Source organism: Schistocerca gregaria, chromosome 5 (assembly GCF_023897955.1).
Source record: "Schistocerca gregaria isolate iqSchGreg1 chromosome 5, iqSchGreg1.2, whole genome shotgun sequence".
NCBI classification, from domain to species: Eukaryota; Metazoa; Arthropoda; class Insecta; order Orthoptera; family Acrididae; genus Schistocerca; species Schistocerca gregaria.
The window spans coordinates 378,888,497-378,949,444 of record NC_064924.1 but is presented as its reverse complement, the minus strand read 5'-3'; the positions used below and the strand labels follow the sequence as shown (position 1 = coordinate 378,949,444).

The following is a 60,948-nucleotide window of genomic DNA, read 5'->3' as shown; positions in this document are numbered from 1 at the left end:
AAAACCTGAAAGAAAAATATGTCTCACTGCTGTGCTCTATCATTTGAAAGTCATATCACAGTCGTTGAGTGCACCCACATTCCTCATGGGAGGTAATTTGATTTAGTATTTGTTTAGAAAGCCAGTAACTTATATAAACAGAAAGTTTTATGGATTCCTTTATGTGGGTACTGTATTAACTTGCTGAAAATCTAGGGCAGAATACATTGTAGACACAACACACATTTTCAAATACAATAGAAAAAATAACTATACATCATTTTCATTAACACACTAAATAACAACACATTCATTATCTCTTCTATGTCATTTCCACAGCCCAGTTTCAAATTTTGATATAAGCCATGGTGAACTGGAAGTGCACACTTCAATGCTGACAATATATCACACAGTTTAGCATCTTCTATTGGCCTACCACTATGATACTCACGTTCCAGAACAGTGTCATTTATTTTCTGTGCCTTATATTTACCCTTTTGCACATTTATGGTAATATAGTGGCCTAAATCACTGTACATGAACCATACATGGATTTTATGCCCTCGCTGGAAGTCCATGCTTATGCCAGAAGGGTTTTCCCTTTTGTTCGCTTTTTTATGGTCTTAGTCTAACAATCCTCTTTCTGCATTTCCACTAGTGGGTTGCTTCTGCATTTCCACTAGTGGGTTGCCAAATCTTGTTCACTGGTTTGTGCATTCTTCTTCCTCTTATCTTTTCACTTAATTCTGGATTTTTCTTCCTCTTTTTGTCTTCACCCAAGGTATAAAGCTGCTCTCCCTTTGTTTGGGTAAGTAATCAGTTCACCTGTCAGAAACCAGGTATGACAGAGACATGGGGTACCCCCTTATTCCACTCAGAAGTTGTTATCTTACCCTTTCTATTATTAACACAGAGCTATCACACACACTGATAGTTTGACAGAATTATGCTAGGTATACCCAACCTCATAATATGCACCTAATTCATCTGGATTTGGGAACCAAAATTACTGACAGTGACCAAAGTAAAGGGATCTAAAATTCAGACTGGCTATAGGAAGTAAAACTTTCTGAAAAGACATCAATTTTTGTTAACAACAAATACAAGTTTTAATGTTTAGAAGTCTTTCCTGAAGTTATTTATTTCGAGAGTAGCCTTGCACAGAAGTGAAACATGGACAATAGACAGTTAAGATAATAAGAGAAAAAGTTTCTTTAATGTGTTGCTACAAAAGAATGCTGAAAATTATATGGGTATGTCGAATAACTAATGAGAGCAGTACTGAATCAAATTGGGAGAAAAAAATTTATGCCATAACTTGATCAAAAGGAGAGATTGCCTGATAGAGGGAGACTAAGGTTTGACTTCTATAAGCAGGTTCAAATCGATTTAGGTTGCAATAATTATGAACAGATGAAGCGACTTGCAGAGGCTGGATTAGTATGGAGGGCTGTAAGAAGTTGGTCTTCAGGACAACAACAACATTTATGCATTTCGGGCTTTCACCCACCTTGAGCTGGCATAATAGGTGAAAGCCTGAAACATGTCTTTGAATAAAGAAAGTGGCCGGTTACTGTACTGCCACGTTATTTTGCTCACGACTATGGAGGGCCAGTCACTATGGATAAATTAATGTAATTAAAACTGGAAAAGTTAAAATGTAAGTAAGGTTGAGTAAAGGCAACATCTCTTAATAGTCAAGCCATTGAACTGCGAATAGGCAATTAAACAAAACTGTAAACTTCTCTTTTGGGTGAATCCTTTTATAGGCTAGAATATGTGTTGTGGGCTATCCAGTGAGTTACTCCAAATTATTTAAATTTTTCCAGAACTTACCATACTATATTTAATAGTTAATCTAATGTGTGCAAAGACCATTAGATACATTTTTGAATGGGCAAAACAAATAATCTGGCTGTGCAGTATGTTTGGGACTTCAAAATAAATCATAAATAATGGCACATGTGGCATTCTGATTCATAGAAGAGCTACAGAATGCTCAGATTAATCACATCACAGGCCCATGGTTTTGATGCCCAGTCAACAACTAGTACACGTCTCTGCCATCACACCATAATAAAAAAGAGAACAACTTAATATTTCACCATTGGAATGGTAGCTCACAAAGGTATAAATGCAGAATCAGGAGAATTTGTTACATGGAGAGAAGACAGAAGGGCAATTTGAATTCCTGGTTAGAGCTCAAATACGTCCTGAGCGTCTGGTCTTTAATACAATTTACCATGAGATAAAAAGTTTTAAACTGTCATCACAGCTCCAGTTTCTTGGACGTGAAGCCAGACTGTTGAAAAGCAACATCAGCAATGACCAAAGTTTACAGTTCAAAGACTGAATGATAACTGAAGCTGCAACTATGGAGAAATTGTGATTGCTTTCATGATTGAAGAATATGAACTTATGACCAAGTACAAGTAAAGAAGATGTTAATAAGGCATACTTGGTTAAATTTCCTCATAGCTAATCACACACTTATTATAGCAACAAGAGAACTGTAACAATTGTAATGTGTGACCAAGTCATAACTGATAAAACTACTGACATTTCAGTTACTGCTGCAGGCAGCCTTCATCAGAGTTACTACTTGTGGCTAAAATTCCTGCATTATATATATTATTAGAAAATGGCTGAGCATCCTGGTATACTATGTTTTAATATGTTGCTAGGATCAAGGGGAGGGGAGATATCAAATTCTTATTGCTGGAAATTCTTTTATATTAATTTTTACTGATTGTAATTGGTGAATACAGTAGAAGCTGCCATCACAATGCAGTGCTACTGCTGCTTAGTTTTAGCTGATGGCACCTGAGACCTAACAGTGTTTCTTGTTGTCATGAGTGTGGCATGCAGTAGGGTAGCCATCAAAGCACTACGACAGCAGTACCTGGGCGTCCATGTACCAGAGCCAGCACGATTTGGCCACAAAAATAAAACAAACTTCAGTTTTCATCTGTATCTAAACCAGCTGTAAGACACAATACAATTCACAGTGAAAATTGAAAAGGGTGGTGTGCTTCCTTTTTGGATGTGGAAATCTATAGGGCAAATGCTAGTGGAAACTGGGACACAGAGTGGTAAGGAAGCCAACAACAATAGACAGGCATCTGACCACATCTCATAACGGCTAGAAATGGAAGAACTCTGTGATTAATACATTTACCACAAGAGTGAACCAAACCTTACGATACCAACAGATTGGGGGGGGGGGGGGGGGGGGGTGAACTATTCAAGCTACTAATCATTTTTTGGGCAAATGGTTATAGTGACTGTACCATACAGAAATCTATGACAAGGGACAAGATCAAGAGCTCCAGGAAGAATAGCAAATAGCAAACGGCCCACCTACTACATAAGAACAATGTAAGACACAAGTTGCTACATGCAATAGTAACCAAAACATTCATAGGTTTATCTATCTTATCATGATTAGGTCACACATACACATCCAGAAGAATTTTATTGAAGTGGACTCCAGCCATGAAAGCACATGCCCTTGTTGAACAACTTCATAGACTTCACATTTTCACGATGAATGTGGTGAGTGTAACATTTGGCTTATTTTAGAAGTTCATGTGCATCATTGAAAACCATTTATTAGGACAATACTGATTTGGATATATAAAATTCCATTACCATATCTGACAAACAATTGTGAAGTCATAACTGGTGTTACCAAATGGTATCGTCCAATTTTATGACCCCTTGTTTCTTATATGTGTGATGTATGATAATGAGATAACACATCTCAAAACCAGTAATGTGTTAATAAATGGTTCACAATGGTGGCTACTGAATAAGTTATTTTTCAAGGAAACACTTTGTATATTGCTGCTTGCAATGTGTAGTAGTGCTAAGTGTCAGTGACTGGCATGCTGTAGGTCACTAGCAACTATTTGTTATTTATTATTTCTAAAAGGTTCTCAAAATTTCTTGTTTGTAATGTATGCCTATTCTGGAATATTTTATGCCTGTATAAATGGCAGCATTCTAAATCCAGACAGTAGTTCTGTTCTGTTTGTACTTTGGTTAGTGTTGCACTTCACTGACAGCCCTGCTTTCCAATTTTGATGTGACTGTGATTACAATGTGACAGTATTAATGTACACTCAAAAAAAGACACCACAAAGGAATTATCCAAATGGGAAAGAAATTGATAGATGTGATCTACATGTACAGAGAAACAAATGATGACAAATTCTATTCAAGAGAAAAGGCTTCACAAATTGAGCAAGTCAATAACATGTTGGCCCATTTCTGGGCTTTAAACAAGCAGTTATTTATTTGGCTTGGCACTGACTGATGGAGTTATCCTATTGAGTTCTTAATTGGGGAGAGATAAAGAGGTCTTGCTGGTGAAGGTATGGTTTGGCAAGCAAAAAGACCAGCAGCAGGAACTCTCACCGTGTGTGGGCGGGCATTATCTTGCTGAAATGTAAGCCCATGACAGCTTGCCGTGAAGGGCAACAAAATGTGGCATAGAATATCGTCAGCATACCGCTGTGCTGTAGTGATGCTGCAGATGACAACCAAAGGGGTCCTGCTATGAGAAGAAATGTCACCCCAGACCATCACTCCTGGTCACTGGGCCATATCAGGTGGTGGCAATCAGGTTGGTATCCCACCACTGTACGGGGCATCTGCAGGCACATCTTCCATCTGGAATCTGATTGACTGGAGTAGAACTGTCTTCTAAGTGAGCCCTAATGACCAGTGAAGACGTGTCTGGGGATGCCTCAGACAGCAGCTGGATACTAATCTGACTTGTCGCCTGCCATATGGCATGACAACCAGGTGTGATGTGGTCTGAGGGGCCATTTCTTTTCGCAGCACAACCTCTTTGTTTGTCATACACAGCACCCTTGCAGCACAGCAGTTTGTCAATGATACTCTATGGGCCATTTTGTTGCCCTTGACGGCAAACCATCATTGGCTCACATTTCAGTAAAATAATGCCCACCTGCATATGACAAGGACTTCTACTGTTCTTTTTCGTGCTTGCCAATCTCAACTTTGGTCACCAGATCTCCCTGCAATTGTGAAAGTTCGGAGCATCATGGACAAAGGCCTCTGACCACCCTAGGATTTTAATGATCTAATGAGCCAATTAGACAGAATTTGGCACAATATCCCTCAAGTGGACATTCAACAACTGTCAATCAATTCCCAGCTGAATAACTGCTTGCATAGGGGCCAGAGATGGACCAACACATTATTAACTTCTTGAAGCTTTCTCTCTTGAATAACACACCCAATTTTTCTGAAATTGTAATCATTTGATTGTCTGTACATGTACATAAAATCTACCGATTTCCATCCCATTTTAATTATTTCTTCATGATGTGTCATTTTCTCTTAGTTTAAATATGCCATGCACTGAACTGGGTCAACTTTTTTTCTGGAATCATATAAATGATTTTCTAATTACCTTAAAAGATGTTGAAAAAACTAAAATGATTGCTGCTGATACAATATATTCATCACACGCCCAAACTACACCTCACCAAGCAGAGCTTAGAGTGATAGGGGAACAGGTTTGTTGCAGTTTGTCATAATCTCAGAAGGGTCTTCATTATACAGTTTCAAACAGCCAAGAAGGCTTTTTAGCGTTCCTTGGGCTTTAAATACATAAGTTGAAATATAATCAGCACATGGATGATTTAATAAAGTAGCTCAGTTCACCATGTTTTACTCTCATAATTACGTGAGGGAATTCTTTTCGGAAATGAGGCACTACAAGTAGTAGATGAGTCTTGCTATTTGGGTTGCACAATAACTACTTAAAAGCAAAGTAGAGTAGATACACATTGCAGACCAGTGTAGCCAGGAAAGCTTACCTACAATGGGAAATTTCTTAACGCTAAATGTATATCAAATGACTAGTGGAGAACCATGTATCGAATTGGAGGTTAAAGAAATTTATGGCACAACTTGAGTAAAAGAAGGAATCGTTTGATAGAACGTATCCTAGGGCATACATACACTACCAATTTCAATTTTGAAATGGGGAAGTAAAACTTATAGAGGAAGACCAAGGCTTTACTACAGCAAGCAGGTTCAAATGGATGTAGGCTGCAGTAGTTATGTAGAGATGGTGAGGCTTCCAAAGGGTGGAAAGAAGAACTGCATTAAAACATTCTCCATACTGAAGACCACAGCAACAAAAACAATATCTCATTGTTGACTGAAGGAGTGGAGCACAGGCTTAATTTTCATATATTTGCAGTGTTCTCTTATGGAATTATCTTGAGCGGCATTGCATCTAAAATAAATATTTTTTCAGCAAAAGTAAAAGCAATAGCACTGTTTTAACAGACTGTCATTCAGTGCTTTCTTATGTACTGTTTACCATTTTCTTATTTTTTTTATAAAGGAAACATTATAGTGGAAGGAGAAGTAGAAATTACGTTAAGAGAGAACTCCAACATACTAATTCGTTCAGGTAACTGTGCTGTTGTCGTGCTCTAAATTGACAAGCGAAAATTAATGAACATGTAAGACCCAATGAAATCAAAATACTTTCCTGTGCCAATAGTGATGTCCTCCTCCTTCATATAAATGTACAATCTCTTAGAGTTAAAAAATCAGTGAACTGCAATATTGGCTTGAAAGAATTGACATCAGTGTTTCATACTTGCTAGTTACTAGCTACTGCAGAACAAGCATTTCACATGGCAAGGCCTCAATCTACATTAAAAGTAACATTGATTTACATTTATTCAGTCACAGATCTTAGCAGAATTTGAGTCAAAAGTACACCTGAAGTAGCCGACATGTTTATGCACTCGCAAAAAATGGTAACTGTCTCAAGTTCTAAAACTCCAAGCTCTGACAAGACCGTATTAACAGCAAAAATTAGTACATTAATATCACAATTGTTTGTCTATAAACAGCATAAAAATATAGCTGTAGCAATAGCCCTCCTGGAAACTTGACACTTCACCAGAAGATGGGTAGTATGACACTTCCCAAAGTGTCATCTTGATATCAACGGTACCAACTGGCTGGAGACCCGAGAAACCTTCATCAACAGTTTACGCCGGGAAAGCCTACAGTCACATATACAACACCTCTACAGGAAGGAAATAGTCTGCAGCTTCAAACGGCTGCAGAAAGAACACACCAAGAAAGCAAAACTTCTCAGCACACTGGCTTTCCTACAATGCTGCCAAGACGAGAACATCTTACCAAGGTTTGCGGTGATTCGACACCCAGTAAAATCTAAGAAGACCGACCGGATATTATGACGAGCAGGCATGGCCTTAGTAAGGGAGTGCAGTCATTTCACTCGGAAGGAGCTTGACAGGAAAGTGCGCACCCTCCTCACATGCCTCCTACAACTGGCAAGGACATTATCAGCTTATCTGTGGGAATGGGCCGACAGCAGCATGTACTCCAACAGTGAGGTGCAAAAACGGGGCTCTATATCTAAACAACTTGGCAAATGCGGCAGAGTAGCCGTGGCTCAGACGACAAAAAAGGAGATGAATGACACCAGATACGCGGTCAATTTGACTGGAAAACTGGACTGCCGCAATCGCAGAAAAGGGCTGAATTTTGCCCCCATCCCCAGAACAATCCCGAAACGAGACATTATCAGTGGCATGGAAGAAGCAGTATGAGGGCTTCCAAAGGAGGAAGCAGAGGAAGTCAGATGGGAAACTTGCAGAATAATCGACAGATCTTGATTACCTAAAAATAACATATCTGTGGAAGAATGAGCAGCTCTCCGGTCCCTTAGAGATGACCCCGATATAATGATCCTACCAGCGGACAAAAGGAATGCTACAGTTCTATTAAGCACTGCCGAGTATCGGCAGAAAATAAACCTGCTACTACAAGACGAGGCCTATAAGAGGCTGAAGAAGGATCCAACCCCGACGATTAGTAGAAAGACAATAACTCTGCTGAAGAAATCTGACTTACCTGAGCCAATGAAGAAGCAGCTGTACCCCAGAGGGCCGGTGATACCACGCATCTATAGACTCCCCAACATCCATAAGGAATGGGTACCTCTGAGATGAATTGTGGACTCCATCAACTCTCACAATTACGGACTTGCTAAATACCTAGTGACACTGCTCAAACCCCTTGTGGGACACTGCAACCACCATGTGAGAAACTCAGGCGAATTCGTAAAAATACTCAGGGACATGCGATTACAAAAGGAGGACCTACTCGTGAGCTTCAATGTGACTTCGTTTTTCATGAAAGTGCCCCTTCAAGACTCCTTGGTACTTTTAGCCCAGAACTTTGAATCACACACAGTCAGCCTCTTCGAACATGCACTAACAACCACTTACTTTCAGTGCAACGGGGAATTCCTGCGATTGCAAACCTCTATATGGAAAAATTCGATGAGGTGGCCCTTCAAACTGCCAGACAGAAACCAAAGCACTTCTTCCGCTACGTTGATGACACTTTTGTCGTGTGGGGACATAGCAAACAGGTGCTAGATGAGTTTCTGGAACACCTCAACAGCATCCAACCGAACATCAAATTTACAAATGGAAATGGAGGAAATGGATGCCTACCCGTCCTTGATAATTTAACTTAGAGGAAGGCAGATGGTTCACTAAGCCATGCAGTACATAGGAAGAGGACACACACAGACCTATACCTTCATGCAACAAGCTGCCACCATCCAGCACAAAGACAAACAGTACTGACCACCCTGGTACAAAGAGTTATGCACCGTCTGTGACAAAGACAGCCTCCCATCCGAGCTGTAACATCTGAGGGAAGTCTTCCACCAAAATGGCTACAGTGAAACGCAGATCAAATGGCTCTATATGGGACTTAACAACTGTGGTCATTAGTTCCCTAGACTTAAACCTAACTAACCTAAGGACATCACACACATATCCATGACCGTAGCAGCAGCGCAGTTGCGGACTGAAGTGCCTAGAACCGCTCGGTCACAGCGGCCAGCGAAACACAGATCAACAGGGCGCTTAAAAGGAAGCATTGAGGAGGAGGAGGAGCAGAAGACGACGACAACGACTCGCATTCCTTCCGTATGTGGCTCCGCTCTCGGTCAAAATTGCATGACTTCTGGGCGAATACAATATCAAAACCGTTCTCCGACCACTACCGAAAACGAGGGAGCTCCTACGTTCTGCCAAAGACGCGCTGAACCTTAACACACCAGGAGTATACAGCATACCATGTGAATTCGGTAAACGATACATTGGGCAAACGTAGCACTGTATATCTAAACGTTGCGAAGAACATACCAGATGTGTGCGACTAGGTCACACAGGAGAATCAGCCATAGCAGAACACAACATAAATGAAGAACACACTTCAACTTCGAAAACATGAAGGTACTGTGCCGAGAATCTGGTTCTGGGAAAGTGATATCAAAGAATCCATAGAAATAAGGATTCATGACAATCTGGTAAACAGAGATGAGAGATACCAACTCACTGCAGAATGGAATCCTGCGACACCGGCAATCTGTCGGAGGCACACCCGTCAACGTCCACCGCCGGGGGCGACCGCTATCCCCACCACCGCGCACACGCCGCACCACCCGAGGTCTAGTGGAGGGGGGTGACCACGCATATAAATAGCCCGCTCTCCGCAAATCTCGACACTTCACCAGAAGACAGGTAGTATGACACTTCCCAAAACGTCGCTAGATATCAATGCTACCACCTGGCTGGAGACCCAAGAAACCTTCATCAACAGTTTACGCGGAGAATGCCTACAGTCACAAACATTACTTGTTTCCATAAATGATGTATGCCTACCCCGATTTTTGCTCAGGGCAGTGGCTGCCTTTCATACCATGTTTGAAAGTTTTACTGCACTTGCGTATCTGGTATTGTGTTTGTATAAACCAGCCTACATAAAGACCTTTTCTCCTGTGGCATCCATGTTTTCAAGTTGCATCTTGTGTCAAAACTGTGTCACCTTGAAGGTGGGGGGGGGGGATTTTGAGTCACCTTATCACATGATGAAAATCATTTGTTAATAGCTAGTAAAGTCTTAAGGTTATTAAAATCTTAAGTTGGGAAGATAATTTACAGACACACATTGTACTTACCAAAACAGAAATTACTAATTTCAGTAACGAAAACAGTATCCTTATTGGTTGTGATATTCTCACTGAATATTTTGTAAATAATGCCAGCATCAACACCAAGGGCTCAGTAGTTTGCAGAGAGGACTACACTAAGGTATATGAAGAATTTTTAATATTCTGGAAGACAAATGGCAACTTCTAATAGCCATAAAAAGGAGTCTTTGGTATTATGCAAATTTTTAACAGGGTCAGAACAATTTATAAATCATTTTCTTGAAATAGAAATACCTTACTATATTTTTCCTTTCGCTGAGAGTTTGAGACATAGCGGGCAGGCGGTGATGAGCGATGACACACCCCTCTCGCCGCTCGCTGAGAGTTTGAGACATAGCGGGCAGGCGGTGATGAGCGATGACACACCCCTCTCGCCGCCACCCCCCCCCCCTCCACCCCGTCTGCCACGGGTATGGATGCCCTTGACCACCACTCCTCGCAATAATTCTACCTTGGATGCAGAAGCCCTGCTCTTTCATGCAAAACAGACAAGTGGCAAAATTACTTGGATCTTAATCACTTTAAATGACATTTACAATCAATAAACAAATTAACCACATCCAAAACAGAAGACTATACTGGACTCAGTAATTTCATCATAAAGTGTACAGCACAGGAAATCAAAATGCCACTTCTCACACTGTCATAGGACCAGAAGAAGGAATTTCCCCAGAATATCTTAATTTCACAGTTGCAGAGCCTTTGCGAGGAAAAAAAGGTGCTAAAAGACTCCAAAAAAAATCTACAAGCCCATTTCAACTGTACCTGCCATATCCAAGATAATAGAAAATGTGTGCTTGAACAGATATACAGTTATTTTAAATGAACAGTTTAGATACTGATATCACCTATCAACTGTAAAAGCAATTGAAGCTTTGGTGAATAAGGTTATGAAGCATGTGAAAGAAGGCTATGGTATGTATGGGACACTTATTGAGTTAAACAAAGCTGTAGACTCAGTGGCACATGACATAAAGGTCAACAAGGTATAATAATATGGCAGTGAAAATAACGCAATTTATTTATTCAAATCTTATGTAAACAATAGGCTACAGTTTGTAAACACACATAAGTGGAGTTCAGCAATACTCCTACTAAAAAGAGGTACCCCAATGCTTTGTTGTTGGACCTTTAATGTTCACTGCCTATGTCTATTACCTTCCATATTATATATTGTGTAAGAATATTCCACAATATATGCTGATGGTTGGCAGTAATAACCTGAGGAGAGAAACTGGAAGCTATAGTAGACAACAATAGTGAAATGCAAATGACAGTTTACTGGTCTCAGGCCAGTCAACTCTTGGCAAGGACCCACAAATTATCTGTTGCCGCAAACTAGCTTGTGTACTGTTCTAACTGTATAAATTAAGAAACACTGTGAGCAAACAATTCTACACTATTTATGAACAGTCACTTGTTTGATCTGCCTTCCCTAACACTTGGTATAACCCATAATACTTAAGAATAAAGTTGTTCAATATGTTATCCTACTTGGCTCTTACAATACTAGGGCCTACTACATAAATATAAGAGTGCAGTACTACTGCATACAGTTTGGCTCCACTGTATACTTTGATAAAGCCAATTTTAGGAAAAATACTGAAGGGAGACTAAAGATTCTGGTTCTGTGGGAATATTGTGTGTACTGGATAACTGAATAACTTGCAGATGTTGTTTAAGGTCCTTGGAACTCTTCCACTCCATTCACACTTCATTTGTGCCTTACATGTTTTCATTGTTGCTGATAAAAATGTTTCAACTGAACTGTGATTTTGACAATTGCAAAAATTACTGCATCCTCATCTATGGTTCACTGAGTTAGTGCTCTGTTGCAAAGATGACCAGCAAATTTCTGTTTCACATAAAGCGAGAAATTGGGAGTCCTAACCAAGTCAAAAGAAAGTAACTTTTCAATCACATCTAAAAATTATCTGAACATTGATATTAGAGGATTAAAAAGTTTTGTTTGCTACATGGCAAGTAGCAATGTTTAATGTAAAGCTGCACAACAAGTGGTAATAAACAGTAAAACACATTCTCTCCATTTACGTATATAGATAAATATTTTGTTTGTAAAATGTCATTGCACTCAAGCAAAAATGTAGCTACTAATATGGCACAAACAGCATCTACTTGATGTAACTGAGGGGCAGCAGCTTTATTAAAAGTAGTTGTTTCTTTCTAATTTACTAGTGGATAGTACCTTGAAAGGAGGATATAAGATGAACATCAAAAAGAGCAAAACGAGGATAATGGAATGTAGTCGAATTAAGTCTGGTGATGCTGAGGGAATTAGATTAGGAAATGAGACACTTGAAGTAGTAAAGGAGTTTTGCTATTTGGGGAGCAAAATAACTGATGATGGTCGAAGTAGAGAGGATATAAAATGTAGACTGGCAACGGCAAGGAAAGCGTTTCTGAAGAAGAGAAATTTAACATCGAGTCTAGATTTAAGTGTCAGGAAGTCATTTCTGAAAGTATTTGTATGGAGTGTAGCCATGTATGGAAGTGAAACATGGACGATAAATAGTTTGGACAAGAAGAGAATAGAAGCTTTTGAAATGTGGTGCTACAGAAGAATGCTGAAGATTAGATGGGTAGATCACATAACTAATGAGGAAGTATTGAATAGGATTGGGGAGAAGAGAAGTTTGTGGCACAACTTGACCAGAACAAGGGATTGGTTGGTAGGACATGTTCTGAGGTATCAAGGGATCACCAATTTAGTATTGGGAGGGCAGCATAGAGGGTAAAAATCGTAGAGGGAGACCAAGAGATGACTACACTAAGCAGATTCAGAAGGATGTGGGTTGCAGTGGGTTCTAGGAGATGAAGAAGCTTGCACAGGATAGAGTAGCATGGAGAGCTGCATCAAACCAGTCTCAGGACAGAAGACCACAACAACAACAGCTTACATTTAGTTGACACGAGTACAAAATATTGTTGTTCACACATTTATTCAATCACTATTGGCCACTTTTTTTTCTTTCTTTCCAATAGTGGTTAAATAAATGACACTTGTGCCATCAACAATAGCTTTGGCTGATGATAGTGATTTATATAAAATGAATATTATGCCTTGGTTACATTACAGGAACCCCATACTGGTGAAAAACTTTAAACTGCACTAGAAAGGATCATTTCTTGCCAAACATTCTGTGTAAATTTTAATTTAGCAATGTCCTTGTACCCTGGTACATCACATTAATTAATAAAAACATTGTGTGAACCATTTATGTAAAATTTTATTTTGACAATTTTAGATTTTAATAGTTGATTTACAATCGAGCTGTATTGATGGGAATAGCAGAAAATACATGAACAGAGGAAGCTTCCTATTTATGTGGTTTCCTTTTTCAGTGAATGATCACTTTTGGATGAATATACTCTTTAAATTATTTGTTTGTCTCAATGGGAATACTGTTGTTTCATTTGGAATTGGACTGCATTTGTTCACCTCTGTGATAGATTGAGTATTAGCTACTACAGTAGCTAGGATAGTTACATGCTCATAGGTTTGTAAGCATATATTTCCTCATTCCTACTAGAAAATTTCTCAACTATCAACATTTTTGTCAAAAATTAAACTTTATAATCTACACACTGCAATAAATATTTTAGTAAACTAACAAGTATAATAAGGTAGTAACATTTTGTTTTTGTGTTGAATGAGACAGTCTAAAAGCCTCTGTTTATGCCAATTTTGAGCTTGTTTGGTCTCCCTGACTCATAACATGCATAAATGGCTATTCTGTTCGTTATCACTATTATAAATATCATTTGTGATTCTTCTCAATTTCAATAAATGGACCATGATTAAGGAAAACAAATGAACTGCAAAGTAAGGAGCCGGTAAGTATATGTGCTAAAGTTTACATCATTTGGTTACATAAAGTTATTACTCCACAAAAGATATTGTATTAGTAATCAGTACTGTGTTACACTTACAAACTGGGGTGACAGATGCTCAACCTCTGTCTGACAAAGAAAAGCTTCCTGCAGCTTCTATTTTCATACTTGTTTTGGTGGCATTTTAATTTGATCATTATCCCTAGCAAAAAAGGTAACAGGCTACCTACTGTAAATGCAAATGCTACTTTGCAACTAACTTTCAGTTTGTCATTTACACTGACGTGATCTAAGAAATAGACGAATACATTCCATATGATCATCTCCAAAACTCTACTAGAGTTGTAATAAAACAAATCAAAGTGCAGATTAGAATGACAGTGTTTTTATCACATGTATCATCCACTTCACTAATTCTCAATTAAAAATATCTTTTTATAACAAGTTAAGGAGAAAGTAAAAATAATAAGTCATATGAAAACATTATCTAGTCGTTCATAATACCTTCATTATAAAGGCAGTTGGAAGGAATTTATCTGATATTTCGTCTTCTGTGCGCTACACTAAACAATGTCTTGGCACTGCCTATTTACCATAGATGTACAATGACAAATCGGTATCACTGTCCTCAGTATTTAAGTTAGGAGCAAACGAGGCAATTACATTGTCCCTTCTCTTTTAACATATGTGTACACCATCCACTGTACTCATATCCCTAAGTAAACAGGCCATTCTCGACTGGTTAACTGTTTTTAATACTTTCAATGCATACCTCACATTATAACCTGATATTCATCTTTCAGAATTCTCTTAATAACAACGTTCTCTGCTGTTATATGACGACTTGAAAGTAATTTAGTGATTATTTAAAGATAATATTTTTTCCGTTTCTCCTACAGTGTCGCTTTTCCTTAATGTTGACTGCGAGGAATGCATTACGTGGCAACCCATAACGGAAAGAAGCATCTACATTCGTATAATAGCACCACTGTCAAATGTCTTCTTTGTATTTAAACACTGAGATACTACAAGAATACTTAGTACTTACACTCAGTAGGCCATATTCATCTAAACTGTTAACTTTGAAAACCATGAAAAAGTAGTATGACGAAGGGCTCTTAACCAGGCGAATAAAGACTATCCGACTGTGTAGTACATTGCAAAATATTTTTGTGGTAATGTACCGTAGAACGTAGTTGTGTGTAAAACACACAGCGAGTCACATGAAGCTGAACTATACTCCCTTACACGACCCCAATTACTTAGTTTCCGCCTTCTCCAACTTAACGCACAACGCCAGCGAATCTCGGTGTAGCTTACGGATCCTGCCGCTAGAGAGCAGTCGCGTCGGTAACCTGCGGTTTCTAAAAGGCGAAGGACGTCCGCTGATTGGTTGATAAGTAGGCCGTGACGTCAGGACAACGGAAGCTTACTTATATTGGTGTTGGTGACATCAACAGCCATTCCAGTGAAGTCTTTCGTCGTAGGTGGTTGGAGCGGGAAGCTGTTAGAGACGCTGTGCTTGGGAATTCGCAAAGTTACATCCAGCTTCAACATTAAGATTTGGAGGGCGGACAAAGTGAAGTGAGTGCTGTCGGTAATAAGTTTTGAAGTTGTTTGTGCCTTGTCATGGCAACAGAAGCTCAAAGACTAATCAGCATTTCGCTGACGAAGATTGCACAGTCGAGAGCGCAGCGTGGGGGAGTTAGCCTACACAAAAATTTGCTTGTTGCGACTGTCCTGCAGAAGGCTCGTTACGTCTTCATGGAGGAGGCGTATCACATGGTGCATTCAACAGGCGGTATTTACACGGCTACGGTTTCGAGTGCCCAGCAGCAGAATCAAGCAAGTTACGAGCAAAATTACGACGACGACAGCAGTCAGGTGAGTCTGTCACCAGAAGCTACTACAGACCCCATCCATTCAGAAGACAGCGAAGGATCGTCGAGTGACAGCCCTCTGCAAGAGTTCCTTGACCAGTCGTGCATACGTTGCACGGATTCGGCAGTGGCGTCGAGTGAAGAAGATAACAAGGAGAACCACGCGCCTTCTCATTGTCAGACCCCAGTGTCACCACATACTGTTACAGATTCTCCCACGTATTTCGATTTAGACAATACATCTCGCAGTGAAGACAACAAAGTGTTCAGGGACAGATCTAATAATGCGTCACAACCCTCTTCCAGTAGGTGCCTCAAGAGGAGACGGGCCGTAGCTGAGTGGGAAACGGAAGAGGCGGTGTCTTCAATTTTGCCCAAGAAAGCGAAGACAACGGAGTGCAGTGACACCGAGGGTGACGACTCGGTCTTCATAGACGATGCGGTCTTGTTCACGGAGTGCGGTGTGAGTGACGCGGACAGTGACGATGCAGAAGATACCGCGCGCACAACTATGGAAATTGACACAATCACGAGTTTGGTGTCAATCTTCAGTTTTGGTGGACTGGCGGCGAGTGACATGTCAGCTGCAGGCGGTGTTGCTAAGTTGACGAGGTCTATGTCAACCCCAGATCTGTGTTCGGCGCAAGCAAAGGAAGGAGTAGATGTTCTTCAGCAGAGGCCTTTTCTGGCGATGACGGTGTGATGCAGCCACGGTCATCTGTTTGCTGGTTGGAGGTCCGGCAGAATGTGTAGATTCGGCCACTTAATGGAAAGTAACATACGAAGATACAATCTGTGTGTCGGTAAGTCCAAGGAACCAGACGGTTGTTCAAATGAGGGCGATCGTTCGTTCGCTAAAATTGTCAATTTTAGGAAAATTGCCTCCCAATGAAAGCAAATGTAATAGTTACTTGTGATCTCATGTAATATGAACTGAACGCGATTCAGAGTTTGAGATTGCTGAAATGTGAACTTGGCCTAATGTGATTTTTGTCCACTAGTATTCCTGTACAGTGTTGCCCTTTCCTGTGCTGTCAGTTAATAGTTTCGTTTTGTGTAAATACCAAGAGTATGGTTCACTGACATGAAAGCGGCTGTTTTTTCTTGATAGTGGCATTACGTTTTTCTGAGCCCGTACCACTGATTTTGCAGCAGTGTGAACTTATATTTCTTGTGTAATTATCAGTATTTTTTTCTGCTCTTTGCACATAATTGACAGTTGTTCCAATAATTCTTGCTGCATTTGATGCCCCTGGGGCCATAGTCAAAATTTTGACGAACCATTTTCGTAATCTTTGTACAGCTTGCTTTGAGTTTATTGCTGCAGGATATTCCCTTTTGTATATATTTTATATGGTCGTTTAAAATTGTAAATTGTGTAAAAAAAAGTTATGACTCTGTTTTAAGAGTTGTAAAGAGTATATTTTGTAATAAAATCGAATTGAAAAAAGTTGTTACTACTATATTACCCACGTCCACTTCCTTTACACCCTATTTTCTAACTTTATTTACAAAAGCAGATGAAATTTTATTGGAAGTAATACTGTTACTGAAAGGATGTGATTTGTGGTACCATGCGTTGATTAAACGATCATGTCTTTGAAAAGTTTGCAAATTAAAAATATTTTTTCACTGTTTCATTTGTAAAGAAATTTAAATTCTATGCATACTTATATAGGTTTTATTAGTGATAAAAGGATGTGTTGCTATTGCAGTTATGTGGTAGGCTATGCTTGTAATCCAGGCGTAATTTCAAATTTGATAGTAGTTACTTTACTGAAAAGTAGTCAGGTTGTTATTGGCTGAATTATCAAAAAAAAAATTGGAGGATGGCTGCCTGGAAACTCGGGGATGCAAATCATGGACCAGTTTGACGCTGTCATTGCAGGTAAGATGATTCTCTGACTATATTCTGGGAATGAGTGTTCATATGTTTGAGAGAGGCATCAACGCATATAACAAAGCGCAGTTCCTCAACAAAGACGTAGCTTAATGCATTTGACTATACTAATAACTATGACTGGTATCTTTTGAAACACGCATTCTGTAGGCTAGTTGGAAAAACTTTACAATTGTTTGTGCCTTGGTTCTGATGTTACAGATTTAATGTAAATAACAGGGTTGCTGAGTCATTTGAACATAATTTAACACTTGACTTTAGAACGGTAAATAATTAAATGTTACTCTTGTCGTTGGATTGTTGTTATCCTACAGTAATAGACCGGGTTAATTAGTGTAAATGCTTAGAGGTTGCTTTGTAAAGTGATGTGGTTCTTTGCAAAAGTCATAAAAACGAAGCAGCACTACTTTAGGTGAAGTCAGGTAACTGTAAAAGATACCCGCAGATTTTCAAAGGTAGTGTGATTCTTTCCAACCAATATCCCAATAGAGAGCAGGTATTTGTTAACCCAATAAGTGTTTGGGTTCGTATTAAATTGTTGGAGTTCACTGGTCTTTTATAAAGCTAGGCCTTAGATTAATTAGAGCCTCAGATATTGTGAAAGAAATTATGAAACTACTTGTATAAAAGACACTTGAGTTTTTACGGCCAAATGAAAGCGTTGCCTAGAAATATTGCAAGCTACAGTGAAAAAGCAGAGCTTTGTATGTTTGGCCCACTTCTTACAAAAAAAATACGGACGCAGGTGACGTTTTAACAATTTTACATCTATAGTTATTGAGTGCCTGGAAATTTGAAAATTGATACTAATCATGATTTTAGTAATATTTCATTTTTAGTACTGGTGCAAAGTCACACTGTCATTCAGGTTAACACTAGACCAGTCTTGAAGTCAGTATTTTTTCTCTATCTAATACCATGGGTAACTTTAGCCCTGCCAGGAGGAGGTAAGACGTTGATAAGTAGGAAAGACAAAGTGTTACATCAGTATTGCATGTGTACTCCGAAATATCAACATAATTTGTCCCACTAAAGAATAATAAGCCTAAGATCTTTCAAGGAAATGAAAAGACAACGAAAGTACAAAACAAAAATATCGGAGGTAATAAAACTTACTATTAGTACAAAATAATGCAAGTAGGTGGGTCAACAGTCATTTAAACAGAAGTAGGAAGTGGTACAAAGATACTGGACTGGTAAGAAGTTACAATGGTTTACTTTGTTGCCGCCCAGCCATTCATGTGTTCAAACGGTAGCAGCTGGACACAGGCAGAAGAGGCAGCTATGTTTCCATCACTCTGCTCCTCTCTTCATTCTGTTGCTATAGCGAGGTAAGTTTTGTCTGCTGGGTTCCCCCTCCTGGGGCGCTACTAATCGATCTGGCCAGCCGCGTACCAGCAATACGCTACAACCAGAAGAGCCTAACAGCTTGCGCGGTACATTTTAACGCACGCTATCACTCACCTTCCCACTGCAGAGTTCCTGGTAGTGGCTGTGGCTTCTCAGAGATCACACTTTTTAGAAAAGCTAACTGTAACCTGGTATACACTAGATCAGTATTTCACACTAAGCGATATTCGTTCTTTACATAGTGCGTAGCATTATTAAAACTGCCGAGCCATGGTGATGTGAAATATACAGAAGCAAGTAAGTGATGCTAAATCACATCCCGTTGCTTTCTATCTACTGCCCCCTTAAAGTAAAGAGAAACTCACAATTAGTGGTGAGTGGGATAATTTGTGACCGGGAGAATAAGAACTCTTCAGAAAATCTGCACTGTTTATTGGCTATTAAATATAGGAAACACAAAGACAGGAAACAATCTAAATAGTACACAATTCTTCAGTCCTTAGGACCCAGCGTTACTTTCTCTCCAATCTTGTTACAGCTGTCACGGCATGCTTTCCTTTTATTACCTCATCAAGGTTCGTCGAACGTTTTGCTAAATGAAAAATTAAAATATTGTTGTCTAATATTGAAAAAGCTGTTCATATGAATGGTACTCAAGAATTGTGTAGTTTCTCAATTTTATACGTCGCTGCATGCTAGATAAAACGAAATAGGCATTTCTAGTATTATACAAATTGTAACACGCACCAAATAAGGGAGTCTGTTTTTACACACATGGTCATTTTTTATGTATCTCAATTATATATATAGCATGACAGAATATAATTCACGTAGTACCAGAATCAAATGCCTATTATTCCTACTACAAGCAAAAAGTTTTATGTCTGGAAATAGTTTCACATTTAATTCACATTCTCCAGTTTCTTAAGCATGAGATCGAAAAGTGGTGGCACGAAATTTTTTATATAAATTTGGAATTGTCATATTCTTCCACATAATTTGTGAGATGTCCTCGATTTTTCTCATTCCTCGTTCTAACAAACAAACAATCTCGGCCATGACTAATTCTATAACTATTCCTGTCATTGTCAAAACTTGTTCTCCGGTTAATTATAGAATAGAACTTTAAGCGGATGATAACAAGGGATTGAACAACTTGTCCTTAGTAGTGTAACGATCTGGCAAAACTTTTCTGTCAAAACTTCATTTTCTTGCCTACACCGAGAAGGTAATATGTAATTTTTCTTATCTGTAGTTCCTGTTTGTTTATTTTCGCTCTGATAGTCTGAATCTATGGACTTCGCTAGTAATCATAACAACGCTGGTCATTCGCAAACCCAATCAACCACATAAACAAAAAAAGATCGATTGGGCATTCACCCGTTCGGGTTTACTCGGCTCACACCGTACAACCCCGTCCCCTTTTGTCTGTGGGCAACATTCGAAATCAGCTTACGATTCGTGCAGAAATCATGTTAGAATGTATTGAAAAATCTTCAAAAACCAACAGGGGTGCGTTTGAAAATCATATGAGAAATCAATAGACCAACTTGCGCTGGATGCTAGGCGCTCTGTGAAACAAGGTTTTTTTTTTTTTTTTTTGTTTTTTGTTTTTAAGAATATGAATTTGGCACCCCCTGAAATTGCCGCCTGGGGCAGATACTCCTGTTTGCCCATCCCCCCCCCCCCCCCCCCCCCTTTCTGGCTGTCGTTTTAAGTGATAGAGGCGACACGGCAGAGCAGATGGTCATTTTATCGCTTCAAGACAAATGAACGCGTTAACCATTAGAGATATTTTAAAGCTCTGGTATTTAAAGATATGTAATATGAAGAGCCCTACCAAAACAGGAATGTTACTAGAAACCCAAATCTAATAAACACTTACTGCTGCTACGTCGTCTGCTGTTCCATAGAAAAAAAACACTAACTGTTCCGAATCCATCAATTTCGAATGAAGTGAGAACGAACTGCAGATGAACAAAAGTATAAGCAAGTTCACGATTATGGGGAAAGACTGGGAAAACAAATGAACTACGGTTCAATACGATATTGATCAGCAACGACTTTGAGTGAGAATGTCTAAAGTGTGTGAAGTTGTCTTAAATTTTGGATTTTAGTTCAACGTAAGCAACAAATGGGAATAGTGCAATGTAAAAGATTTTAATTGATTTCAACTCAGATATTGTCAAAGCCAAAAAATCACTGCTGTGTTAGCGACGTAGCGTACAATTTTGCTGTTTGGCGGAAGTCGTGAACCACAATTCTTCAAGGTAATGTTAGACTGCACTTTTCTCTCTCTAGTTGTTTACTCAGTATCGATCGATTAAATATGAACTGTGTCAGTTATGGGTAATATGTTGTTGTTGCTGTAGTCTTCAGTCCCAAGAGTGGTTTGATGCAGCTCTTCATGCTATTCAATCCTGTGCAAGCTTCTTCATCTCCCAGTACCTACTGCAGCCTACATCCTTTTGAATCTGCTTAGTGTATTCATCTCTTGGTCTCCCTCTATGATTTTTACCCTCCACGCTGCCCCCCAATACTAAATTGGTTATCCCTCGATGTCTCAGAACATGTCCTACCAACCGATCCCTTGTTCTAGTTAAGCTGTGCCACAAACTCCTATTTTCCCCAATTCTATTCAATACCTCCTCATTAGTTATGTGATCTACCCATCTAATCTTTAGCGTTCTTCTGTAGCACCACATTCCGAAAGCTTTTATTCTCGTCTTGTCTAAACTAATTATCGTCCACGTTTCACTTCCATACATGGCTACACTCCATACAAATGCTTTCAGAAACGACTTCCTGAAACAAATCTATACTCGATGTTAACAAATTTCTCTCCTTCGGAAACGCTTTCCGTGCCATTGCCAGTCTACATTTTATATCCTCTCCACTTCGACCATCATCAGCTATTTTGCTCCCCAAATAGCAAAACTCCTTTACTACTTTAAGTGTCTCATTTCCTAATCTAATTCCCTCAGCATCACCAGACTTAATTCGACTACATTCCATTATCCTCGTTTTGCTTCTGTTGATGTTCATCTTATATCCTCCTTTCAAGACACTGTCCATTCCGCTCAACTGCCCTTCCAAGTCCTTTGCTGCGTCTGACAGAATTACAATGTCATCGGCGAACCTCAAAGTTTTTATTTCTACTCCGTGGATTTTAATACCTACTCCGAATTTTTTTTTATTTCCTTTACTGCTTGCTCAATATACAGATTGAATAACATTGGGGAGAGGCTACAACCCTGTCTCACTCCCTTCCCAACCACTGCTTCCCTTTCATACCCCTCGACTCGTATAACTGCCGTCTGCTTTCTGTACAAATTGTAAATAGCCTTTCGCTCCCTGTATTTTACCCCTCCCACCTCCAGAATTTGAAAGAGAGTATTCCAATCAACATTGTCAAAAGCTTTCTCTAAGTCTACAAATGCTAGAAACGTAGGTTTGCCTTTCCTTAATCTTTCTTCTAAGATAAGTCGTAGGGTCAGTATTGCCTCACGTGTTCCAACATTTCTACGGAATCCAAACAGATCTTCCCCGACGTCAGCTTCTATCAGTTTTTCCATTCGTCTGTAAGGAATTCGCGTTAGTATTTTGCAGCTGTGAGTTATTAAGCTGATAGTCCGGTAATTTTCACATCTGTCAACACCTGCTTTCTTTGGGATTGGAATTATTATATTCTTCTTGAAGTCTGAGGGTATTTCGCCTGTCTCATACATCTTGCTCACCATACGGTAGAGTTTTGCCAGGACTGGCTCTCCCAAGGCTGTCAGTAGTTCTAATGGAATGTTGTCTACTCCGGGGGCCTTGTTTCGACTCAGGTCTTTCAGTGCTCTGTCAAACTCTTCACGCAGTATCATATCTCCCATTTCATCTTCATCTGCATCCTCTTCCATTTCCATAATACTGTCCTCTAGTACATCGCCCTTGTATAGATCCTCTATATCATCCTTCCACCTTTCAGCTTTCCCTTCTTTGGTTAGAATCTGTTTTCCATCAAAGCTCTTGATATTCATACAAGTGTTTCTCTTTTCTCCAAAGGTCTCCTTAATTTTCCTGTAGACAGTACCTATCTTACCCCTAGTGAGATATGCCTCTACATCCTTACATTTGTCCTGTAGCCATCCCTGCTTAGCGATTTTGCCTGCCTCATTTACTGCAATTTTATATTTTATCCTTTCATCAATTAAATTCAATATTTCTTCTGTTACCCAAGGATTTCTACTAGCCCTCGTCTTTTTACCTACTTGATCCTCTTCTGCCTCTCTACTGTATTTCTTTCCTCCATTCCTTTCAATTGTTCCCTAATGCTCTTCCTGAAACTCTACAACCTCTGGTTCTGTCAGTTTATCCAGGTCCCATCTCCTTAATTTCCCACATTTTTGCAGTTTCTTCAGTTTTAATCTACAGTTAATAACCAATAGATTGTGGTCAGAGTCCACATCTGCCCCTGGAAATTTCTTACAATTTAAAACCTGGTTCCTAAATCTCTCTCTTACCATTATATATTCTATCTGATACCTTTTAGTATCTCCAGGGTTCTTCCATGTATACAACCTTCTTTCATGATTCTTGAACCAAGTGTTAGCTAAAATGGTTCAAATGGCTCTGAGCTCTATGGGACTTAACATCTATGGTCATCTGTCCCCTACAACTTAGAACTACTTAAACCTAACTAACCTAAGGACATCACACAACACCCAGTCATCACGAGGCAGAGAAAATCCCTGACCCCGCCGGGAATCGAACCCGGGCGTGGGAAGCGAGAACGCTACCGCACGACCACGAGCTGCGGACAAGTGTTAGCTATGATTAAGTTATGCTCTGTGCTAAATTCTACCAGGCGGCTTCCTCTTTCATTTCTTAACCCCAGTCCATATTCACCTACTACGTTTCCTTCTCTTCCTTTCCCTACTATCGAATTCGTCACCCATGACTATTAAATTTTCGTCTCCCTTCACTACCTGAGTAATTTCTTTTATCTCATCATACATTTCATCAACTTCTTCGTCATTCGTAGAGCTAGTTGGCATATAAACTTGTACTACTGTAGTAGGCATGGGCTTCGTGTCTATCTTGGCCACAATAATGCGTTCACTATGCTGTTTGTAGTAGCTTACCCGTACTCCTATTTTTTTATTCGTTATTAAACCTACTCCTGCATTACGCCTATTTGATTTTCTATTTATAACCCTTTATTTAGTAATATGATTATTCTTTAATCTTACTAACTGTAGATCCAAAAATGTCATTTTTTCAGGTGATTACAAGCTAAGCAGATAAAAGTCCTTCCGTCACGAAAGCACTCAATCTGCTTTTTTATGACTGGTATTGTACATTGTTATTACTCTAGTCGAAAAGCCAGTTTATAATACAAAAAATGAAAAGAGACAATTTGAACAATCATTGTAAAGTGTCTTAATGTTAACAGTAATAAATGAAATGGAAAGAGAACAGTTGAATCATAATTATAAATTGTCGTCAACGTTTCCGCCGCAAGCCTGAATTAGCCATTTGTATAGGAAAGAACTTGCTTTGGATATTTACATAATTCAAATGTAATAAGAAGTAGTTCGTTAGATCCGTGCTATACGAATCAGTCCACATCGAGTTCTTTCAGTGGGTGAATCCATACACACATAAGAATATCTGTATGTTCCTTCTAAACGGCTTAGCCGATTTGAACCAGATTTGGCATATGAATCGCATACTGCCTGTTAAGAGCGCTGTTTGGATAAGAACAACCTGCCTATCAATGGGGTTGGGGGGGGGGGGGGGGGGGAGAAGAAATCTAATCCAAGACGTGCCAATGTCCAGACTTTATTGACCTAGTATTTGAGAATGAGAACACGAAATCACTTGCAACAAACGTTACACATAATTTTAAACTTTTACGAAACTACTGGATCGACTTCAACCAAAAGTTGGTACACACGTTACTCATTTTCAAATAACTTCCGGGAATTCAGCCAGGTAACACTATCAGTGACCGCCGATATTTCAGCGGGAGAACACCCCGCCATTTTCAAGGCAACTGCAACGGACTGGCGACGTACGTAAACAAATTTAAAACATCGTTTCTCGGACTGATACAGGAAATATAAAACAAACACTGAACACTAGTGCCACCAAAGATGACAGACGTCAGAGCTGTCGATAGTGAGACTATGAATTCGCAGATGAGGTAGCATTGACACTGTCCCTCTGATTTTTGACAAGGTAGAGAGAGTTTAAACCAAAAAAACCGTCCCTGTTAACGAGGTTGCTTGCTAAATTAATCTCAACTGTCTCCTTAATAACACTGACCCAGTAGCTGGACGTTCATGCCAATATCTCGATGTTATTATATAACATGGGGTAACCAGTATCCAAGCAATCTTCTTGGCTGCTGTAATCGTGTGTGCCGTTTATGCTCAGTACATCGGTCCTCCACGGTCCTGATAGTTTGACCAATATATGCCATGGTCAAACTATGAGATTTATGCGAGACTTGTCACAAAATATTTATATATTCAACAGAGAAATACAATATCAGGCGATAATGCTTACAATCCTTAGAACTGAGAATACTCTACCACACAAACATTTAACTGGTGTAGTTGTCACCTCTCTTCGTTAGTATACGCAAATTCGAAGTACGAGGGGCGTTCGGTAAGTAATGCAATACTCCTTTTTCTGAAAGCACGTTGGGTTTTTTTCCAGGACTCCAGTACACCACTCTTCGGATACAAAGCGCTGTTTTTCAACATAATCTCCGTCCAATGAGACGGCATTACTCCACGTCACTGGAAAGGCTTGTATGCTCGCATGGTACCAGTTTACAGGTCGATGTTGAAGCCAACGTCTTGACCTTTCCCCGTCATCCACGTACTGCCTCCTACGGAGTGCATCCTTCACTGAGCAAAACAGATGGATATCCGAAAGTGCGAGATCCAGGCTGAAGGGTGAATGAGAAAGAACAGTCCAATTAAGTTTTGCGAGCTCTTTTCGAGTGTGCAGGTATGTGCGAGGCCTTGCGTTGTCATGGAGGGGGAGAACTTCGTTCGCATTTTTGAGGATACGAACGAGCACGCTGAAGTCGTTTCTCCGTTTTCCTGATGATAGCAAGGTAGATTCCAGAGTCGATAGTTGCACCACGAGGGAGAACATCAAATAGAATAACCACTTCACAGTCCCAAAACACGGAGGACAGCTGGTGTAGCACAGTCTCGCCTGTGACGATGATCGACAAAAAATTGTCATACTCAGCCTCGTAACGCGCAAGCAGCTTCACACAGATGGTCCTTCGTTGTTCTTTATGGTCTTCTGTTAGACGGAAGAGGAACCCCGCTGACAACACAGCTTTGAGTACCCCAACTGTTGGGAGAATGTGCCAGCACTACCAGCAGATAAGTCCAGCTGAGCAGCGAAGTGTTTGATTGTGATCTGTCGATCACCTCGAATGGGTGTGCCCTCACGTTCCAACATTACATGACAGCTGTGTGCGACCGGCCGGCATGCGGGAGGTTTTGCGCGACCTTGTTGCGATGACGACGGGCGCCTCGCACAACGACTCATCGCGCTTATTTTCACTTCCAGGTCTCCGTACATACTATACAAGCACCAATGAACAGCTGCGACGCTCTAGTTTTCCGCCAAAAGAAACTCAATGACAGTTCTTTGATTGGAGCTCTCCTCCGTCACAGAAGCTATTTTGAAGGCTGCTTATAGCACTGTCACCTATCGGAACTTCATGAAACTAAAGGCGCTGAAGCGAAAATTTCCAAGATGTCTCACAACAAATTCTGCATTTTTCAACGTAAGCTGGCCGAAAAAAAGTGTTGCATTAATTACTTAACGTCCCTCGTACGTACATTAATAACTGCTGTTTACATCTTCGCATAAAATAGCACATCCGTTTCACAGCTATATTTCTGCCATTTTATACTGCTGTATGGAACCACTTCACACGATCAGGGAACATTGCATTGCATTAGGAGAATACTAAATGCGTTACGAAAACAATATGCGCGTATAAGGCGGTTTTAGAGTTGTGACAATTGGATGGAAAGGTGATGACCGTAACTTATCATTAGGGACCTTAACCCTCAAGTAATGTAAGTATAAACGTAAACAAGCTTAACTGCTGGCAGCAGGGAGTCGTGAATATACCGAGTGATCAGAAAGTCAGTATAAATTTGAAAACTGAATAAATCACGGAATAATGTAGTTAGAGAGGAACAAATTGACACACATGCTTGGAATGACATGGGGTTTTATTAGAACCAAGAAAAAAACAAAAGTTCAAAAAATTTCAGACAGATAGCGTTTCATCTGATCAGAATAGCAATAAGTGGCATAACAAAGTAAGACAAAGCAAAGACGATGTTCTTTACAGGAAATGCTCAATATATCCACCATCATTCCTCAACAATAGCGGCAGTCGAGGAATAATGTTGTGCACAGCACTGTAAAGCATGTCCGGAGCTATGGTGAGGCATTAGCGTCGGATGTTGTCTTTCAGCATGCCTAGAGATGTCGGTCGATCACGATACACTTGCGAGTACAGGTAACCCCAAAGCCAATAATCGCACGGACTGAGGTCTGGGGACCTTGGAGGCCAAGCATGACGAAAGTGGCGGCTGAGCACACGATCATCACCAAACGACCCGCGCAAGAGATCTTTCAGGCGTCTAGCAATATGGGGTGGAGCGCCATCCTGCATAAACATCGTACGTTCCAGCAGGTGTTTATCAGCCAGGCTGGGGACGATGCGATTCTGTAACATATCGGTGTACCTCTCACTCGTCACGGTAGCAGTTACAAAACCATAATCACGCATTTCCTCGAAGAAAAAAGGTCCGATAACGGTAGATGTGGTAAATCCAACCCATACCGTGACTTTCTCGTCGTGCAATGGAGTTTCCACGACAGCTCTAGGATTTTCGGTAGCCCAAATTGTGCACTTGTGGGCGTTGACAGACCTTTGGAGCGTGAAATGAGCTTCGTCGGACCACAACACGTTACTCAACCAATCATCATCTTCCGCCATCTTTTGAAATGCCCATACCGCAAATGCCCCTGCTTCAATAAATTGCCAGGTAACAGTTCATGGTGCCGATGGATTTTGTACAGATAACATCGGAGGGTACGTACGCCTCAGTGCCAACCAAACAGTAGTGTATGGAATGCCGGTGCGACGTGCGACTGCACGAGCGCTGACGTCCCCGTGCATAGACGAACCCGCTACAGTCTCCATTTCTTCCTGAACTGTCTTAGCAGCATTACGCCTTGTGCTCGGTCGGCCACTACGGGGTCTATCGTCTAAACAACCCGTGGCTTCGAACTTCGAAATCATTCTCGCCACAACTGCATTTGTAAACGGACATTTACCCGTTCGAATCCCCTTCCTATGGAGATAGGATCGTAACGCTGAACTAGCACATTGCCCATTCTGATAATACAGCTTCACTAAAATCGCCTTTTCAAGTAACGTCAGCATGCTGCGATTGCTGGCGCATCTGATTCTCGCTCTTTTTTTTCTTTATTGTTATTTTCAAACCCGTACAAACAGGCAGGCTGTCAGCAGCATGTTACGCCGCTCTTCAGCCATAGAATAGATAAATAAAGAACGGAAAGAATACACATAAGTGACATAACGGCGGGTAATAAAACAGTAGACACATAAAGACAAACACGGAGCCGTCCACACTCGACGACAATCCACACTACAAGCTGTTGACACGACGCACAAACACTGAAGATGGCGATGGCACAGGTGAACGATGGAGTGCGACGGTGAACACTGAACACTAAACACGACGGCACACACTAGACACTGATGGCGATGATCTCCGGCGCGCGAAAGTCCACGTAACGTGTGCGAGTCCGGGGACCGATTCTCGCTCCCATTACAGCTCCTTTTATACACGATTGTCATGCACAGTCACTGACTTTTTGCTGTCCAGCGCCATCTGTCGGACATTTTGTGAACTTTGTTTTTTTTTTTAGGTTCTAATAAAACCCCATGTCATTCCAAGCACGTGTGTCAATTATTCCGTGGTTTATTAAGTTTTCAAATTTATACTGACTTTTTAATCACCCGATACATATGGCTTTCCTTCTATCTTCCTGAAAGAAATGGTTTGAAAAACACTGCTCGATGACTGGTTACTTGACATAAAACAACGTAAAATACTGTGCGCACTCCAGTATGTTCTCTTAGACTACTACTGGAACATTAACTACTGTAACATACCAAGGAGTAAGCATCTGGACTGACCTAAAGTGGAATGGCTACATAAAGCAACAGTAGATGCCTGGCTGATAGATAACTTAAGGGAAAAAAAACATTGTCACTGATAACACTGTGTTATGTGGTTGGCTGTGGTTGACCTGCAAAGCTGCCGCATCAATGTAAATGATCCAATGGATAGTGCTCGAAACTCCAGCCACCACCATAGTATGTCTGGAACAGCTTTCATAAGACTAAGACAAAAGAAATTATGTTGTGTACAGAGGCATATAGACAATTTTTCCTTGATCTTAAATGTGTGGAATAGGAATGAAAATCAATAACACTGTTATGCTGTACCACCCCACCCCCCTCGACTATGAATTTACAATGGTTTGCGGAATATGTGTTTGGATGTAGACGTAGATTGTTCTTTGTAGGAGGTCTGCAACAGCAGAAGGGTGTATTGATTTACAGGAAGGCCTGCAGAGTATTCACGATTACTGTACGGTATGGACATTGGAGCTGGACATGAATAAATGTAATGCACTGCATATAAACAGGCAAAGAGAGCTGCAACTGTTGTATTGCACGATTGTTGACAAATCCCTAGAAACAGTAGCAGTCACAAAATGTCGGGAAGTAACTATGCAGAACAATCTAAAGTGGACTGAGTGCACAAAGCAAATACTAGGAATAGGAGATGCAATCTTGAGGATCATTGGAAGAATCTTAAGTAAATCTAATCCATCCACAAAAGAAGTAGCTTACAAACCACTTGTTCGACCGATTTTAGTACTGCTCGTCAGTCTTCGACCTCTATCAGGTCAGAATAGTAGAAGATGTAGACAAGATCCAACAAAGAACGAAGCGTTTTGTCAAAGGATCGTTGAGTCAGCCTAAGATGATAAATGAACTTCATTGGTAAACACTACGAGGGAGACTCTGTGCATCAAGGAGTGGTTTACTAATAAGAAAAAAGTCTTGACAACATATAACGTCCTTCCACACATTTCTCGCGAAATGACGACAACGAGAAAATTGAGCTAATACAGTGGTTTACCAACGGACATTCTTTCCACACGCCATTTTAGAATGGACCAGGTATGGGTGTTAAATGATGGTAGTAGCAGAAGTACGATCTTTGGAAGTAATGGGCTTGTTTACAAAATAACTTTTTTCGACGCTTAGGGGTAGCAAAAGACTTTTTTTAATCAGGGAGGAGAGGGGGGCGGGGGGGGGGGGGGGGGGGGGAAGCCCAGGTAGTATCTCCATCGAAACACAGACCCTTAACAGAGGTCGTTGCAGTCCCTATGTCATTACTTTACACGAGTTTCATCACTTTTTTTTTTTTTTTAAGTTCACAGCGAAAATGGGTGTATGGAGCTCTATGCTGGAGAACAATGTTTAATATATATACTGCACATTAGGTGGTTTGAGAAAAGATGAATATTAAGAGAACTGCATATGACATTGTTCGAAGCCAAAACATCTCTGGTTGTTTGCTACCATAGTGAGATTGGCACATACATCATTACTAATTTAAACAAACAAACAAAATGAAAATGGTTAATGCAAACGTCTCTCTATGGGAAAAAATATGTTTGGTTGATGGCATGTTGAAAATGCCTCATTTCTGGAAATATTACATTTACAAAATTCGTAAAGTTTAAGACTGCCTACATAGAGTATGTTGTTGTTGCTGTTGTTTTTGTCTTCAGTCCAGAAACTGGTTTGATGCAAGCTTCTTCATTTCCCAGTACCTACTACAACCTACATCATTCTGAATCTGCTTAGTGTATTCATCTCTTGGTCTCCCTCTATGATTTTTACCCTCCACGTTGCCCTCCAATACTAAATTGGTGATCCCTTGATGCCTCAGAACATGTCCTACCAACCGATCCCAAAGGAATAACCTCGCCACAATTAAAGTACGAGTCTGATAGCTGCCGCTTCGAACGATTCACTCAACAGGCACGAAAATGATATATTACATTAATTTAACTTCACATTATCCATCACACCTCTTAGTCTTTTATCTTTACTTTTGTATTGAAAGTACCCTTGATGTGCTGTACAAGCAGCAGCATACTTTTGTACTGAAAGTACGCTTGATGTGCTGTACATTACGTATTGAAATATTGTTGTCACTTTCACTAATATATAGACATAAGCAAACATTATATCCCGCGGAACTTTTCTTTTCAGCGTTGCTACTAGCATCGCCAACTAGATAATCCGTAACAACTGCCAGATACCGCTAAACGAGAAGCCACACACGCAGGGAAAGATGAAAAGTATTTTATTTCTATCCAGCATTTATTCCGGAAACATCGGATAGGCGGAATCCAACTGGCGCTTTCTCACATATCTCACCGATGCAGTATTTCATGATTGAAATAAAAATTGACTCAGTCCACTTCAAAAGTACGATCATATTAGGTATCAAACAAAATTTGTGATTAGATTGAAGATTATTAGAGTAAATGAATTTCCTGAATGAGTCTGCGATCATTTTGGATTTTTGTGAACAACGCTGTCTGTTGAGGATTTGTTAATAGAGAGGACGCGACATGTCATCTTGGTTGGCGAGTCATCGACAAAAGTAGATTTAACTTTAGGTCTGCCCTGGGGAAGTGTAATGGTATCGTTGCTTTTCGTGTTAATGACCTGGCAGATAATATTATAAGTAAAAGTGTTTTTGCAGTTATCTGTTATGAATTACTGTCTGAAAAAAATAGTACACAAATATCGACGCAGATTATGATAAGATTTCAAAATGGTGCAGAAATTGGGTAACTGCTTTAAAAGTTCAGAAATGTAAAAATATTCACTGTGCTATATATGACCAATCATCAATGAGCCATAATCGGAATCATTCAATTCATAGAAATACCTGGGTGTCAAATTGTAGGGATATGAAATGGAACGGTGACGTAGTATTAGTCGCAGGTAAAACAGATGAAAACTTCTATTCACTGGCAAGATACTGGGAAAATGCAGTCTACATAGAAAATAGCTTACACTTGTCCATCCCATCTCAGAATATAGCTCAAGTGTGTAATGAGAATAAGAGGAATACTGAATGTGTACAGAGAAGGCCACTACGAACTAATTACAGTACATGTTTGCTTCACTCACAGGGGTGTGTCCATAAAATGCTTAAAAAAAACTGAATTGGCACACGGTTAAAGACAGACGTCGATTGTCCCATCACAATTATACTCACAAAGGTTCAAAACTAGTGTTCGATGAAGAACCTAATGGCATACTACAGCACCCTATGTATCGCTCACGTGCGTGTGGCTGGTTACTGCGTGTGCAGAGACAATTTAAACAGTCATTTTCCCGCGCTCCATACACGAATGGAATGGAAGGAAAATCCAACACTCGTCTCAGTTGGAAGTATCGTTTGCCATGAACTTCACAGCGATCTGCAAAATATGTATTTAAATGCATTTTCATTATTTACGATGCTGCAGTGTGTCGCTTCTAACAGGTTTTCTTTGAGGTGGTTGTATCTTATGCAGAACAGACAATCACCAGGCAGCGCGAACATCGATTGGGGAGCGAGGCAGCTGCGACTTGCTCGCCGATACCTGTAACAATTATAGCGTGCACTGGCGACGAAGTAGTTACGTCCTTACTAAAATCCTGCATCAACTTCGCACTCTGTTAACTGTTGATGATGTCACAGGTCCACATTGAAAGTGGCTTATCTTCCTGAATTATTACCCCGCAGGGACACCGAAATTTCAAACTGAATCTGATAATCGTCTAAGACAACTAATAATTTACTATCAACACAAGAGTTACTGTTAACAGCAAATTATACGTCCATAATGCTGAGAATAGATAAAAAATCTGTCATTTTTCTCACGCATAAACCGTGTATGACGTCAATGGCCTGTCCACCAGCATTGACTATCCTGGATAGGAGAGGCAGTTTCCCCCCATGTAAGTCAACACTGATACTTTGTCATTTTTGTAGCGTGTCTCTTACGTTCTACATGCTGTAGAGTGAAAAAAAGGGGATGGGGCGGGGGCAGGCAGAGACCTTACACCCTCACAGAATACTGAAAGTCACAGCAGCACATCCTCTGATATCTCTCTTCTTTTGGGCATTCGATTACATTCTTGCTCTTGCTGCCAATTCGACTCATTGTTTTCTCATCTAAACGGCTTTAAGATAGTGGAACCATTAGACAAGGCTTAGCACTCTTAGACTTCACAGGATTGGAGAAACAATCAGTCGGGATTTTACGTAATAAAACAGTTCCGAATTCGACTCCGACATTTTAGGTAAAGCTTACAGAACTCCACGGAATTTGAGCCACGAAAGAAGTGCGTAGTCACTATGTCATCTCACTTGACTGTAGTGTCGTAGATGTGGCCTCTTTATAAAATTATAAGGCAAATATGAGACGCACTTCATTCGGACCAAATGTTGTCTCACCTAAAACTTGGACCGCAAATACTGTGGAAATAGAAAGCGCTATTGTTGTGCGCTTTTCACAAAATCGATTGGTAGTCCGGGGCTCGTATTGTTAGCCAGTCAGTGTATTTTTTGTGCAGTCATACACATTTTTTAAAACAGTTTTTGATGTTGTTGAGCAACAGTCGCACAATAATTTTTAAATGCACACCGCCATTTGCTGTATTTTTTTTTAATTACGACTCAGGTTTCAGCCTTTTATACCATTTTCAAGTGACTGAGTTTATGTCATTAACATATCTTGCAGGACATCAAGCTCAAAATTGGCCATAAATTAAGAAAATACTGGCTCCCCACGAAATACCAGATCCTGATGTCCTGAAATAAACTCATTCACTTGAAAATAGCATAAAAGGCCGAAACCTGAGTCGTTCAAATGGCTCTGACCACTATGGGACTTAACATCTGAGGTCATCAGTCCCCTAGAACGTAGAACTACTTAAACCTAACTAACCTAAGGACAGCACACACATCCATGGGCGAGGCAGGATTCGAACCTGTGACCGTGCCGATCGCGCGGTTCCAGACTGTAGCGCCTAGAACCGCTCGGCCACTCTGGCCGGCAAACCTGAGTCGTAATTAAAAAGAATACCAATACAGTCAAATGGTGGTGTGTCCATTTTAAAAACTTCTTTAAAAGGAACAATGCTTATTGACCTTAAAGAACTACAAATAGGGTAAATTAGAATGTCAGTGGTGTTTGTTGCAGGATTATAGTGCAAGTCGTTTACGAGACATCGTATTTTGAAAAGTTCCAACACCGACACTTGTACAATACCTGTGATAAGCACACTAAAGAACCACACAAGTCCATACAGTAGTTAGGTGGATTCTGACCAGTAACGAGACAACTGACCATCACAGATTGTAATCAAAATAACCACCTGCAGTGGCAACATACGCTTCCAGACTGGTAAGGAACGACTGCAGCACACGTGCTAGCATTTCACAGGAGGTGGCCGAGCAGGCTGCATAAAACATCGTTGCATACCGTCGCACGTACTTGGTATATCCTTGTAGACAGCTTCTTTCATCTTTCTCTACAGAAAAAAGTGTACAGGCTCAAATCCGGGGAACGGCGCGGCCGAGGTACAGGTCCTCTGCTTCTAATCTGACGAAACGGAAACTCGTGCACTATGGGCTGTACAGCCATCATGTTGATACCACAACTTCCTCCTAGTCTGCAGAGGAACGTATTCTAGCATCCTGGGAAGGTAATCTGTTGGGATGCTGCGAACTTGCGCGCATTCAGCGTTCTGTCCCTGAAAGTCGGGCCTATGAGCTGACGGTTTACTATCCCACACCACACGTTTATACTCCATAAACGCTGACGTTCCACCAGGCGAAGACAACGGGAATTGTCAGCACAGCAATAGCGCATGTTTCGGCGGTCCCACTGGACTTCGGTAAATGTGGGTTCATCACTAAACGAGACACATGATACGTCTGGAGTATCCTGTTTTAATGCCCATGTACAGAAGTTAACACTTATAATTGTTTTCATGCAGCTCTTGATGAAAAGGTATTGGTAGGGACGGAACCTATGTCGATGGAGGATGGGTAGGGCACTTACCTGACTCACAGGCCGTGGTGGCCGTGCGGTTCTAGATGCTGCAGTCCGGAACCGCGGGACTGCTAAGGTCGCAGGTTCGAATCCTGCCTTGAGCATGGATGTGTGTGATGTCCTTAGGTTAGTTAGGTTTAAGTAGTTCTAAGTTCTAGGGGACTAATGACCTAAGATGTTAAGTCCCATAGTGCTCAGAGCCATTTGAACTTACCTGAGTCATGTCAGTTCCTCGTGCGACGGTGCGGGAGCTATCGTGAGGGCAACAGCAGCAAAAACGTTATTTTCCTTCTCTTCCGCCGTCACTTGTTTCCTTCGGTTACGTTGTCTAAGAGTCAAATGCTTCAAATGACTCTGAGCAGTATGAGAGTTAACTTCTGAGGTCATCAGTCTCCTATAACTTAGAACTACTTAAACCTAACTAACCTAAGGACATCAGACACATCCATGCCCGAGGCAGGATTCGAACTTGCGACTGTAGCGGCCGCGCGGTTCCAGACTGTAGCGCCTAGAACCGCTAGACCACTCGTCTAAAGTGTCGCAATACCACTTTCACGTAACTGGTTGAAGAAGATGATAAATAATTGCCGAGGTGGTTGGCGTCTAATGGAATATATTGCCGCATATACGGTATAATAACGGACTGCATTCTTACTACACTCTCCATACACGACGACAAATGGTTCAAATGGCACTAACAAGGGAACCTCCCCATCGTACCCCTTCAGATTTACTTATAAGTTGGCATAGTGGACAGGCCTTGAAAAACTGAACACAGATCAATCGAGAAAACAAGAAGAAGTTGTGTCGAACTATGAAAAAAATAAGCAAAATATACAAACTGAGTAGTCCATGTGTAAGATAGGCGACGTTAAGGAGAACGTGAACTGAGGAGCGCCGTGGTTCCGTGGTTAGCGTGAGCAGCAGCGGAATGAGAGGTCCTTGGTTGAAGTCTTAAGTCTTCCCTCGAGAAAGATGTTTTAATTTTTTATATAATCAACTTCGCTCTCCAAAATTCCAGGACATGGTCAGATTTGCTTGAACATATGCAGGATTTGGCGGTCTACACTAGGAAATATTTGAAAACGTTAAAAACGTATGTTTCGACAGATTACAGGGAAAACTGTGCGACTGTGAAACTGTTGCATTCATTTGTTGCAGTTTATGTGACAAACTCTTATGTTTTCATCACTTTTTTGGGAGTGATTATCACATCCACAAGAAAACCTAAATCGGGCAAGGTACAAGAATCTTTTTACCCATTCGCCAAGTGTACAAGTTAGGTGGGTCGACAACATATTCCTGTCATGTGACGCACATGCCGTCACCAGTGTCGAATAGAATATATCAGACGTGTTTTCCTGTGGAGGAATCGGTTGACCTATGACCTTGCGAGCAAATGTTTTCGGTTCCCATTGGAGAGGCACGACTTTTCGTCAAATAATCGCACGGTTTTGCGGTGCGGTCGCAAAACACAGGCGCTAAACTTATTACAGTGAACAGAGACGTCAATGAACGAACGGACAGATCATAACTTTGCGAAAATAAATTTTCCCTTCGAGGTAAGAGTTGAACCAAGGACCTGTCATTCCGCAGCTGCTCACGCTAACCACGGGACCACGGCGCTCCTGAGGTTACACTTTTCCTCGATGTTGCCTATCTTACACATGGACTACTCAGTTTGTAAATTTTGCTTATTTTTTTTTTTCATAGTACCACACAACTTCTTCCTGTTTTCTCGATTGATCTGTGTTCAGTTTTTCAAGGCCTATCCACTGTGCCAACTTATAACTAAATCTGAAGGGGGTGCGATGGGGAGGTTCCCTTGTAAGCACTATGAGACTTAACATCCGAGGTCATCATTCCCTTAGACTTAGAACTACTTAAACCTAACTAACCTAACGACACCACACACATCCATGCCCGAGGCAGTATTCGAACCTGCGACCGTAGCAGCAGCGCGGTTCCGGACTGAAGGGCCTAGAACCGCTCTCCCACAGCGGCTGGCTACACCACAAACATGGCCCTGCTTGGACTGTCACACACTAACTGGCTAGCACGTCGCAATGCACTCAAGGAACACACAAACACACTGTAAGCAAACCTAACAACGCCGGACCTAGCAACTACGCAGGTTGAATGGCACAAACAACTGTCGGTGTAGGAACTTCTCAAAATACAATATCTCGTAAACGACTGGCACTAGAATCGTGTAACAAACGTCACCGACATTCTAATTTAACCTACTTTTAGTCCGTCAACAATAAGCATTGTTCCATTTTTAAAAAGTGTATGTTTGCAAAAAATACTCTTTCTAAGAATTATTACAGTCTGTTTACTGGCTAAAAACTCAGGCCCCCGACTACCAATGCATTCTGTGAAAACCGCACATCGATAAAATTTTCCATTTCCGCAATATCTGCAATGAAAATTTTGGCCTGATATCATGAACACATCACTAAACTAAACCAAATGTCTACAGAAGCATATGAGCAATCACACTCGTCGTACTTCAGTAGTCTTAGAACACTCGTAATAACGAGGAATTCAAATATAAATTACACGCTCTACCGTCACGCTAGCTGCCAAAACTGAACCCTAAGGTGGTTTACGAAATGGCACAACGATAACGACCCGCGCAAGACAGTAAAAGGTGGTGTTTGTAATCGTTTTCCTTTGAGCGCCAGTTTAGCAACCAGGAGAGTCATTCATTGCGCCCGCATCACGCTGTACTTGTAATCGGGAAAACCAAAGTGTTGGTGCCCCACAGACGTCCCCCAATTGTGGTTTCCCCCATGAACGGTGCGGTCGATTTCACTCCGAAAGGGGGAGACACCGGATATAGTAACTCGTGTCCGCAGCGCTTCAGCTACCACACAAACGAACTGCTTTATCTTCTCATTGGTGCAAATAATTTAAAGAAAGAGGTATGTTTGCAAAACAAGCTGTCTCAGTAATGTGATGAGAAATATTTATTGAACTACCTTGATCGTTAAAGAGTCGTTTAGTTTACCACAGAAATTAGAAAATCTTTCGTCCCAGCAAAGAGAGATTGCGTTCTTTTAGGAAGAAATTTCACATATTTCCGCGTAATCTTGTCTCAGGTCATTGCATTTTTTCTAATCTTTTTTCTGCACAAGTACATTCCACCTTTAATAAAAAAAAATCCATCGCCGAAGCGCGGTTCTAGAAAGTCTGCAAAATTCGTATCTACAGCTGCTGTAGCCTTTACCTTACTGTCTAACAGCTGCCAGACATTACCACAGGTTGCGCAGAAAACTGTTTGCCAAACAATATGTATTACGTTAAGTTAAATCAATCCACATGGAGATGGAAGTAAAATAGTTATTAAGATGTAGTAGAAGGACAAATAAAGATATTGATGAGAGTAATTTATGTACTAGAATTGAAATTCAATCACGTGTAAGTCCGAGCTAAATTTTGAGATGTAAAGTATACTGTCCAACTTCTCAATGGTTTAATTTGTGGTTGGTGTGTTTTTGGGATGCCCTTCACATGAATCATATTCCAGAGAATAATAGCTACGTTTAAATTCAGCCGTCAATTTCTTAGCTTCTGAAAGAAATGAGCTGAAACATTCACCAACTGTTGATTAACATCCCAAGAAAAAAAAAATAGTGATGGTACGGTGTTGGTGCTCATCCATTAGAGAGAAAGGCAGAACACTATCAGTTTTAAAAAACGCATGAGCAAGTGTAATCCACTGAATTACCTGACTTAAAGCGTTACGCAACGTAAACAGACATAACCAAAACAGAAATTTGTTTATACCTGAGTCATGTCTGCATCAGACCGACAAATTCCCTACCCATTTATTCGCCTCATATCTCTTTATGTAAACTTGACATGAAGCCTGTTGTACGAGGGGACTTCAGAAAGTAAGTTATACATTATTACTGATGCACCATAATTCAAAGTGCCTCAGATATATGTCACTGTTTTTCAACAGTCACCAAGTCTTTCTAAACAACTGTCAGAATGTTCTACCAAACGTTCAGTTTCGCAACAACAGAAACCCGCTGCTTGATCACGAAGCCATTTTAAAACCATCGTGTGAACATCCTAGTCGTTGGAAAATCTCTCCCCCCCCCCCCCCCCACCAAATTTACTTGCAGCTTACAGAGAAGATGGAAACAGCAAAGCGCAGGATCTTGACTTCCCGAACAGCATCATCTGTGTTTGTGTGTGCGGGCTTGGTCGAACTGTTGGCATCATTTCTCTAAGACTGGTTGGTACATTGCGTTTTGGTCCACACACTCCCAGAATTCCACTATGAATCTGCAAGCAATTTATACGTTTTGTCCACAAGAATTCTACTGTCCCACTTACTTCAACTTCGGAGAACGTTTCCTCTTGCCGCGCCATTTCTGTCTGCAGTGTGACGCACCTATTACCCGTAACGCAGCAAAACTGCAATTATACTGGGAAAATTTCAAACAACGAACCAAAGAGAGGCATATTTTGAAATTAATTATTAAACAGTCCACATCGCAAGGCACTTTTATTAAAATGTGACCGTTTTCGACCATCGCATGATTATCTTCAGACCTTCAGTTGTAATACAATACATGGTGTAAATTAGAGGGATAGAGGAAAAGAACTTAAAATTAGCTATAAAATAACAAAATATAGGTACATTCGTACTGATGGGTCCGCCCCGATAGCTGAGTGGTCAGCGCCGCGGTCTGTCACGCAAAGGGACCCGGGTTCGATTCCCTGCTGGGTCGGAGATTTTCTCCGCTTAGGGACTGGGTGCTGTGTTGTCCTCATTATCATTTCATCATCATCAGTGGAAGGCAACGGGAAACCGCTACTGGAATTACTTCCCTAGAAGCTCATGCGGTGGACGTCTCTGACGAGGCTTTCTGCATGACATGACCTGCCGTAATGCAGAACACAAAGTTTAAGTACTGATGGACAATGGCTGTGCATGAAGCAGGAATCGCTCAGTGCCGATAGTCAACTGGTGAGGAGAGCAGTACAGCTATTCCTTAAATGCTGGAAGCTCTTCCTACAGCTGACAGAGATGTCAGCATTAGCTAAAATGGCTCTGAGCACTATGCGACTTAACATCTGTGGTCATCAGTCGCCTAGAACTTAGAACTAATTAAACCTAACTAACCTAAGGACAACCCACACATCCATGCCCGAGGCAGGATTCGAACCTGCGACCGCAGCAGTTGCACGGTTCCGGACTGAGCGCCTAGAACCGCGAGACCACCGCGGCCGGCGTCAGCATTAGCCAATCAGATTGGTGGTTGATTTGGGGGAGGGAACCAAACAGCGAGGTCATCGGTCACATCCGATTGTGTCAAGGATGTGAAAGGAAATCGGCCGTGCCCTTTTAAAGGAACCATCCCGGCATTTGCCTGAAGCGATTTAGGGAAATCACGGAGAAACTAAATCAGGTTGACAGAACGCGGGTTTGAACCGACGTCCTCTCGAATGCGAGTCCGTGTGCTAACCACTGCGCCACGTCGCTCGGTGCCAATCAGGTATAAGTCGAAAGAATAATTCACAAAACTATGTATTTGCTAGTAAATAAAACGTCAAAATAACGTAGAATAATTTTATAATAGAGAAGAAACAACTTGTTAATACAACTATTGTCAAATAAATATACTAAGAACTTTAAAAAGGAAACAAATAAACACAATATTGGTTGTGTATAGGTTGCCCTCTAGGGGTATACTGGAAAAATAATTACGATGTTGTTAGTTTCTATGGAAATGGTAGACGCCATTCGGAAGACCTTGCAGCAGGGCGATTGCCAAAGAGGTGGCTGTGAATATCGGTAAGTGATGTCCAGCAGATGTACGAAGTAGTTGGTTTCTATGGACAATGCTAGACGATAATCTTGGGCGGTTTCCATTGAACAGCCACAAACATCGATAAATGAAGCTTAGTAAAGGACGCCATAGATGCAGTCTGACGATATAAATAAGCCTTATTAATGTACAGGGTGGCAATTATTGAACTATATGAAAAAAGAAACGTAAATTAGTTTCAAACTACGGCGTGCACACTTTTTATTCAACATGTAAATGTCGCTACAGACATTCGGACTTAGATTATGACACGTTCGATATGCCTGCCATCATTGGCGATGATGTAGCGCAGACGAATAGCGAAATTCTGCGTGACCCGCTAAAGTGTCGGAACATCGATGCTTCCCATGACCTCATGAACGGTTCTTTTCGGCTCTATAATGGTTTTTGAGGTTATGGCTGTACACCTAGTCTTTACTTTAATCTCACAAAAAGGAGTCGTGTGTGTTCAGAACCGGAGAATATGGCGACCAATCGAGGCTCTAGCCAATCGCCTCTGGGTGCCCCAGAACCAGATTACTGTCCCCAAAGTGCTCCTCCAGGACATCAAACACTCTCCTGCTTCGCGAGCTCCGTCTTACATCAATCACATTTTGTCGAAATCAGGGTGACTTTGGATAATGGGGATGAAATCATCTTTCAAACCATTTACCGTTCGGTAGTCACCGTGCCATCAAGGAATATCGCACCGATTATTCCGTGACTGGACATTGCACACCACACAGTCACCCCCTTGAGGGTCAAGAGACTTCTCGATCGCGAAATGCGGATTCTCAGTCTCCCAAATGCGCCAGTTTTGCTTATTGACGAACCTAAACAAATGAAAGTGGTCTTCCTCGCTAAACCCATCCATCATGCGCACACTAATTTCCATCACGCCCGGCGGCCAACGGTGCAGTTTGAACGTCCTAAAGCAAACCGTTCAGAAATTCTACATCTACGTCTACATGGTTACTCAGCAATTCACACTTAAGTGCCTGGCAGAGGGTTCATCAAACCATTTTCATACTACTTCTCTGCCATTCCACTCTCGAATGGCGCGGGGGATAAAGGAACACCTAAATCTTTCCGTTCGAGCTCTGATTTCTCTTATTTTATTATTATGATCATTTCTCCCTACCTAGGTGGGGGGGCAAAAAAATATTTACGCATTCGGAAGAGAAAGTTGGTGATTGAATATTCGTAAATAGATCTCGCCGCATTTGTTTCAGTGACTGCCAACCCAACTCAATTATAACATCAGTGACACTCTCACCCCTATTGCGCGATAACACGAAACGAGCTCTCCATCTTTGCACTTTTTCGATGTCCTCCGTCAATCCTACCTGGTAAGGATCCCATACGCGCAGCAATATTCCAGCAGAGGACGGACAAGTGTAATGTAGGCTCTCTCTTCAGTGGGTTTGTCGCATCTTCTAAGTGTCCTTCCAACAAAGCGTAGTCTTTGTTTCGCCTTCCCCACAATATTATCTATGTGGTCTTTCCAATTTAAGTTGCTCGTAATTGTAATTCCTAGGTTGTTAGTCGAATTGAGAGCCCTTAGATTTGTGGGATTTATCGTATACCCAATATTTATCTTTTTTTTTTTTTTTTGGGACTCATATGGATGACCTCACACTTTTCTTTGTTTACTGCTAATTGCCACTTTTCGCACCATTCAGAAATTTTCTCTAGGTCATTTTGTAATTGTAATTGGAATTAATCTTCTGATGATTTTACTAGACGGTAAATTACAGCGTCATCTGCAAACAATCTAAGGGGGCTGCTCAGATTATCACCTAGATCATTTATAGAAATCAGTTACGACTATTTTTATTTCATATAGTTCAATAATTGTCACCCTGTATGTATCGATTACAGCAAACAGGTGTAGGTTGCAATATGCTAGCAAATAATAACAAAGAAGGTGTAGAGGCTAAAATATTAAAATTCTTAATGAATTTATTTAACAACAGCTGAACTAATAAGCTGTTTCTTCTTTATTTTAAAACTATTATTTTCACGTTCTGTTTACTAATAAGTAATATTCTACGTTATTTTCATATACAATTTGTCCGCTCCCAGTAGCTGAGTGGTCAACGCGCCAGAATGTCAATCCTAAGGGCGCGGGTTCGATTCCCGGTTTTATGGGAGATTTTCTCCGTTCAGGGAGTGGGTGTTGCGTTGTCGTAATCATCATCATTTCATCCTCATCGACGCGCAAGTCGCCGAAGTGGCGTCGAATGGAAAGACTTGCACCCGGCGAACGGTCTACCCGACGGGAGGCCCTAGTGACACGACATTTTATTTATGTCCTACTTACTAAGAAGAGAATTATTTCGAATAATTGGCTAACGCTGTCATCGTGCTGTCAGCTGTAGGCGTAGCCTCCAGCATTTAAGAAATAGCTGTATTGCTCTCTACAGCAGTTGACTATAATGATTCAGCGGTTCCTGTTCCATGCACAGCCACTGTTCATCAGTGTGGGTTTGTCTATATTTTGTAATGTTACAGTTAGTTTTAATTTTTTTAAATGTATCCCACCAATTTATATCCTGTACTACACTACAGTTGAAGAACTAAAGATGGTATAGTAATGACCGATACCTGTCATTTTTTTTAATAAACGTGCCTTGCGATCTAGACTGTTTTATAATTACCAGAATGAGATTTTCACTCTGCAGCGGAGTGTGCACTGACATAAAAATTCCTGGCAGCACGACTAACACCGCATCCTCACAGCTTCACTTCTGCCAGTACCTCGTCTCCTATCTTCCAAACTTTACAGAAGCTCTCCTGCTAACCTTGCAGTAGCTCAGTTGGTGGAGCACTTGCCCGCTAAAGGCAAAGGTCCCTATTTCGAGTCTCGGTCCGGCACACAGTTTTAATCTCACAGGAAGTATCTATCATATCAGCGCACACTCCGCTGCAGAATGAAAATCTCATTCTGGAAACATCCCCCAGGCTGTGGCTAAGCCATGTCTCAGCAATATCCTTACTTTCAGGAGTGCTAGTTCTGCAAGGTTCGCAGAAGAGCCTCTGTGAAGTCTGGAACGTAGGAGACGAGGTACTGCCAGAAGTAAAGCTGTGAGGACGGGGTGTTAGTCATGCTTGGGTAGCTCAGTTGGTAGAGCACTTGCCCGCGAGAGGCAAAAGTCCCGAGTTCGAGTCTCGGTCCAGCACACAGTTTTAATCTATTTTACACTTACTTCCAAATATTACACTGTAACGCTGACTGTCTCCAGCAATGTTTGCTAAAATAAAGTGAGTTACATTGGAGTAGAGAACCATACGATTCAGACAGGCCAACGTTGCAGTCAGCACTGTAGACAGTATCTTCCGTATTCGGCACAGCGTGGAATGTATCACAGTGCATTTAGTATAATAACGTCCCTGTGAGAAACATCATTACGAGAAAGACTCCCGGTTTGAGTGGTAAATTGTACTGTAGAATGGGTAGCTCTGAGGGATGAAGTAGTGAAGGCAGCAGAGAATCAAGTAGGTAATAAGACGAGGGCTAGTAGAAATCCTTGGGTAATAGAAGAAATATTGAATTTAATTGATGAAAGGAGAAAATATAAAAATGCAGTAAATGAAGCACGCAAAAAAGAATACAAACGTATAAAAAATGAGATCGACAGGAAGTGCAAAATGGCTAAGCATGGTGGCTAGACGACAAATGTAAGGATGTAGAGGCATATCTCACTAGGGGTAAGATAGATACTGCCTACAGGAAAATTAAAGAGACCTTTGGAGAAAAGAGACCCACTTGTATGAATATCAAGAGCTCAGATGGAAACCCAGTTCTAAGCAAAGAAGGGAAAGCAGAAAGGTGGAAGGAGTATATAGAGGGCCTATACAAGGGCGATATACTTGAGGACAATATTATGGAAATGGAAGAGGATGTAGATCAAGATGAAATGTGAGATACGATACGCCGTGAAGAGTTTGACAGAGCACTGAAAGACCTGAATCGAAACAAGGCCCTGGAGTAGACAACATTCAATTAGAACTACTGACAGCCTTGGGAGAGCCAGTCCTGACACAACTCTACCATCTGGTGAGCAAGACGTATGAGACAGGCGAAATACCCTCAGACTTCAAGAAGAATATAAATATTACAATCCCAAAGAAAGCAGGTGTTGACAGATGTGAAAATTACCGAACTATCAGTTTAATAACTCACAGCTGCAAAATACTAACGCGAATTCTTTACAGATGAATGGAAAAACTGGTAGAAGCCGACCTCGGGGAACATCAGTGTGGATTCCGTACAAACATTGGAACACGTGAGACAATACTGACCCCACGACTTACCTTTGAAGAAAGATTAAGGAAAGGCAAACCTACGTTTCTAGCATTTGTAGACTTAGAGAAAACTTTTGACACTGTTGACTGCAATACTCTCCTTCTAATTTTAAAGGTGGCAGGGGTAAATTATAGGGAGCGAAAGGATATTCACAGTTTGTACAGAAACCAGATGGCAGTTATAAGAGTCGAGGGACATGAAAGGGAAGCAGTGGCTGGGAAGGGAGTGAGAAAGGGTTGTAGCCTCTCCCCGATGTTATTCAATCTGTATATTGAGCAAGCAGTAAAGGAAATAAAAGAAAAAATTCGGAGTAGGTATTAGAATTCAGGGAGAAGAAATAAAAACTTTGAGGTTCACCGATGACATTGTAATTCTGTGAGAGACAGCAAAGGACTTGGGGGAGCAATTGAACGGAATGGACAGTGTCTTGAAAGGAGGATATAAGATGAACATCAACAAAATTAATACGAGGATAATGGAATGTAGTCGAATTAAGTCTGGTGATGCTGAGGGAATTAGATTAGGAAATGAAACACTTAAAGTAGTAAAGGAGTTTTGCTATTTGGGGAGCAATTTAATTGATAATGGTCGAAGTATAGAAGATATGAAAAGTAGACTGGCAATGGCAAGGAAAGCGTTTCTGAAGAGAAGAAATTTGTTAACATCGAGTATAGATTCAAGTGTCAGGAAGTCGTTTCTGAAAGTATTTGTATGGAGTGTAGCCATGTATGGAAGTGAAACGTGGACGATAAATAGTTTGGACAAGAAGAGAATAGAAGCTTTCGAAATGTGGTGCTACAGAAGAATGCTTAAGATTAGATGGGTAGATCACGTAACTAATGAGGAAGTATTGAATAGAATTGGGGAGAAGAGGAGTTTGTGGCACAACTTGACAAGAAGAAGGGACCAGTTGGTAGGACATGTTCTGATGCATGAAGGGATCACAAGTTTAGCACTGAAGGGCAGCGTGGAGGGTAAAAATCATAGAGGGACACCAAGAGATGAATATACTAAGCAGATTCAGAAGGATGTAGGTTGCAGTAAGTACTGGGAGATGAAGCAGCTCGCACAGGATAGGGTAGCATGGAGAGCTGCATCAAACCGGTCTCAGGACTGAAGACCACAACAACAACAACCGTAGGCAGTAAAGTTTTTCAGCGAACACAAGTTCGCTACAGTTGTACCTCGTTGCGTGAGACTTTGTTACGTACAGTACAGTGCGTCGTAAGGAAAGGAACTGCGTTACTGCCGCTGAGCAGTGGGCTCGCCCGGAGAGAGAAGAAACGCCGATGGTGGTTGCGCAAGGCGGGCAGGCGACGGGAGCGTTGTGAAAGTGTTGAGACGAGGGCTGCGCTGCGCGAGAAAGTTCCTCCCCTCCCACCTGTACTTGGGTCTGTGTACGGTATGTGTGTGTGTGTGTGTGTGTGTGTGTGTGTGTGTGTTTCGCAAGAGCCTAGCGCAACCGAGGTGGCCGCTGTGAACGATAGCCTACGAGCGAGGCCCAAGGACGGAGACACTTCCGGGCACAGCCAAGGCTCTCCCCTCCAGCGCGGACTGCGAGCTTCCAGCTTCCCAGTTCCCGTTGCGCTCACTTCAATAACAGCCTCTGTCCCTAACTTCAGCCTATTGTCATAACGCTCCGCTTCGCCTTGTGGGTCGCCAATTTGCTGAGAAGAGCCTAGTCACATTGTTCTCCTTCTTTCTATCCATTGATAGATATTGGCGACGGTGTGAGGACATTTGCCATAATTTTACCTGCTCCGAAGGGTTGGGTCCCTGGTCTCCCCCTCCTCCTCCTCATCCTCCTCGCTTACTGAGCCTTTCCACTGGTTTACTTAACATAGAACCAGAATCTCTCTGGATTTCCCACCACATGCCTAGAGAGAGTTTCCTTGTGGAAAGTATTAAATGCATCTCGCATTGAAATCCGCACCAAATTTCGAGCCTCAGTAAAACTTCGCCAATCTTGGAGATTTTGCGTTCGTCTACATCAGTGGTCTCCAAACGTTTTAGTCCGTGGGCCACATTGCCTCCTCCACGAAGTCATAAGGGCCAAGATCTACCTAGTGGGATTAAAGCACCCTAGCACTCCATGATCACCGTAATGTAAGGCGAAAGGAAAGATGAAATCGCAAAAATCTAAGGTTGTGGGAATAGCTAGCACTGAAACGAACTACGATTTTTATTTAATTACATAATTTTGATTGGTGGACTGTATGTATTTACCAAAGTAATCAAAAGAAAGTGACACCTCGCTTAAGAAGCATCTTCCATAGTGATTGATTACTAAGGCTAGTCGCCGAACTGGCGTCCATTTGAAAGACTTGCACCAGACTCATGAGTAGAATAAAATGCAAAGAAGTTTTTACTTAAAATGTTTTCGCCAAACTGGTCTGTAAACCGTTTTTCCCCCTATCGTACGGAGAATGCTCTGTTTATTGTGGATAGCCACAAGTTTAACCATGACCTTCCGCTTTGTAAAGATAGAGTTCCGACAATGTCGCGGTGTATTGATCGCGATAGGCCTCGAAACTCAATTGTTGGCAGTATAGGTACCACCTCAAATATTTGGCGGGCCGGATACCGGGTATGTCCGGCCAGCTAATGGGGGCCGGTTTCGGCCCGTGGGCCGCAGTTTGGAGACCCCTGGTCTACATCATATGGTCTTCACTTACATTGTTTGGAAGGATTGGAGACTGTCTCTTAGAAAGACGTCAACCGAATTTTTAGTTAATTTTATAAATAAATATATTTCGTGTTTATTTTTGGTGAATTTCTTTGATACGGAAGTGAGCCCCGCTATGACTGTGTGTTCATTAATCCCTGGATCCGTCGTGATGCTCGGGATTATTTGTGGCTAAGAGGTCAAGTGTATTTTCGTAACCATTTACAATTTCAATGGCCTCGTGAACTAATTCTTCAAAATAATTTTAAAAAAGAATTTAGAATAATTACGAAAGTTGTTTTCTATCTACAATAGGGTCTGAAAATATATTTTTATCAACATACGGAAGGTAGATTGAAGTCACTGCCAACTGAAATTGTATGAGTAGGGTACCTATTTGTGATGAGACTCAAGTTTTCTTTGAACTGTTCAAAACTGTTTCATCTGAGACCGGGGGTCGGTAAAAGGAGCCAGTTATTAATTTATTCCGGTTGTCGAATATAACCTCTGCTCATACTGCTTCAATATCGCTTGTGAGCTGGAACACACATTACATTATTTTTCCTTAAGTTATGCTTCTAGTTTCTGTTTTAGTGCAGATCATTACAATTACGGCTTTTCCCTCCAAAACCTAGGATGCTTTCTCTGTGACCCCGTAAATACCAAAGCTAAACAATGTAGAACAACAACGTATGTTACAAGCAGAGCATCCTGTATTACTTCATTTCCTTATTTCTAACATTTTAAAACTGTACGTCGACTTTAGATGACATATCAATCATAAATGTTCTTATCTCAATTTAGTGAACGTATTTTCAGTAATGTTTTGAACATTGTCCCGCTACACTTTATTAACCAATGTTTCGCCGCAAGGGATATCGCATTTTAGAGACTGAATTAATATGGAGTATGTCATTCTTTTCAAACGTTCACATACCCATTTCGTCTTTCCTTTTTGTCTTTTGGGCATGCAGTTGCAGAACTTGAAGTATGCACAAATGCAGTGATCAAAAAGAAATGACTAGCGTACATTTGCATTCTCTTTACAGCGTTCCTTTCTTGTTGCTCCCATTGCGATGGACTGTTTCTATCGCAATCAGTAAGCGTGAAAGGAAGCTACCGTACAGAAAGAGGAATCTATATTTATACTTGGCAGAACTAATTACATACTGACATAATCGTCGGTAATGCTTCCGTTTCCCAAAAGTTATAAATATTTCGATTTCGCAAAATAAGCTCTGCATTTGGCCAAGATGTCGAAGAAGGTTCCTTACGTACTGGTTGTATCGAGTAAGATGTGGAGACGGCGGTTTGAAAGCGGACAGAAGTGGTACGAGGAAGGGCGTCCCTTACCTGAGGGATCGCTACTCAAGCTACCTGGCAAAGGGGCAAGTTTGGCAAATGTCCGGCATTCATTGGCGACCACATGAATCATCTTTATTCTGTGAACCGCAGTATATAGTAATGGGTCTATACTTCGTAGTACTGCCAGATGATTTGTATTATCTAACCAAGTTATTCTCTTTCGCGCTTTTCCTTTTTTATCCTTGATCTCCCCTTCTGTTATCAACTGTAGAAATTGTTTTTGGTGCCCTGGGTATGCAGTTTTCCTTCTTTTAAACGTTGTCAACGTTTCTCGCTGTTTGTGCATCCTTCACGATACTTAGATGTCAATTATTCTTGCCGTTCATGGCATCACGATCCTAAAGCGGTTACTGCATCGATGATTTCACCCGTAAATAGAAATATTAAAAAAGGTAGGAAGATTTTTCTGTTTAGCAAAATCGACAAAAAGCAGATTACAGAGTACCTGACGGCTCAACACAAAAGTTTTGTCCCAAGTATAGATAGCGTTGAGGATCAGGGGACAAAGTTCAAAACCATCGTACAATATGCGTTAGATGAGTATGTGCCAAGCAAGATCGTAAGATATGGAAAAGAACCACTGTGGTACAACAACCGAGTTAGGAAACTGCTGCGGAAACAAAGGGTACTTCACAGCAAACATAAACATAGCCAAAGCCTTGCAGACAAACAAAAATCACGCGAAGTGTTGTGTGAGGAGGGTTACGCGAGAGGCGTTCAATAAATTCGAAAGTAAAGTTCTATGTACTGACTTGGCAGAAACTCCTAAGAAATTTTGGTCTTATGTCAAAGCGGTGGATCAAAACAAAATGTCCAGACACTCTGTGACCAAAATGGTACTGAAACAGAGGATGACAGACTAAAGGCCGAAATACTAAATGTCTTTTTCCAAAGCTGTTTCACAGAGGAAGACTGCACTGTAGTTCCTTCTTTAGATTGTCGTACAGATGACGAAATGGTAGATATCGAAATAGACGACAGAGGGATAGTGAAACAATTAAAATCGCCGCTGGACCTGATGGGATACCAGTTCGATTTTACACAGAGTACGCGAAGGAACTTGCCCCCCTTCTTGCAGCTGTGTACCGTAGGTCTATAGAAGAGCGTAGCGCTCCAAAGGATTGGAAAAGGGCACAGGTCATCCCCGTTTTCAAGAAGGGACGTCGAATAGATGTACAGAACTATAGACCTATATCTCTAACATCGATCAGTTGTAGAATTTTGGAACACGTATTATGCTCGAGTATAATGACTTTTCTGGAGACTAGAAATCTACTCTTTAGGAATCAGCAAGGGTTTCGAAAAAGACGGTCGTGTGAAACCCAGTTCGCGCTATTCGTCCACGAGACTCAGAGGGCCGTAGACACGGGTTCGCAGGTGGATGCCGTGTTTCTTGACTTCCGCAAGGCGTTCTATACAGTCCCCCACAGTCGTCTAATGAACAAAGTAAGAGCATATGGACTATCAGACCAATTGTGTGATTGGATTGAAGAGCTCCTAGATAACATAACGCAGCACGTCATAATCAATGGAGAGAAGACTTCCGAAGTAAGAGTGATTTCAGGTGTGCCGCAGGGGAGTGTTATAGGAGCGTTGCTATTCACACTATATATAAATGACCTTGTGGATGACATCGGAAGTTCACTGAGGCTTTTTGCAGATGGTGCTGTGGTGTATCGAGGGGTTGTAACAATGGAAAATTGTACTGAAATGCAGGAGGATCTGCAGTAAATTGACGCATGGTGCAGGGAATGGCAATTGAATCTCAATGTAGACAAGTGTAATGTGCTGCGAATACATAGAAAGATAGTTCCCTTATCTTTTAGCTACAAAATAGCAGGTCAGCAACTGGAAGCAGTTAATTCCATAAATTATCTGGAAGTACGCATTAGGAGTGATTTAAAATGGAATGATCATATAAAGTTGCTCGTCGGTAAAGCAGATGCCACACTGAGATTCATTGGAAGAATCCTAAGGAAATGCAATCCGACAACAAAGGAAGTAGGTTACAGTAGGCTTGTTCGCCCACTGCTTGAATACTGCTCAGCAGTGTGGGATCCCTACCAGATAGGGTTGATAGAAGAGATAGAGATCCAACGGAGAGCAGTGCGCTTCCTTACAGGATCATTTAGTAATCGCCAATGCGTTACGGAGATGATAGATAAACTCCAGTGGAAGACTCTGCAGGAGAGACGCTCAGTAGCTCGGTACGGGATTTTGTTAAAGTTTCGAGAACATACCTTCACCGAAGAGTCAAGAAGTATATTGCTCCCTCCTACGTATATCTCGCGAAGAGACCATGAGGATAAAATCAGAGAGATTAGAGCCCACACAGAAGCATACCGACAATCCTTCTTTCCACGAACAATACGAGACTGGAATAGAAGGGGGAACTGATAGAGGTACTCAGGGTACCTTCCGCCACACACCGTCAGGTGGCTTGCGGAGTATGGATGTAGATGTAGTTTTTAAGCACTCAGCAGTAAGTCCACATTTCAAAGGCCTCGATCTTCCCTACTGCTGGCATATTTAGTGTGCATCCTTCAGAACCATATTGTGGTGCAGATCAGATACTTTCTTTCGCTTACGCCATAGTTCCGCAGCGATCGCACGGTCGGCGTGGTTACAACGGATTTGGCAATGTTAGTTTTTTTTTAGGGATGGCCGGTGCCCTTCCAGCCGCCACCCCGTACCCCCCACCCTCCCCTAGGACGGAATCAGTGTTCCCACCTGTCTGCGTCTAGTGGAAAGTGTGGAATAGTGCGGACGCGTTTCAAACGTCTGCGACGCGCGTAACTAAGGCAGAACGAGGGGACCAGCCCGGTATTCACCTAGCAGGATGTGGAAAACCGCGTAAAAACCACTTCCAGGATGGCCAGCACACCGGCCCTCGTCGTTAATTCGCCGGGCGTATTCGATCTGGGATCTTACAAATTGAATTCTAAGGTTTAGTTCCAGGCACGCGCTTGTGAGAATTTTCTTGAATTTTATGAAACCGTTACGGGCGTTCTCTGGGCGACATTGTTATCTCCGTGTCTGACTTCTGGAATTCAAATAGCCACGTTACAAAGTACTCACACTTGTCACTGAATCGTAGATTTGCATATGAAAAGGAGTCGGATTGTCGTGTGACAATCATAAAACGCATCGTTTTCTTGTTGATATTCAGACCTAGATTCCTGCTGTAATCTCTTACTACGTTGAAGAATTGTCGAAGATCATCTAAATTATTAGAAATCACCAGCATACCGAATGTTGTTGAAGAAGACTCTGTTAATCGTTTATTGCCTTCTACAAACCACCATGTCGTTACTGAAGGATACTCTCTGATTGCAAACTGAATAACGGTGATGATAGAACACATCATTGAGTCGGTGATCTCGTTATCAAATTTAACCTGTACTGTCTCACTGCAATATAAATTTGAACTGAAGCACCTTAAGTCTTCAGCCCACTTTATTTCTCAAGCGGTTTCACTTGTTACAAAAATCATCACTGGACGAAAAGCTGTACAGTGAAAACTGAAAACGACGCCAGGGTGTGATTATATGTTCTATATAAATAAATGTCATGAGGCGATTCTTTTCCACGGCATCAATCATTATTTTATCATCTTTGTTGGTCCCAGGAATATAAATCGCATTCAAGTCAGTTTTATTGCTTGTATTTTTTGTTCTGATATACTTCCATTCTTTTGAAGACGTATATAAGCTTATGATGTAGTCTGTGGAAGACTTTTTCATAATAAGACAAAGGCCTACAATTTCGTCCTGCCCATAACAGTTCTGCCCCCCTATCTCCCATCAACCATGGACTTTGCGTGCCTCTGTTCTACAAGTAACCATACTGTAGCTGCAGCCACAACGGAGGCAACGGAGGTGTATCTGTTGAGAGGCCAGACAAACGTGTGGGTCTGGAAGGGCAGCAGCCTTTTCAGTAATCGCAGGGACCACAGTCTGTATGATTGACTGATTTGGCCTTGTACACAAACCAAAAAGGGCCTTGCTGTGCTGGTACTGCAAACGGCTGAAAGCAAGGGGAAACTACGACCGAAATTTTTCCCTAGGACATGAAGCTCTACTGCATGGATATATAATGATGCTGTTCTCCTGGATAAAATATTCCGGAGGTAAAATAGTTCCCCATTCGGATCACTGACTGGGTTTACTCAAGAGGATGTCGTTAATAGGAGAGACAACACTGGCGTACTATGGACCGGAGCGTGGAATGTCAGATCCCTTAATCGGGCAGGTAGGTTAGGAAGTTTAAAAAGGGAAATGGATTGGTTACCGTTAGACATAGTGGGAATTTGTGAAGTTCGGTGACAGGAGGAACAGGTCTTCTCGTCAGGGGAATACAGGGCTATAAATACAAAATCAAATAGCGTGAAGCAGGAGTAGGTTTGATAATGAGTTTAAAAAATTGGAACGTGGATGAGCTACTATGAACAGCATAGTGAACGCATTATTGTAGCCGAGATAGACACGAAGCCCACACCCAGTACAATAGTGCAAGTTTATATGCCAGCTAGCTACGCAGATGATGAAGAGATTGAACATATGTATGATGAGATAAAAGAAATTATTTAGATAGTTAAGGAAAACGAAAGTTTAATAGTCCTAGTGGACTGAAATCCGAGAGCAGGAAAACGAAGATAAGGAAAAATAGTAGGTGAATATGGACTGAGGGAGAAGAATGAAAAGTAAACCGCGTGATAGAATTTTGCAAATGTTCAAATGTGTGTGGCTTCTAAGGGACCGAACTGCTGAGGTCATCGGCCCCTAGTCTTACACACTACTTAAACTAACTTATGCTAAGAACAGCATGGCGGCCACTCCGCGCGGCTAGATTTTTGCACACAGCATAACTTAATCAAGCTAGGATCAAGTAAGTAAAAAGACGAGTGGTGGTAGAAATTCTAGGGTTATATATGAGATATTGAATTTAACTAATGGAAGCAGGAAATATAAAAATGGAGTAAATGAAGCAGGCGAAAAGAAATACAAACATCTAAAAATGAGATTGACATGAACTGCAAAATGGCTAAGCAGCATGTATCACTAGGGTAACGACATGTGCCACTTACAGGAAAATTAAAGACACCTTTGGAGAAAAAGAGGACCGCCTGTATGAAAATCAAGAGCTCTGATGGGAAACCAGTCCTAAGCAACGAAGGGAAGGCAGAAAGGTGGAAAGAGTATATAGAGAGTCTATACAAGGGAGATGTGCTTGAGGGCAACATTATGGAAATGGAAGAGGCCTTAGATGAAGATGAGATGGCAGATATCATACTGCAAGAAGAATTTGACAGAGCGCTGACAGAAGCAAATCGAAACAAGGCCCCCAGGAGTGGACAACATTTCGTTAGAGCTACTGATAGCCTTGGGAGAGCCAGCCATGACAAAATTCTTCCATCTGGTGAGCAAGATGTATGAGACAGGCTAAATACCCCCAGACGTCAAGTAGAATATAATGATTTCTGCTCCAAAGAAAGCAGGTGCTGAGAGGTATGAGAATTACCGAACTATCAGTTTAATAAGTCACGGTTGCAAAATACTAGCACGGATTCTTTATAGAAGAGTGGAAAAACTGGAAGAAGTCGACATTGGGAAAGATCAATTTGGATTCCGGAAAAAATGTAGAAACACGCGAGACAATACTGACCTACGGCTTCCCATAGAAGATAGGTCAAAGAAAGGCAAACCTACGTTTATAGTACTTGTAGTCTTAGAGAAAGTTTTTGATTATGTTTACTGGAATACTCTCTTTCAAATTGTAATGGTTGCAGAGATACAATACAGGGAGCGGAAGGCTATTTACAATCTGTATTGAAACCAGGTGGCAAATATAACAGTCGAGGCGCATGAAAGGGAAACAGTGGTTGAGAAAGAAGTGAGACAAGGTTGTAACATATCCCTGATGTTCTTCAATCTGTACACTGAACAAACAGTAAAGAAAACAAATGAAAATTTGGAGTAGGAATTAAAGTCCAGGGAGAAGAAATAAAACTTTAAGCTTTGCCAACGACATTGTAATTCTGTCAGAGACAACAAAAGGACTTGGAGAGCAGTTGAATGGAGTAGACAGTGTCTTGAAAGGAGGATATAAGATGAACACCAACAAGAAATAAGACGAGGATAGTGGAATGTAGTCGAAATAAATCAGGTGATGCTGAGGGATTAGATTAGGAAATGAGACACTTAAAGTAGTATATGAGTTTGCTATTTGAGCAGTAAAATAACTGACGATGGTCGAAGTAGAAAGAATATAAAATGTAGACTGCAATGGCAAGAAAACATTTCTGAAGAAGGGAAATTGGTCAACATGGAGTACAGATTTAAGTCCAGGAAGTCTTTTCTAAAACTATTTGTGTGGAGTGTAGTTATGTACGGACTTGAAACATGGATGACAAACAGTTTAGAGAAGAAGAGACTAGATGCTTTCGAAATGTGGTGCTACAGAAGAATGCTGAAGATTAGATGGATAGATCGCGTAACCAATGAGGAGATACTGAATAGAATTTGGGAGGAGAAAAATTTTTGGCACAACCTTAGTAGAAGAAAGGATCGGTTGGTATGGGACATTCTGAGACATTAAGGGATCACGACTTTAGTACTGGAAAGAGAGAGAGAGAGAGAGAGAGAGAGAGAGAGAGAGAGAGGTGATTACAGTAAGCAAGCCGGCCGATGTGGCCGAGCGGTTCTGGGCGCTACAGTCAGGAACCGCGCGACTGATACGGTTGCAGGTTCGAATCCTGCCTCGGGCATGAATGTGTGTGATGTCCTTAGGTTAGTTAGGTTTAAGTAGTTCTAAGTTCTAGGGGACTGATGACCTCAGGAGTTAAGTCCTATAGTGCTCAGAGCCATTTGAACCATTTTGAACAGTAAGCAAATTCAGAAGGACGTAGGTTGCAGTAGTTACACGGAGATGAAGAGTCTTGTACAGGATAGTGTAAGATGGAGAGCTGCACCAGACCAGTTCTTCGAACTGAGGACCACAATAAGAACAAGACCAACAACAGTTTTTCACTACAACTTACGCCTAAACCATTCCTAAACCCAAATTGTGTCTCACCAATTAATATATCATGTTTTTCTTATAAGCTTTGATCGATGACTTTCAGAAATATTTTTAAGGGATGGTTCATAAGACTATTGAGTCTATGATTTTCACATTTTCGTTTATTTATTTATTTATTTATTGTTCACGGAATCAAAGTTGATAATAAGCATTGGGCAGTGCAAGGACCTGTATCGCAAATTTTATTTAAAAGTTTGTGTAAGACTGGTACCTTCTTCATCAAGAAGTTCCATGAGTTCCACTTAAATTTCATCAGGTCCTATTGTGTTATCGGTATTTGAGTTTCGTATAGCTTTCTCGACTTCTTCTTTCATAACTAGAGGTCCTGTTAGACTATCGCTCTTAGAAATCTCAACATTTGTTCTGTCTTCTGAAAAATGTTCTTAATATAGCCTTAGCATACCTCTTCCTTCGATTATTATCGAGGAAATGTTTCTTCTTCTATATATCCCAGCATTTTCTTCTAGCTTTTTATGTATATTAATATTATCATGTGAAGCTCACTAGCTTTTAAGTTTTCACACTCGCTTTTTAACCATTCATTTTTTTGGTGCTATAATCCTTGTCCTTCTAAGTTTCTGAATATTATTATAATTACATCTGTCTTAGCTTTATGTTTTCGGCGTTCATCCATCAATGAAAGAATTTCATCAGTCACATACGAACAGAATGGCCTTCAAACGACGCAAAGAAATTCATTGAATCGAAACAAAGCACATCGTTCAGAACAGGCTGCTCGACGGCAGGGATCCTCAGACTCCATATAGTTTGCTCCTGTATGGGTACTGAGAGTTCCGACCGCCGCCGAAGGAACACCTCTAGGCGGCGAGGCACTGTATGCGCCGGTGAGAAGTTCCTTTCGGTTCGTCCTCGCAGGTTCCGTGGCGCCGTGGGAAGTCTCGAGGCTGCAGCAGGCAGCCACGCACTCACAGCGATTTGCGGTACGCGATGTAGCGCTCCGCAGATTTATTCGGAAACGCAGACTGATAAATTCTTTCCACTGCTACACTATTAAATCAGTTTAAATAAGGAGCACCAAACTTGCTTTCAACTGCGAGTCACGATTCAAATTGCCACTACACATATGTCACCCGTAAATGATCTGTTCTAATCAACCTAATATCAGCAACAACAAAACAGGAATACAGTTCAGAGTCAGATACCCAAAACACCACATTCCAGATTGAAAGACTGTCACTAAAATTTAACCTTCTTAAGTTCCTAAGATACTACGACCCCGGTTTTGAAGACCTTGAAGCATTCCCCTTTAAATTAAATATGATCCATAAGTGAACAACAAAGCGGACTGAGCGACTTCTACCTTATACAGGGTGGTCCATTGATAGTGACGGGGCAAATATCTCACGAAATAAGCATCAAACGAAAAAACTACAAAGAAAGAAACTCGTCTAGCTTGAAGGGGGAAACCAGATGGCGCTAATGTCGCTGTCATAGGTCAAAACGGATATCAACTGCGTTTAAAAAAAATAGGAAGCCCCATTTCTTATTACATATTCGTGTAGTACGTAAAGAAATATGAATGATTTTGTTGGACCACTTTTTTTGCTTTGTGATAGATGGCGCTGTAGTAGTCACAAACGTATAAGTACGTGGTATCACGTAACATTCCGCCAGTGTAAACGGTATTTGCTTCGTGATACATTACCCGTGTTAAAATTGACCGTTTACCAATTGCAGGAAAGGTCGATATCCTGTTGACATATGGCTATTGTGATCAAAATGCCCACGCGTGTGCTATGTATGCTGCTCGGTATCCTGGACGACATCATCCAAGTGTCCGGCCCGTTAGCCGGATAGTTACGTTATTTAAGGGAACAGGAAGCATTCATCCACATGTGAAACGTCAACCACGACATGCAACAAATGATGATTCCCAAGTAGGTGTTTTAGCTGCTGTCGCGGCTAATCCGCTCATCAATAGCAGACAATGGGCACAAGAGAAATTACGGGACAATGACAGATTTTTTGCACGCATACTATTTAGCGACGAAGCGTCATTCACCAACAGCGGTAACGTAAACCGGCATAATATGCACTACTGGGCAACGGAAAATTCACGATGGCTGCGACATGTGGAACTTCAGCGACCTTGGCGGGTTAATGTATAGTGCGGCATTATGGGAGGAAGGATAATTGGCCCACATTTTAACGATGGCAATCTAAATGGTGCAAATGTAAGCTGATTTCCTACGTAATGTTCTACCGATGTTACTACGAGATGTTTCACTACATGACAGAAAGGCACTGTACATCCAACATGATGGATGTCCGCCAAATAGCTCACGAGCGGGTGAAGCGGTATTGAACAGCATATTTCATGACAGGTGGATTGGTCGTCGAAGCACTATACCACGGCCCGCACGTTCACCGGATCTGACGTCTCCGGATTTCTTTCTGTGGGGAAAAATGGTTCAAATGGCTCTGAGCACTATGAGACCTAACTTCTGAGGTCATCAGTCGCCTAGAACTAAGAACTAATTAAACCTAACTAACCTAAGGACATCACACACCTCCATTACCGAGGCAGGATTCGAACCTGCGGCCGCAGCGGTCGCTTGGTTCCACACTGGAGCACCTAGAACCGCACGGCCACCCCGGCCGGCTTTTCTGTGGGGAAAGTTGAAGGATATTTGCTATCGTGATCCACCGACAACGCCTGACAACATGCGGCGTCAGCGCATTGTCAATGCATGTGCGAACATTACGGAAAGCACACTACTCACTGTTGAGAGGAATGTCGTTACACGTACTGCCAAATGCGCTGAGGTTAACGGACATCAATTTGAGCATTTATTGCATTAATGTGGTATTTACAGTAATGACGCTGTAACAGCATGCATTCTCAGAAACGATAAGTTCACAAAGGTACATGTATCACATTCGAACAACTGAAATAAAATGTTCAAACGTACCTATGTTCTGTATTTTCATTTAAAAAACCTACCTGTTATCAACTGTTCGTCTAAAATTGTGAGCCATATGTTTGTGACTATTACAGTGCCATTTATCACAAAGCGAAAAAAGTGATCCAACTAAAATATTCATGTTTCTTCACGTACTACACGAATATGTAATAAAAATGGGGGTTCCTATTTTAAAAAACGCAGTTGATATCCGTTTGACCTATGGCAGCGCCATCTAGCGCCCCAACCATAGCGCCATCTGGTTTCTCCCTTCAAGCTAGACAAGTTACGTTCTTTGGAGTTTTTTCGTTTGATGCTTACTTCGTGAGATATTTAGCCCGGACACGATCAATGGACCACCCTGTATATAGTAGTGGCCAGGAATATTCTCATAGCGCAACGGAATAATGAAAGCTAAACCGAAGTAACTTTAAACCATAACCTTTGCAATAACGCTCATATAGCTTCTTCGTACCTGTGTTAATGCATCACTCTTTGTAGAAGTAAATCGTGCGATGGAAATGGACTTGAGTAACACATAATAAATTGAAATGAACTCGTAAGGTAGCAAGATATCGAGGTCTTTGTCACTGCATACACGTTCCACTCAGTTCTACTGCGACACCTTGTTAGCTTTATATTTCAATTAAAAGTAAAGTATTCTCTCTGCTGAAGGTGATCATTCTGTTTCGTCTTGAAATATAATGAAACTGAATGGAATTCTGTCGTGAACGAAGGTTTTAAATGAGCACATGAGGGGGTTCAAGCAAAGATCAGAGGAATGGTTAATGGCTTCGTAAGCGTCGAAAATTATATGAATATTGAATAAGAACGTATGTATTGTGCACAAAACAATGCAAAGTCTGTTGTCTTATACGTGACTGCCCTTCAACTTTCCTCGTGTCTTTACATGACCATACATTCATAAGAGACAAAAAATTAATTCTATACTCGTGTTAACGCCTATAGTTGAATTTAATTAATCAAAAAGCAATGGCGTACACAACTTGAAGATCCAGATGAATGAACAGAAAACATTAATTTCCATATGTTACAACCAATTTGTGGAACCGAATAAAGAAATTAATGTTGTTCACATGAAATATAATTGCAAAGTAACTCGCGCGAATAAATGTGCAAAGCTAGGTAACGTATAACGTATAACGCACAAGCTGGCAATCGTCCCAGCATATCCTTGACCTGTCACTTCAATGTGTACAGTTGAGTATCCCAAAACAAACGTCTGTACTAAAAAGTTCGACTCCTTCAAGCAGCAAATAAGACCAACTTCACGGTAGCAGGCTTAAGAGAAGTGTGTCCTCTTTGTCCACACTTCGTCTGTGGTACGCTAATCCATTTTCCATGCCAAGCAGTGCTATTGGCTGGCTAATCTCAGAGTTTAAGTAACTTACATAAGACTTATCTTTGTGGTTCTC

The 60,948-nt window shown here is 41.2% G+C and overlaps 1 protein-coding gene across 1 annotated transcript; it reads left to right on the top strand.

The window, feature by feature from the left end:
- The first annotated feature begins 15,330 nt into the window (after nt 1-15,330).
- On the top strand, nt 15,331-17,042 carry LOC126271917 (uncharacterized). The gene has a single exon (XM_049974310.1). It carries the CDS (start codon nt 15,560-15,562, stop codon nt 16,511-16,513), a length of 954 nt encoding a protein of 317 aa, XP_049830267.1. The 5' UTR covers nt 15,331-15,559; the 3' UTR covers nt 16,514-17,042.
- Nucleotides 17,043-60,948: the final 43,906 nt, after the last annotated feature.

What these genes read in the sequence shown, in the direction of transcription:
- LOC126271917 (XM_049974310.1), top strand. Translation starts at nt 15,560, where the DNA reads ATGGCAACAGAAGCTCAAAGACTAATCAGCATTTCGCTGACGAAGATT.